This window comes from Neofelis nebulosa, chromosome 5 (genome assembly GCF_028018385.1).
Source record: "Neofelis nebulosa isolate mNeoNeb1 chromosome 5, mNeoNeb1.pri, whole genome shotgun sequence".
Taxonomy (NCBI): domain Eukaryota; kingdom Metazoa; phylum Chordata; class Mammalia; order Carnivora; family Felidae; genus Neofelis; species Neofelis nebulosa.
Genome location: NC_080786.1, coordinates 87,259,377 through 87,320,324, shown reverse-complemented (window position 1 = coordinate 87,320,324; position 60,948 = coordinate 87,259,377). Strand labels below are relative to the sequence as shown.

General features: G+C 39.3%; 2 protein-coding genes across 3 annotated transcripts; both read right to left on the bottom strand.

Moving 5' to 3' along the window:
• Positions 1–3,706: 3,706 nt before the first annotated feature.
• On the bottom strand, positions 3,707–45,156 carry RNF168 (ring finger protein 168). Its single transcript, XM_058730977.1, has 7 exons — positions 44,894–45,156; positions 44,244–44,580; positions 29,697–29,773; positions 27,146–27,325; positions 24,490–24,611; positions 12,967–13,048; positions 3,707–9,671 (listed from the first exon to the last, which is right to left on the bottom strand). Exons 2-7 carry the CDS (start codon positions 44,542–44,544, stop codon positions 8,742–8,744), a joined length of 1,692 nt encoding a protein of 563 aa, XP_058586960.1. The 5' UTR covers positions 44,545–44,580; positions 44,894–45,156; the 3' UTR covers positions 3,707–8,741.
• A 4,695-nt stretch (positions 45,157–49,851) lies between these two features.
• On the bottom strand, positions 49,852–60,585 carry SMCO1 (single-pass membrane protein with coiled-coil domains 1). Of its 2 annotated transcripts, none has more exons than XM_058730979.1 (3): positions 60,367–60,585; positions 50,801–50,950; positions 49,852–50,360 (listed from the first exon to the last, which is right to left on the bottom strand). In XM_058730979.1, exons 1-3 carry the CDS (start codon positions 60,384–60,386, stop codon positions 49,916–49,918), a joined length of 615 nt encoding a protein of 204 aa, XP_058586962.1. In that variant the 5' UTR covers positions 60,387–60,585; the 3' UTR covers positions 49,852–49,915. The 2 variants fall into 2 exon arrangements, with proteins under 2 accessions (XP_058586962.1, XP_058586961.1); XM_058730978.1 differs by lacking the exon at positions 60,367–60,585 and adding an exon at positions 54,309–54,467.
• Between the last annotated feature and the right edge of the window lie 363 nt (positions 60,586–60,948).

Sequence of the window (60,948 nt, the reverse complement as noted above, 5' to 3'; positions counted from 1 at the left end):
ATCTCAGGTTTGTAAGTTCTAGTTCTAAACACTTAAACAGGGGCGCCTGGGTGGCTCAGTCGTTTGAGTGTCCAACTCTTGATTTTGGCTCAGGTCATGATATCAGGGTTTGTGGGTTTGAGCCCCTCATTGGGTTCTGTGCTGACAGTGCACAGCCTGCTTGGGATCCTCTCTCTCCCTCTCTCTCTGTCTCTCCCCTGCTCTCTCTCTCAAAATAAATAAATAATCTTAGTAAATAAATACATAAACTTCAAAAATGGTGATGGGAAACCTGGATAAACAATGGGGAAAAAAAAGTTGGACCATACTTACTCCCCTACACCAGGTTAAATATCAAATGAGTCAAACATTGAAATGTAAAACATACACGCATATTTAGGAGGGGGGGAGGAACGTTAACACCTTTATACCTGTGGAGAAAATCCTTTTAACAAAAACTTCAAAATTTGTGGGGTTTTTTAATGATTGAAAAATTAATAAAGATAAAAAATTTAAGCATGGCCAAAAAAAAAAAAAAAGCCAATTTGTCTAGGATAAATTGGTGTCAAAATATAAGATCAACATTAAATAACTAAGACCCCAAATCTGAGTTTATTACTTATGAAAGGGGCAGCTATGCAGGTAGGTGATCAGTGATCAGCATTTCACAAAGCAAACTGCCAATCTCATATGGGGAAGTGTGATAGTATTGACTGTGTTGGAAAGTGTTTACTGGCATTAGACCACCAATGATCAGCTGACTTTCAAAGCATGAGGCTGTCACTGATTGGTTGGTTCTCAGAGGTGTGTTCAATGAACCAAGTTGTCATTGATTGATTAGACAGGCTTATAACCTGTTCTGGTAAGGTTCTTTGTTACCATGGCTATGGAAAACAATCAATCTTTTTTCTCAGAGTGCGGGGACTTTTTTATTCCCATTGGGAATTTTTTTTGTAACTTATTACAAAGAAAGGGTCAGTCTTCCCAATACATAAAAAGCCCCTAGAAATGGAGAAGTCCAACAACTCAATAGAAAAATAAGAAAGCAAACAAAAATAAATACTGTTCTTAGAACATTAATAAAAAAAAAATAAAAACACCTCAACCTTATTCAAAAAAGTATTTTCTATAGTAATTGCTCTTAAGACCCTGGAGAAAAACACAAACTACATTCCATAAAATTAAGGTGAAATGTCAAAATAACTCTTTGACATTTTAAAGACAATTTAATGCAAAAGCCACCAAACTTAGAATAAATGTTTCAGAAAAATACAAGATAGATACATCAAAGATTTTTTTTTAAGCCAAAGAAAAGAGGTATAGTTTGGTTCAGGTCTCATTTTTTTTGGTTTCTTTCACTATTATGCAACATTAAAATTGCTACTTTTCTCCCTCCCCCCAAAGACTTGGGTAATTAGGCCTCTTATCTATTTTTTGTTTTGTGACCTGCTCTTATCAGCACACCTCCAAAATTCTCTGCTTTAAAAAATAAACCAATTAATGTCATTTTAGTTTATACAAATAAAGGCTTTAAATAAAAGTTTGCTAAGCATTTGCCAGTAGAAGGAATCAAGTAGATTTTTTTTTGTTTACAAGATGCTTTTTTTTTCTAAATGGTAAATCATTCTTGAAATCCTGAGAGTTTTGAACACTGTTTTCAATTCAATAAATTTAAAATACAGTTGTATAAACTACAGCACTTCTAGTTCTTTGGAAGTGGAAAAATTCTGTCACACGTTAGAACCAAAATTGATCTAGTATTGTCTTAGTGTCTCTTGCTAAAATTATATAATTCCTCTGTCATCTTACTTTTTTTGCAATCTAGGCTTACCCCAGAGAGTTACTTCATCATGATCTACTTCAGTTACTCAAATGCCCTCCTTATAAATTTTATCCAGGTGTTCTAACTCTATTATCTCTGAGATGTACCCAGAAATACACTCCTAGGAGCTCTGGGAATTTAGTGATGATGCCTGAGGCCTCAATTTTCTATATAAGAAATGTCAGAGAGGGGTTCTTGGCATCCGGATAGGTGAGGAACTGGAAAGCTTGTAGGGAGTCAGGACAATGGTGGCTTTAGGGGAGGTTAGTCTGTGTGGAGTGGCACACACAAAATTTTGAATTATCAACTCTGATCAACACGGGGGACATTCAGATATCATCAGGGTGATAGAAACTGAATAATTGGGAGGGCTTTCCTCAGGTACTTGGGAAGGTTGTCCATAGTTGTCTTCCACAGATCCTTAACGAAGTTTTACTTATGCACATTTGCATGTAAGCATCATTTTCCCACATAGTTTACTCCATCTTGTCAGGATAAGAACTTTCCACAATTTTGCCTTAGAAAATTCAAAATATCAAGGCTGGCTCAGTCGGTTAAGCATCCGAATTTGGCTCAGGTCAGGATCTCATGGTTCCTGGGTTTGAGCCAGGCATCAGGCTCTGGGCTGACAGCTCAGACCCTGGAGCTTGCTTCAGATTCTGTGTCTCCCTTTCTCTCTGCCCCTTACCCCACTCATGCTCTCTCTCTCTCTCTCAAAAATAAACATTAAAAGAATAATAATAAATAGGGGCACCCGGGTGGCTCAGTTCGTGAAGCCTCCAACTTCTGCTCAGGTCATGATTTCACGGCTCATGAGTTCAAGCCCCATATCAGGCTCTGTGCTGACAGCTCAGAGCCTGGAACCTGCTTCAGATTCTGTGTCTCCTTCTCTCTCTGCCCCTCCCCTGCTTGCACTCTGTCTCTCTCAAAAATAATAAACATTTTTTAAAAATAAAAAAATAATAAGTAAACATAAAAAAAGTTTAAAAATTTCAAGACGTCCTAGACCCAGAATCTATTGAAGGAAATCATCTCTGGTGTGGTTCCCCTCCCCCACCTTCTCTTTCAGTTCCTAAGCCTGCCATTCCAAACTCAGTTGTGATATAAAAGACACTTTCCCAGACTCTCCCACACTCCTCCATCAGCAAGCTCCCTGCTCAGTTCTATTAACAAGTGACAAAAGGGAAAAAGGGGGCGTCTTGCTTTTTGCTGTTCCTCTCAATGTTACCCCAGCAGTGGCAGTTGACTCCAGCTACCAAATTCCTTTAACTTTTCTAGAACTAGATTCACTGGACCCTTTCACAGCACTAGAACCTGAGAGGGGTCTTTCTCAGAGCTCTAAACACCAACTCCGTACCATCGGCCCTCCTCCAACTCTTAAGCGCCTCATTCTAGTAACTGAAACCCTTTCTTTTTGTTTTCCAGCTTTGAGGGCGGCAGCCACTTCCTGCAGTTATCATCTCTGAATTATCTCAGTGTTCTCTTTTGTGCGAGCACCTGTCTAACCAATTCCCTATACTGTATACCCTCTGTTAAAGTATTGATTGTGGTTTTTCTTATCTTAACTGGACCCCGATCAATACATATATCTAGTACAAACTGAACAGGGAGTGGGGTGGGTTCTCATCCTCAAGAAAAGTCCATGGTAAGTCAGTCTAAGATGGAGCGGAAGGATACAAAAAATGGACACTCAGTGTATGACCTCCAACTGAAAGCCTTCTGAACTGAACTAGTTCCAGGGGACAAGAGCCTAACAGTGGAGATTCTGGAGCTACAAAGGACATGTTGAAGAGAAATGTAAAGTCAGTAAAATGTAGAGTCCCCTCAGTTGAACTCAAGGTTCAAGTTGCCTCAAGTCCTGCCAACATCGAGGTAACATTTGGAAAAAACAAATCAAACTCAAAATTCAAAGTCGTAATTGTTTATTAAGATGTCTATGCAAGGAATAAGAAATGAGTAAACATACAGTAGTGGCTTGACTCCCATCTTTTTAATCTCAAAATGGTTAGTGTTTCTCACACCTTTATGCACACCAACTATGAATTAGTATCGGCATCTACGGAAGCCACTTAGGATTTCTGGGAATTCGTTTCCTCTGGGGCCAAGGTCTCTTGTGACCTGGGAGCTGTCACACATGCCTGGCAGAGGAGAGGTGAGTGGAGTCTTCCTCAGTAGACAGAAGATGATTGCAATTTATTGGATGCCACGTTTGGAGATTGATGGGAGCACAAAGTCACTGCATGAAGTGAGACCCTTCCAGGAAATGGGCAGAGAATAGCCAGGGGGAAGGGACCATCACTTATTCTGGTTCTTTTTTGAGTCAAGGCCTGTGCTAGTTGCTTACCATTTGATAGCAACTAGGTTAGTTACATTATGATTCCCATATAGAAATTAAGAAAGTGAGATAATGAAAGGCAAGTAGTTCACCTAAGTCATACAGGTAGTGACCAAATTAAGAAGGGAATTCTTTTCTTCTTTCCTGCACTATATACGTCCTTGTTTTTGCAGTCCAAAACATGCCCAAATTACTAGCCCCATAGTTAAATTCCTTATGGATTAAATATTTGTGAACTAAGCTAAATTAAAACCATTCTTAGCCCACAGGACCTAAAAAACAAAGAGTATGCAGATTTGGCCCCTGGGATGTACTTTACCAGACTCTTGTGCCAGGGCTTCCAATTGAACTCCTGGTGTGTTTAATAGGCTTCTTTCCCCCTGGTAGGTAATGAATGCTTTTCTTTGGTCTCATCAGCAGTGTGAGCCTGATGACAATTCTCTCTGCTTTTCAGCCATTTTCAGCCTTTTAGCCTCTGCCCCAAGCAGTTTCAAAATTCTGCAATTACACCTTGATGGGAAAACTGGCATTGTGTTTTAGGACTTTCAAGTCTCCACTATCTTCATTCCAGCTTCATCAGAAAGCCAAGAGCTCTGTTAGTTTCTGTTCACCAGCACCAGCCCTGATTCTTGTCCTGCATTCAAAACAGGCACCTGCGACCAGCAAAACCACTTTTTGGTTGCAAACATCAGTTCACTTTTCTGACGTCTCCCTTCTCTAGAATCTTAGCCCCAATTTAGTCCTCATTGTTTCAGTAGCTGTCTGATGCTTTTCAAAAAGTAGGTAATTTTACACTTTTAACTTTTTTTCATGTTTATTTATTTTGAGAGAGCTCATGCACAAGTGAACAGGGGAGGGGCAGAGAGAGAGGGAGCTCTAGAGAGAATCCCAAGCAGGCACCATGCTGTCAGTGCAAAGCCTGACTCGGGGCTTGATCTCACACTGAGATCGTGGCCTGAGCCAAAGTCAAGAGTCAGACGCTTAACTGATGCTTAAACAACTGAGCCACCCAGTTACCCCTTTACATTTTTACCTGGCTTTTCTCATTGCTCTCAGCAGGATTATAGGTTTGCTGTAATGTTACCTGGAAAGCATAAGTCTTGCTTTTTTACTTTATTTTTTAATGTTTTTATTTATTTTTGAGACAGAGAGAGACCGAGCATGAGCAGGGGAGAGGCAGAGAGAGAGGGAGACACAGAATCTGAAGCAGGCTCCAGGCTCTGAGCTGTCAGCACAGAGCCCGACACGGCGCTTGAACTCACAGACTGCAAGATCATGACCTGAGCTGAAGTTGGACGCTTAATGGACTGAGCCATGCAGGTGCCCCAAGTCTTGCTTTTCAAATGATTTTAAAATAGTACCTTAAAGCTAAATACATTCAAATTCACTCACAATGCTGTATTTTTTTCACACTGAAAAAATCTTCCGGAATTACGATTTTTAAAATTTAAAGGCAAAAAGACCATTTAGAGTGGTGCAGGCTGAGATGAATAAACTTCCTTTATCTTGCAATGTTTTTTAAGTTTACTTATTTTTTTAGTAATCTCTATATCCAACGTAAGGCTCAAACTGACAACCCTGAGATCAAGAGTCACATGCTCTTCCAAATGTGCCTGCCAGATGCCCCCATCTTGCAATATTTTAATAACATTAAAATTCTGACTAGATGATACATTCAATATGATTGATCAAAAAAAGTTATTCTTCCCCCCCTTTCCCCCAGCCACCCAGTTTCTCTTCCTGCTGGCAACATTTACTGAGTCTCTTTCTAGACATTGTATGCAAATACATGTATATATCTTTTCACATCAGTAAAGTGATTCTGTTGTTGCTGTTGATTGCTATATAGTATTTCATCGTACCATCATTTATTTAGTATCTATTGATGTGACATTAAGTCTGTTTCTAAGCTTATTATTATAAACAATGCCATACAAAAATGTTTTGTACAGGTCGTTCTACATACATGTGAAGATAGTTTTAGGAAATTCCTAGAGGTTGAATTGCTAAGTTCAGAATTGGGATTTTAAATTTTCTATTGATACCAAGCAACAGGATAAGAGTGCCTACTTTCCCACACTCCTGACAAGATTAAAAAAACACACATACAGGGGCGCCTGGGTGGCTCAGTTGGTTAAGCGTCCGACTTCAGCTCAGATCATGATCTCACAGTCCATGAGTTTGAGCCCCACGTCAGGCTCTGTGCTGACAGCTCAGAGCCTGGAGCCTGTTTCAGATTCTGTGTCTCCCACTCTCTCTGTCCCTCCCCTGTTCATGCTCTGTCTCTCTCTGTCTCAAAAATAAATAAAAACATTTTTAAAAATTAATAAAAAAATAATTAAAAAAACCCAAAATACACATACAGACGCAAATACAAAACAAGAAACACCTTTATCTTAATTAATTTGAAGGGTAGAAAAATAAAAATGTATGCACATTAGTGTAAGTGATATTATGAATTTCACATATTTAAGAGTCATTTGTATTTCCTTTCCTGGGAAGGATGTTTCTTGGGATTATTTCTAATTTTCCCTTTGAGTTATTAGTCACTTTCATAATGTATTGGCAGATGCTTCATATAAAGGAAATGACCTCTTTGTGATGCATTGTATCTATTTCTTCCCCAGTTTGCCATGTTTTCCAGTTTTCATTATGCTAATAGTTTTAGTTATGCAGAACTTTGAATTTTTATGTAGTTAATTTTTATTTTTTTAATTGTGGTAAAATACATGTAATAGTCCATTTTTAATTATTTTATTTTCAGATTCTCCACTTCTGCGGTCCTAGGTGCTCTCTGAGAAGTTAATAACTCTCACATCCCTTCCACAAAAAGGAGAGAAGTAGCGATACACTCTAATGACTGACATAACATTTAGTAGTTTCTAACAAAAAGACATATAAGGTCAGATTATCCAAAAAACTAACAGAGAAATTAAAACTTATCTTAAGGTCAGGAAGACTTCTTCACTGACAATTAAGTGGTTAAATGTATAAATCCTAAAGATGTCACACTATTTCCCTTTTTGGTCATGGACTATTCCAGGAAAATTTAATTATATAATTTTTGAGGAGTTCCAAGAGTATTCAACCTAAAATGTAAAGTGAAATTGCTCTTAGAAAAATACTGGTTTGATGAAAATAGATTTTAGCATATTTTAGAGAAATCTGGTTAGCTTCTGACTAGACTTCATTTCAGCACGATCATTACTCAGAGGGCAATCATTCTTTTGTTGAGAAGGGGCAAACTAAATTTTAAATTAGCATCAGAATTCTACCCATAATTACCCAATCAATACTGATGTAGATGCCACCAAATATGCAAAGATTAACAGAATTTCAGTTACAAAATTTGGAGGGAAAAATAATAAGGGTATAAAAATACTGACAAATTTAAGCTAGAATTAGCTCCAGGACATTTTATTATACTTTTATTTTAAAAGGATGAATAACTAGAGATCAGCAGAAATGCTGTTAAAACTGTTATTTGCTTAAAGCTGTTCATATTAATGAACAAGAGATTACATCTCTAAGTTAAATTTCACAAAATGAAATCACTGCCTTCTGATTTAACTTTCAGGGTAAGATGGCAAAACTCAAGCATCAGACTTTTTCTGTCCATAAACACAAATAAAAGTCAGCATCAATATAAATGATAATATAAGGAAATAAACACATGGTTATGTCTCAAGTCCCATAATATGAGATGATATTGATTCCTATTTATTCCCCTAGAATACCAGAATAATAGAAATGTGAATTCCCCAAATTTCAGGCAATTTAGTAACTGATTTTTATTTTGACACCAGATACTGTGGTGTGAAAAGCCTAAACCCAAATGTTTTCCACGTCATTAAGCAGAGAAAGGAGGAGGGGGAATCCTCTGCCAAACCTCACCTGCTACTCCATCCTAGACCTTGTTTCTAATTATTCACTCAGTTCTAGCGTTTCCAAATTGTCGATCCACCCCACTGAGCCTCACCCCAACTCTTAACTCCTTTTGCAACAAGAGTCTAGTTTCCTTTGTCAACTAATTCCTAATTTTCCAAGAAACTCTGATTTTTCTGATTTCATAATGATCATAAACCATTTTAAATGGAAGAAAATGCTATAATGCTTAAAATAATTAAAGTGGAGATGAAAACTAGATTACTTTAGTGTTATGGAAGATGCATGTCATGTGCTCTGCAAATATATGGGAAAGTTGTAAGAAAACTCCTAACTACCTGGTATAGTATAATCTTACTTTGATTACTAGTTAGGACAAAAAGGGAAGGAGGCAAAGGCCATAAAACATGCATTTTTGGGAAAGAGAATGGCACTTGAAAATTTCTTGGGAGTTCACCAAGGCATTCTTATATCCATAAGGATTGTCCAACAGTATATCACAGTTATTAAAAAAGGAAAGGATTGGGACTCCTGCTTACCACTGAGTTTGGCAGAAACATATTTATATATTTCTCTCTTGTAATCACCAGTCCTTTAATTAAGGACAATGAGTGTGACCACAGAGCAAAATTAACGAAAAAATTTATAAAGATTCTATGATAGAAGAGAGCTTCACAATCCAGCTTTACTAGATTATGAAACACTCCCTTTACCCACACATTACTTCGTATACCTCTGAAACATCTGAAAAATACTTTTCTGTGACTTACTAGGCTGTAGGGAATGAGCACTTTTAGATACATTACAATTATCTCTAGAAGAATTTGGCATCTTTCTCCCATTAACTGAATGTTTCAACTGGATCTTAAAAGATGGCTGCCAGTTTTCATTTTTTGAGCCTCTCCGAGATTCTGAATGCTCTATATCAGTCTGTCTTTTGCAGTTCCTGTCTTTGGAATTTTTCCTCTGTCCATTTAGCAACTTGTCTGGTGGTGAAGATGTAGGACGTAACTGATATTCATCTGGGGATCCTTTTTGCCGGTTTGGCTTCATTTGTTCTTTATCTACTTGTTTCTGAAGCTGTAATGCTAACAACCTGTCCTGTTCTTCCTGTTTATGTCTCTCAAAAAGTAAGCGTTCCAAATCTATCAGTTTTTGGGTAAAATTGATTTCTGTTTCCTCTTGGTCTGAGGAAGCTCTGGGGAACATTTTCCTTCTTTTTGCAGAAATGCAGGGATCCCTGACTGCTTCGAATGAAGATTCCTGGTTTTTTCTTTTGGAAGTATCTTTACTGGTCAGGAGGCAAGAGTCTTCATTTTCTGTCTCAACTGTGTTACTTTCAATTATCTGTGTCATACCTGATATAGTGCATGCGCTCTCTGTTTCTCCAGAGCATGGAACTCTGGCTTCAGGTCCCTCATGATTTAGGACACATAACTCTTTATCATGATTGCTTGGTCTCATTTTGACTTCTGCTTCAAGGCACCACTCTCTACCACTGGCATATAACTGAGGCATAGGTGACTCTACTGAAGACTTTGCACCTTGTTCTTGAACGTCCATGCCTATTTGCGGAGAAAGTGTTGGCATATCTTCTTCAATTTCTGTATCTTGCCTTGTTGGGCTATTTACAATAGTACCGTCAGTTTCCTGTAGAAAACAGAAAAAGACTGAGTGAACCAGGGGAAAACATCTAGTCATAATATAGAAGTCTAATTATACTGATACTCTAGCTTAATTGTAACTGTAAGATAGTTAGCATTAAGGGTGCCTGGGTGGCTCAGTCAGTTGATTGTTCAATTCTTGATTTCAGCTCAAGTCATGATCCCAGGGTTGTGGAATCGAGCCCCGTGTCAGGATCTCTGAGTGTGGAGCCTGCTTAAGATTCCCTTTCTTGGCGCATCTGCGTGGCTCAGTCGGTTAAGCACCTGACTGTTTCCACTCAGGTCATGATCTCGTGGTTCGTGGGTTCAAGCCCACATCAGGCTCCGTGTTGATGGTGCAGAGTCTGCTTGGGATTCTCTCTCCCTCTCTCTGCCCCTCCCCTGCTCACTCACTCTCTCAAAATAAACAAACTTTAAAAAAAGAAAAAGATTCTCTCCTTCTCTCTGCCCTTCTCCTCTGCTTGTACTCTCTCTTTTTAAAAAAAAAAAAAAAAAATTTTAACGTTTATTTTTGAGACAGAGAGAGACAGAGCATGAACGGGGGAGGGGCAGAGAGAGAGGGAGACACAGAATCGGAAGCAGGCTCCAGGCTCTGAGCCATCAGCCCAGAGCCCGACGCGGGGCTCGAACTCACGGACTGTGAGATCGTGACCTGAGCTGAAGTCGGATGCTTAACCGACTGAGCCACCCAGGCGCCCCATGCTTGTACTCTCTCTTAAAAAGAAAAAAAAACAAAAAACAAAAAAAACAGCGTTACTACTAATGATATACATTAATTGTTAATAGTGTTTTTATTCTGGGGGTGCCTGGGTGGCTCAGTCAGTTAAACGTCCAACTCTTGACTTTGGCTCAGGTCTTGATCTCACAGTTTCTGAGACTGAGCCCTGCATGAGGCTCTGCACTGACAGCACAGGGCCCACCTGGCATTCTCTCTCTCCCTATCTGCCTCTCCCCTGCTTGTGCGCATGAGTTCCCTCTCTCAAAATAAATAAAAACTTCAAAAAAATTTTTGAAATAGTATTTTTATTCTGTGTGCCAGTTTAGATTAAGGCATTCCCTCATTTTCACTCCCATGAATACCTACAGATTAAAATGTACAAACTGGATTCTATATATGGCCAGTAAACTGGCACTAGGACCTGACCTCTCTTTTACCTTACAAACTTCCTCTAGCCCAGAGGTTTTTAGCCCCTTTTTGTGCTATGGACCTTCTACCTTTCAGCATTTTGGTAAAGTTTACAGATGCCTACTGAATATTTTTCAATATAAAAATAAACACCTAGGATTACAAAGGGAACAACCTGTATTGCAACACAATTATTAAAAATGTTTTACTTTCTGATGTAATAATGTATACCCATCAATACACTAAATATTAAGACCTAGTGGCAAGTCTAATAACTTGTAATATTGAAGTAGGGATGAATAACAATATTTCAAGAAACCTGCTATAAATGTAAAGTGATAAAAACCTGTGCTTTCCACTGATGATCAAAGGTACAGCTTTTGCTAATAGTATTATGGTTTCCAGTCTACATTCATAATTAAAGGAATGACAGGTTAGGTGAAAGTAAAGATAAACCTTTTCTTCCATTGAGGTTCGTATGTACTCCCCGGATTCTAACTGTAGACCTTATCAGGTTAAGAAACTTTGTTTTTGCCAGTATATTTCTTCTCACCTACAGGTCTGAGGTAAGTAAAGACCTAGGATTAGTTTTGACCTTAAATTTTTTACCTACTCTGCTTTGCATTCCTTATAGCATTTCTTATGAACCAATGTGGTTGGACTGGACAAATTCCAGGTTGCTTACCTGGTTTTGCTGTGGGCATGAACAGGAAAAATATCCCACCCTACAGTGCTTATTCCATCCTCAGTTCCATTATGAGCCAGACCATGTGGACCTGAATCCTCCCTCTATCATCTCTACTTAATGGACTTGGTACAAGTCTCATATCTCTGTGTGCCTTGGTTTTCTTAACTGTAAAATGGAACAAGAATGAATACCTACCTTACAGATGGTGCTTGTGATGGAGACTGAAGAAAATAATACATACATTATCTGGCACATGGTAAATGCCAATTAAATGACAGGTGAGTTTCGGGGCGCCTGGGTGGCGCAGTCGGTTAAGCGTCCGACTTCAGCCAGGTCACGATCTCGCGGCCCGTGAGTTCGAGCCCCGCGTCAGGCTCTGGGCTGATGGCTCGGAGCCTGGAGCCTGTTTCTGATTCTGTGTCTCCCTCTCTCTCTGACCCTCCCCCGTTCATGCTCTGTCTCTCTCTGTCCCAAAAAAATAAATAAAAAGCGTTGAAAAAAAAATTCTTAAAATAAAAAAAAAAAAAAAAAATAAATGACAGGTGAGTTTAAAAAATTTTAGGAACCTCTTAATAAGTGTTAACAAAACTTCTCTGTAGGAAATCAACCTTGGTGTCAGCTCACTTTTTTTTTTCCTGGTTCTATTTTCCTAGAAACCTGATGAAAGTGAAATGTCACCTGTGTTGTTACTAGGCTACAGAGCTTATGGTAAAAATGAACTTACTTGTGAACTGCAACTATACTGGAAGAACTGTGAATGATCTATAAGCACTTAGCGGGAAGCCAAATCTTAGGGCTTCTGTAAGTGACTTACAACTCTTTTGGTGTATTCCTTACCAGGACCCCTGGAAGCTACACCCATGGGCTGTTACAACAAATAATGGACTTTTATGGGGCACGGGGCTTCTAAGCCGGGGTGGTTTCCAAACTCATTTGCATTGTCTCATTTGTAGGCTGTCCCTTAGGAGCTCTGCAGTGAAGACTTTTGCCGCACAGATATGGCTGATGCTGCCCTACCAGCATGCTTTGTTTCCCATCCTGTAATCTTCACTGAAAGTGAAGTTAGTACCAGGCACAGGCTGTTTAATTTTGTGAGTTTGATTGTCTAAGTCAGGGATCCATAAACCATGGCCCATGGACCAAATTCAGCTGCTGCTTATTTTTATGAATAGTTTCTGTTGATCAAAGAGAAGTCCAGTTGTTTATGTACTGTCTATGGATGTTTTCACACGAAACAGCACAGTTGAATAGTTGTGAAAAAGACCATACAGGCCACAAAGATATTTACTATCTTGCCCTTTAGAGAAGTTTGCAGACTCCTAGTGTAGGTAAGCCTAAGATGACTAAGAAAGGGGGTTCCATATACAACAGTGATTTAAAAAAAAAAAAATGAGGAAACTACAAGTATTAGCAATCTATAGCGTTAGTAAACTTGCCAAACTAAGAACGTCTTTAGTACTGACATACCTTGGACATGGAGTTTTTCTTGCTTTCTTGTACAACTTCACACTGCGATGCTGATCCAAATTGAGATTTAGGTGACAAATACCTTAACAAAAAAAAAAAAAAAAAAAGCTTTACCAAAGTTTGAATGCTTTGACAGACAAGTGGTATGTAACCAATATATCACATTAGCTATTTATGTGAAGGTGAAGGTTGTCTGTTTGCTGCTTGGCTGATTTATCAGAAAGAGTATAGTCCATCTCCCTGTCTCAGGTATTTTGGCCTAATTCCAGAGCAAAACTTAAAAGGCCGAATATTGATATTTTAGTGAAAAACAGAAAAGGAAGTAAAATCTAAACATTTCTTAATTCTCAACAGAAATTCAAAAGGTACATAGCATCAAAACAACTCAAGACTATATAGTCTTCCCAAAAGTAATGGAAATTAAATTTTAAATCAGGAGAAAGGATATGTTAGTTTCTTTTTAATGCCAGAAATTATGGCTGTTTACTACATTAAAAAGCAGTTTTTTAAATGTTTACTTCTCTTAGAGAGAGGCAGAATATGAGCAGGGGAGGGGCAGAGAGAGAGGGAAGACATAGAAACTGAAGCAGACTCCGAAGCTGAGATGTCAGCACAGAGCTTGACACGGGGCTCGAACTTGTGGACCATGAGATCATGACCTGAGCTGAAGCTGGACGTTTAACCGACTGAGCCACCCAGGTGCCCCTGTTTACTACATTTTGAATTGTTACTATTGAGAAAGTATCCATGATTAGATTCTTTACTATTCTGGCATAGAGATTTTGTTAGATACACATTTTATATAAACTACCTGACTACAAAAATACACATCTATCAATTTATCAGTATAAGAGCATTTCTCTAAATTTCTAAGCATCTTTAATAGGCTGTTTGTCACTAAAAACATGAAGTTTCTAATATGATGAAAAATGCTGTAAAAGAAATGGGAATAAAAGGACAGGTTATGAGATGGTTAAGCATATTTTTAAAACTGGAAAAAATCCAAATACATACACAACTATGCTTAAAATCTCCTAAAATGCTGGCTGTCTTCAAGCAACGGTAACATCGGGTGATTTTCAAAGAGTAGCTAGCTATTGTTTTTAGAGTTAAAGAAAACAATGGAAAAACATCTGATTGCAAATAATATGTAAGTTCCATTGTGTCTAAAACACCATAAATAGTGTGTGAAACAATAAGATAAAATCTAGTCCAAGATCTCATATAAAGAACAAATAACATCCCTTATAAACTAGAATATATAAACCACGTATTTAGTTGAATCATTTCTAAACACCCTGCAAACTTATAAGTACAAGAACTACCTTTTCAATTGATAAGAGAAAACAGGAGCCCAGTTTAGTCTCATTTAAATTTTTTTTTCATAGCTGAAGAAACTCTTCTGCCAATGCTGGATATTAGTTACCAAGATAGAATTATTATAGCATAACAGTTTTTTTTTAAATCCACATGTAGAGAACAAAATGTGACCAGATACTTACTCAACATCATCAGTAAAGATTTATGAGCTTGTCTTGAGTATTCTTTTTTTTTTAATGTTTTTATTTTTGAGAGAGAGACAGAGCATGAGCAGGGGAGGGGCAGAGCAAGAGGGAGACACAGAATCCGAAGCAGGCTCTAGGCTCCGAGCTGTCAGCACAGAGCCCGACGCGGGGCTCGAACTCACAGACGGTGAGATCATGACCTGAGCTGAAGTCAGATGCTCAACCAACTGAGCCACCCAGGCGCCCCAGTGAGTATTCTTTATAATAACCAGGTAATGTATGAATATGTGCTCATTGTAAAAAAGTAAACAGAGGGGCACCTGGGCGGCTCAGTCAGTTGAACACCCGACTTCAGCTCAGGTCATGATCTCACAGTTCATGAGTTCAAGCCCCACATCGGGCTCGCTGCTCTTAGTGCAGAGCCTGCTTCAGATCCTCTGTATCCGCCCTGCTGCTCCTCCACTCTCTCTCTCTCAAAAATAAAAAATAAACATTAAAAAAAAAAAGTAAATAGAAATGTTAGACAATATACCCTTTTCCATTCCTCTTTGTTTCCTCCCATGTAACCAATTTTTTTAAAAAGCATGATTTCGATACAGTGCTTTTTTAAAACAATCACATCCTTCTGATTTCCTTTTTTCACTTATGTCTTACAGATCTAAGAGAGTGTATGTGCGTGTGCCTATTTCATAAAAAACAAATAGTTTACAAGAGAACAGTTACAAATATATGAAAGAATCCTAAGAATAACAACACATTGTGGTTCAGGGAGAGAAATACTGAGGGAAAGGGCACCAGTGAACATTTTGGAAATATTCTGTAGCTAAACCTGGAAAGTAGTTTATCCATATGTAAAAATTCACCAAAAGTACACTTAAGATTAGTGCACTTTAATATATGTATGTTACAATTTTTAAAGTCTTAAACCACATTTTTTAAATTTTATTATTTTTTTTAATATATGAAATTTGTCAAATTGGTTTCCAGGGGCGCCTGGGTGGCGCAGTCGGTTGAGCGTCCGACTTCGGCCAGGTCACGATCTCGCGGTCCGTGAGTTCGAGCCCCGCGTCAGGCTCTGGGCTGATGGCTCGGAGCCTGGAGCCTGTTTCCGATTCTGTGTCTCCCTCTCTCTCTGCCCCTCCCTCGTTCATGCTCTGTCTCTCTCTGTCCCAAAAATAAATAAAAAACGTTGAAAAAAAAATTTAAATTGGTTTCCATACAACACCCAGTGCTCATCCCAAAAGATGCCCTCTTCAATACCCATCACCTACCCACCTCTCCCTCCCACCCCCCATCAACCCTCAGTTTGTTCTCAGTTTTTAAGAGTCTCTTATGCTTTGGCTGTCTCCCACTCTAATCTTTTTTTTTTTTTTTCCCTCCCCTCCCCCATGGGTTTCTGTTAAGTTTCTCAGGATCCACATAAGAGTGAAAACATATGGTATGTGTCTTTCTCTGTATGGCTTATTTCACTTAACATCACACTTTCCAGTTCTATCCACGTTGCTACAAAGGGCCATACTTCATTCTTTCTCATTGCCACGTAGTACTTAAACCACAATTTCTTTATCCATTCATCAGTTGATGGACATTTAGGCTCTTTCCACAATTTGGCTATTGTTGAGAGTGCTGCTATAAACATTGGGGTCCAAGTGCCCCTATGCATCAGTACTCCTGTATCCCTTGGGTAAATTCCTAGCAGTGCTACTGCTGGGTCATAGGGTAGGTCTATTTTTAATTTTTTGAGGAACCTCCACACTGTTTTCCAGAGTGGCTGCACCAGTTTGCATTCCCACCAACAGTGCAAGAAGGTTCCCGTTTCTCCACATCCTCTCCAGCATCTATAGTCTCCTGATGTGTTCATTTTAGCCACTCTGACTGGCGTGAGGTGATATCTGAGTGTGGTTTTGATTTTTATTTCCCTGAGGAGGAGCGACGTTGAGCATCTTTTCATGTGCCTGTTGGCCATCTGGATTTCTTCTTTAGAGAAGTGTCTATTCATGTTTTCTGCCCATTTCTTCACTGGATCATTTGTTTTTCGGGTGTGGAGTTTGGTGAGCTCTTTATAGACTTTGGATACCAGCCCTCTGTCTGGTATGTCATTTGCAAATATCTTTTCCCATTCCGTTGGTTGCCTTTTAGTTTTGTTGATTGTTTCCTTTGCAGTGCAGAAGCTTTTTATCTTCATGAGGTCCCAATAGTTCATTTTTGCTTTTAATTCCCTTGCCTTTGGGGATGTGTCAAGTAAGAAATTGCTACGGCTGAGGTCGGAGAGGTCTTTTCCTGCTTTCTCCTCTAGGGTTTTGATGGTTTTCTGTCTCACATTCAGGTCCTTTATCCATTTTGAGTTTAATTTTGTGAATGGTGTAAGAAAAGTGGTCTAGTTTCATTCTTCTGCATGTTGCTGTCCAGTTCTCCCAGCACCATTTGTTAAAGAGACTGTCTTTTTTCCATTGGATATTCTTTCCTGCTTTGTCAAAGATGAGTTGGCCATACGTTTGTGGGTCTAGTTCTGGGGTTTCTATATTCCATTGGTCTATGTGTCTGTTTTTGTGCCAATACCATGCTGTCTTGATGATTACAGCTTTGTAGTAGAGGCTAAAGTCTGGGATTGTGATGCCTCCTGCTTTGGTCTTCTTCTTCAAAATTACTTTGGCCATTTGGGGCCTTTTGTGGTTGGTTCCATATGAATTTTAGGATTGCTTGTTCTAGCTTCAAGAAGAATGCTGGTGCAATTTTGATTGGGATTGCACTGAATGTGTAGATAGCTTTGGGTAGTATTGACATTTTAACAATATTTATTCTTCCAACCCATGAGCACGGAATGTTTTTCCATTTCTTTATATCTTCTTCAATTTCCTTCATAAGCTTTCTATAGTTTTCAGCATACAGATCTTTTACATCTTTGGTTAGATTTATTCCTAGGTATTTTACGCTTCTTGGTGCAATTGTGAATGGGATCAGTTTCTTTGTCTTTCTGTTGCTTCATTATTAGTGTATAAGAATGCAACTGATTTCTGTACATTGATTTTGTATCCTGCAACTTTGCTGAATTCATGTATCAGTTCTAGCAGACTTTTGGTGGAGTCTATCGGATTTTCCATGTATAATATCATGTCATCTGCAAAAAGTGAAAGCTTGACTTCATCTTTGCCAATTTTGATGCCTTTGATTTCCTTCTGTTGTAGGATTGTTGATGCTAGCACTTCCAACACTATGTTAAACAACAGCGGTGAGAGTGGACATCCCTGTCATGTTCCTTATCTCAGGGTCTTAAACCACATTTAAATAAACAAAGAAATAAATAAAATCCTTTATGTAGCCTCCTCTTTGTCCTCCACCTCAGAGTGTTTCTTATCTCTTGCTTTTAAAAATAGTTTTACCACACATTTGTATCCTTAACATGTATTGCTTAGCGCTGCATGATTTTGAATGGAATCGTACTACATGCATTCTACAGTTTTTTTCTTCACCCATTTTCCTGACTCATGCCTGTTGTCCTCAGCTAGATTCATTTTGACTGTTGGACAGTATTCAGTTCTACTTTTGGACATCTGGGTGCTTTTGCTTTTTGCTGTTACAAATAGTACTGCTGGGAACGTTTTTGTACATGTCTTCTAGGGTTTCTTTTTTTTTTTAACATTTTTTTTTAAAGTTCATTTATTTTGAGAGAGAGAGAGGGAGGGAGGGAGAGAACGAGTGGGGGGAGGGGCAGAGACAGAGGGGAGGGGATCTGAAGCAGGCTCTGTGCTGACAGCACAGAGCCCGATGCAGGGCCCAAAGTCACTAATTATGAGATCGGGACCTGAGCAGAAAGTTGGACACTTAACTAACTGAGCCACCCATGTGCCCCTCTTCTGGGGTTCTTCAGTGTTTGTATCCCAGAGTCCTAGAGTATCAACCTTTTACATTCCCACTAAACACATAAGTGTTTCTTATCATCTACAACATTTTATATTGCCGGAAACTTTAATTTTTCCAATAGGATGAGTATGAAATGCTACCTCACTGTGACTTTGTGTTTCCTTCTTTTCAAATATGTATTAACTTTCAGGGTTTCATTTTCTGTAAAGTCAAAATTTTTTGCCTCTTTTTCTACTGATCTTTTCTTCCTCATAGGTGAGTATTTTTTTAACAGCACACTTTTTTTTTCAGTTAAATACCTTAAAATATCTTCTTAAAAGACAGAAGATTATCATTTTATTCTCTAAAGGTATTTTGATAAAGGCATTCTTAATCTTATAATCTAATCATGTTTTGCTCTCTACAATATCCTTCCCCAAAGATAATCTCCTTCATTATCTTCTTAAAGTTTTATTGGTTGTCTTTTTAACGGACCTTTAATCCACCTTAATTTTTTTAAAATTTTTTTAACATTTATTTATTTTTGAGAGACAGAGCATGAGCAGGGTAGGGGCAGAGAGAGAGGAGACAGAATCTGAAGCAGGCTGTAGGCTCTGAGCAAGCTGTCAGCACAGAGCCTGATGCGGGGCTCAAACCCACAAACTGTGAGATCATGACCTGAGCCGAAGTCAGATGCTCAACTGACTGAGCCACCCAGGCGCCCTAATCCACCTTAATTTTTATATATGGTATGAGTAGAGGTCCAAGCTCATTTTTTCCTCATATAATCAACTGTCCCTGTGGCACTTATGGACAAGTTCATCCTTTTCCCACTGATTAAAATGACTACTACTGTATTACCCAAAGTACCCCAAAACTTAGTGGCTTAAAACAACAAACATTATCTCTCAGTTTCTGAGGGTCAGGAATCCAAGAGCAGCTCAGCTGGGTGGTTCGAGCTCAGGATCTCTCATCAGGGTCTAGGGAAGATGTTAGTCATCTGAAGTCTTGACTGGGCTTAGAGGATCACCTTCCACGAAGGCTCACTTATGTAAAAGGCTATTCTGGAAGTCCCATTTCGTTATTGGCTGCTGGCAGAAGGCCTTAGTTCCTTACCATGTGGGCCTCTCCACAGGGCTGCTCACAACAGAGCAGCTAAACTTCCCAGAGCAGGTAACCCAAAAAAGAGAAAAGTCACAGTGCCTCACAGGACTTAATCTCCCAAGTACACAACATCCCTTTGGGTAATTTATTTGTATACTTAAGTCCAGCCCACATTCAAGGGGAAGGGAATTGGGCTCTGTCTTTTTAAGGGATGAATATCAAAGAATTTGTGGACATATTTTAAAAATACCAAAGCCATCATGAAGGCACTATAAACTGTTATTTCTAAGCGATTACACTGCCTTAATCATTTTATCTATCTTTGTGCAAAAATATCACATATATTTACTTATAAATTAAAAGCACCCAACTCTCCACCACACATTTTATTTCTCTTTGGTGGTATCTGAAAGTTCTTTCTCTTCCATATAAATTTTTTTTTAATGTTTTTATTTATTTTTGAGACAGAGAGAGACACAGCATGAGCCAGGGAGGGGCAGAGAGAGAGGGAGACACAGAATCCGAAGCAGGCTCCAGGCTCTGAGCTGTCAGCACAGAGCCTGATGTGGGGCTCAAACTCACAGACTGTGAGATCATGACCTGAGCCGAAGTCGGATGCTTAACCGACTGAGCCACCCAGGCGCCCACTTCCATACAAATTTTTAGAGTCAGATGGTTAACCAACTGAGCCACCCAGGTGCCCCAAACTCTTATTAATTTAAAAAATGTATCTCTGAACTCTTGGATTTTTCAATGTATTTTCTACATTCCACCTCTAATAACAATGGCTTCTTCTTCTTTTTTTAAATCCACAATGGTAATTTACTTATTTTTTAAATGTTTGTTTATTTTTTGAGAGAGAGAGAGCAAGCATGAGTGGGGGTAGGACAGAGGATCCGAAGCAGGCTCTGTGCAAGCAACAGAGAGCCGGCCGTGGGGCTTGAACTCACAAACCGTGAGATCATGACCTGAGCCGAAGTCGGACGCTCAACCGACTGAGCTACCCAAACTCTCCTAATTAACAATGGCTTCTTTTTCAAGCTCTTATCTTTTGTTTCATTTTATCATCTCACTGTGCAGACTGAAATCTCTAACACACACTGAACAGAAGTGGTAAACAGCAGGCCACCCTTGTGTTTTCCCAGTCTTAACAGGATATGATTTCAATTTTCTACCATGAAGTATGATATCTGATATAAATTTTCTAGTAGATCTCCTGTAACAGGTTAAGTTTCTTCCTATTCCTACTTCATTAAGAATTATCATTCCCTTTCTCTCTAAAAAATAAACATTAAAAAAATGATCATTCCCATGCTTTTCATATTTAAAGTTAATAGCTTAACATTAATTCATTTTCTTTTTCTTGGTATTAAATATGTTTAATATCTTTAATAATTCTATTACTTCTAAATCTTCCACAAAAGGGCATTGTAGTTCTTCAGTTTATTGCAAATGTACCTTAAAAAAAAAAAAAAGCCAACCTTAATGTTGAAGCTGTAATACAAATTTTTAATTACTGGCACTATACTACAAAGCATAGTAAAGAACATCTTATTTAAATAAAACAAGGATAATATTTCACTGGGGAATATATCCAACACATTTTTTCTCTATATATCTACCTCCAATAGTGGTATTTTATAGGCTAATTTAAAAACAAATGCAAATTTTAAAAAGATAAATGAGAGCCATGTTTTTCTCAGGAATACTATTATACACATACCACATAGGTTGTTTTTACAGCAAATACTAGTTTGCCAAACTTCAATGGCAAAACTCTTAAGTCATGAATTTGGTAGTGTCCACCTAGTTGTTTCTTACTGCCCTGGAGATTCTGTTGGTGGGTAATGTTAAGAAATCATCTTGTTGCTACCATTTCCCTTCTTACAGGTGACTCCACTGTGATAGAATATTCATCTCCTTAAGATGCAAGGCCTAGCAAAAAAGCCTCCCACAAATCCACTGGATGTCACAATGTTCTGTTTGAAAAATTCTGTTGCTTCCAGGTGCTGCCGTATTTGCTCATTTCTTAATCTTTTCACTTTGTTTACATCTTTTTCAACTCTCTTCCAGTCAATCTGCACATAGCCACTGTGACCGGCAATCTGAAGAAGAAGGCTACCACGTATTACAGCTGCTGCAAGCTTTCCAACTTTCTGGAACAAAAGTCTTGCACACCTTGGGAATGAGGGTTCTGGGTCGCCATGGTACTGCCAGCGGCCAGCTACGAAGGTGGTCCCTGCCCATCTCCATTAATTCATGTTCTAATGTTAGGCCAGCAATGTATTCCTGGAGTTATCATTTTGAGTATATTTTCAGCCTTTCTTATTTTCTGATATGGCATTTAAAGTTTTCTAAATATTACTTTAGCCACCTCCCAAAAGTTTTGATGTATATAATACTTTCAGTCCTATTATTTCCACCAAGATTTATTCTTTTTTTCTAAGTAGGCTTCATACCTTGTGCAGAGCCTAGCACAGGGCTTGAACTCACAACCCTGAGATCAAGACTTGGATGCTTAACCAACCAAGCCACCCAGGCACCTCCCATCAAAATTTATTCTTTAACTAAAACGAGTTACTTAGCAGTTTTTCTTAATTTTCACACTTGTGTAGCCTTTTTGCTAATCATTTGACATCTGAGATGAAATCCGTATAACATAAAATTAACCATTTATTTCCTTTAAAAAAATGTTTTTTAGTGTTCATTTATTTTTGGTGAGAGAGAGGGAGAGAGGGAGGGACCAGGGGAGGGGCAGAGAGAGGAGACACAGAATCTGAAGCAGGCTCCAGGCTCCAAACTGTTAGCACAGAACCCGATGTGGGGCTCTAACCCACAAACTGCGAGATCATGACCTGAGTCAAAGTCAGACACTTAACTGACTGAGCCACCCAGGTGTCCCTAAAATCAATCATTTTGAAGTATACAATTCAGTGGCATTTTAGTATGTTCACAAAGTTGTACAACCATCACCTCTATTTAGTTCCAAAACATTTTCATCATCCCCAAAGGAAATCATATATATGTTAAGCAGTAACTCCCCATTCCCAGCTTTCCCCAGGCCCTGGCAACTTTTTTTTTTTATTTTTTATTATTTTAATGTTTTTTATTTATTTTTGGGACAGAGAGAGACAGAGCATGAACGGGGGAGGGGCAGAGAGAGAGGGAGACACAGAATCGGAAGCAGGCCCCAGGCTCCGAGCCGTCAGCCCAGAGCCCGACGCGGGGCTCGAACTCACGGACCGCGAGATCGTGACCTGGCTGAAGTCGGTCGCTTAACCGACTGCGCCACCCAGGCGCCCCAGGCCCTGGCAACTTTTAACCTGCGGTCTCTACAGATTTACCTACTCTAGCTATTTCATATAAATAAAGTCATATAACAGGCAGCCCTTTTTGTCTGGCTTCTTTCATGTAGCATGTTTCTGAGGTTTATTCATGTCACAGCATGTATCAGTAGGTCACTCCTTTTTAGGGCTGAATAATATTCCACTGCATGGATTATACCACATTTTGTTTATCCATTCATCCCTCAGTGGACATTTGTGTTGTTTCCATCCTTTGGCTGTTTGAAGTACTGACTCAAACATTTGTGTATAAGTATTTGTTTGAATTCCTGTTTTCAATTCTTTTGAGTACATGGGTAGGAGTGGAACCGCTGGGTCATATGGTAATTCTGTTTAATTTTCTGAGCAACTGCCAAATCGCACCATTTTATATTCCCACCAATAATGTGCAAGATTCCAATTTCTCAAATCCTTGCCAACACTTACTATTTTCATTTTTTTGGTTTACAGACATCCTAGTGAATGTGAGATGGTATCTCACTGTGGTTTGATTTGCATGACTTACAATCTTGGGCATCTTTTCATATGCTTATTGGCCATATGCAGATCACTGGAGTAATGTCCATTCATGTCCTTTGCTCATTTTGAAACGGGAATGTTTGTCTTTTGTTAAGTTATATTAAGAATTCTTTACATATTCTAGGGGTGCCTGGGTGGCTCAGTGGGTTAAGCGTCTGACTTCAGCTCGGTTTATGATCTCACAGTTCGTGAGTTCGAGCCCTATGTCGGGCTCTGTGCTGACAGTTCAGACCTGGAGCCTGCTTCAGATTCTATGTCTCCCTCTCTCTCTGCCCCTCCCCTGCTCACTCTCTGTCTGTCTGTCTCTCTGTCTCAAAAATAAATAAATACTAAAAACAAACAAAGACTTGCATGCTCTACTAACTGAGCCAGCCAGGTGCCCCTATTTTTAAAGTCTAGATTGCGGTTCTTTAACTCTTCCAATTGTTAATTACTATGGGAAAGCTTATATCCTCATAAAATCATCAACTCTACCTGCTGCTGGAGGGGCACTGTGAGGAGACTAAATCACTCTACTACTGACTACCTGACTCATGCTTTTTGTATAATAGGGAAGAAATATAATGCATAGACTGGGGAAGAGGGCAGGGGAATGACCTAGATGCCAAGTTACAACCTCCTTCAGTAAGGATGACCTTATATAAGACCAGCTTTTTCTTATCTGAATCTAGACCAGGAGAAAAGGGAATCCAACTGGTTAATTTTTTTTTTTTTTAATTTTTTTTTTTTCAATGTTTTTTATTTATTTTTGGGACAGAGAGAGACAGAGCATGAACGGGGGAGGGGCAGAGAGAGAGGGAGACACAGAATCGGAAACAGGCTCCAGGCTCCGAGCCATCAGCCCGGAGCCCGACGCGGGGCTCGAACTCACGGACCGCGAGATCGTGACCTGGCTGAAGTCGGACGCTTAACCGACTGCGCCACCCAGGCGCCCCCCAACTGGTTAATTTTGAGAAAATGGGAACATGAAAATCCTGAAGAATCAAGATAAAAAAGACTTCGTACCTCTCTTCGTGCTAGCCAGGTGTCTAAGCTATGTGAGTAGCAGCCTTATTTTCACTTTACATCAATCTCAGACCATCTCAGACCATCTGGAGAGTTTTCACAGATTTCATGGACTGAATTTTATTTATCAGTGGACTATATGAACAAAAACACCAGCATACAGTAAGTGATCAATAAATAGTTGATAAATAGTCATGTTCACTTACTTCTGAATATCTCCAGTGTTTGTTTGTTTGTTCTTACTTTTCTTTTGAGACTTGGTTGTGACTGTATCAGATTTTCTGGAATTCAAGGGAGAAGCCAAGACACTTCCGTCACAGAAATTGTTCTTCAACAAGAGAAAAAGCATAACAGACATTATTTTTAAAATTATAATAAAATAAGCTATTATTTTGACTACTTCAGACTCCACAACAAAATTTTTCAGGAATTATGCACACATTTAAATTCTACATATCCTTCGAATAATAGTGACCATGCAAAAATTAGTATAAATAAGATTCAATCCATCCAAATTGGTCTACATTAATTGCATTTTTACTCTACATTAAAAGCACAAAGGGCATGATATTACTAATATCCATTTTTCTAATGAATGGCTTCATATAATTATAGCTACCTTAATCTATAGGGGAAAATTGTGGCTATGCCTGGAATATAAGCTAATTTTATGTAAAGATAATTTCATTGGGGATTTAAGAACATACCAATATCATAAATATTTACTTGCTGTTACCAGTCTCATAATATTCTTACTACACTACTGGAAAAATTAATATAATTGGTGGTGGTAGACATTTGGTTTTGGACCACAAACTTTTCCAAGTAAACCCAAGAATTTTTAAATTTTTTTTAATGTTATTTTTGAGACAGAGAGACAGGGCGTGAGCAGGGAAAGGATACAGAGGGAGACACAGAATCTGAAGCAGGTTCCAGGCTCTGAGCTATCAGCACAGAGCCTGATGTAGGGCTTGAACCCCCAAACCATGAGATCATGACCTGAGCCAAAGTCAGATTCTTTTTTTTTTTTTTTTTTACATTTTATTTATTTTTTTGATAGACAGAGAGAGAGAGAGAGAGTGCACAAGTAGGGGAGGGGCAGAGAGAGACAGAGACACAGAATCTGAAGCAGGCTCTGAGCTGTCAGCACAGAGCCCGACGCGGGGCTCAAACTCACAAACTGTGACATCATGACCTGAGCCGAAGTCGGACACTTAACAGAATAAGCCACCCAGGTGCCCCCAAAGTCAGATTCTTAACCGACAGAGCCACTCAGGCACCCCAAGAATTCTTCTAAAATATCAACAGTTCTACTCTTACAATCCCTGTTAAAAACAAGAGGGATCAGAACAAGATTCTTAAAAGACAGGTAAAGATAACTCCAGATTCTCCTCTTCGATGTATTTTCTTACTGATCTCATTTGTTATTCTCCTGGTCAATGTCTTTTATTTAATTTCCTAATTATGTACGTTTTTAAAACTATTCTACTATAATTTTAAAAGAAAAAATATATTAAAAAGAGTATATAATCTAAAACTTGGATACACTAATAATAGGGCACCTGGGTGCCTCAGTCCAGTAAGTATCTGACTTCGGCTGAGTTTGAGCCCCACATCAGGCTTTCTGCTGTCCCAGCAGAGCCTGCTTCAGATCCTCTGTCCCCCACCCTCTGCCCCTCCACCACTCACGCTCTCTCTCTCAAAAATTAATAAACATTTTAAAAAATAAAATAAAATAAAACTTGGGTACACTATTATGAACAGTGGGCCTCTCAAAAAAAAAAATCGCAGTTCTGGATATACTTCTTATTGGTAATTATATTTTAGGATATTTGTTGTTTGAAAGCAGAGGAATTGTTTTTAGAGGCTCTCAAACCCAAAGGCACACCCGACTTCCGTAGATGCCTCTGGGAATGGTACTCCCTAAATCCTATCCCCAGAAATTCTGATTCAGTAGATTTAGAAACAGTATGGGAATTTGTATTTTAAAAGAACCCCAAATGAATTCTGCCACGTTCTTTCAAATCACTAGATCTCACTGTACCCTCAGGTCTTACAAGTATGGCTTTATCATCTTTTCTTCTATTCATTTTTCCTAAGGCAATAATTTAACTACAGCAAGGTAATAAAATTCATGTCTACTGTAGTATTTAAAGCTTTAATGTGCTTCACTCCCAAAAAGTGATTTACATCCATAGAGTGGAATATTATGCCACTCTCAAAAAAAAAAATTACATAAGACTGTGTAGTTACACTGGGGTGCCTGGGTGCCCAGTGTCAGTTGGTTAAGTGTCTGACTTCAGTTCAGGTCATGATCTCACAGTTCATGAGTTTGAGCCCCACATCGGGCTCTGTGCTGACAGCTCAGAGCCTGGAGCCTGCTTCAGATTCTGTTTCCCTCTCTCTTTGCCCCTCCCTCACTTGCACTCTGTGTGTCTCTTTCTCAAAAATAAACATTAAAAAAATTAAAAATAAAAAGACTGTGTAGTTACATAAAATCTCTAAGACATATCAAGTGAAAAAAGACAAAAAGAACAGTGTGCTTGATACATCCTTTTTAGGTGAATAAGAAAAAATAATAAACTGTTAATAGTGCTAACCTCTGGGGAAAGAGACTGATGGAACAGGAATGGGAATATAGATGTGGAAGGGGAGAGAGGAAGCTTTCCTATATATTCTGAATTTACTAACATACCAGGAAGAATACTTCAATCAGAGCAAATATATAACAACATGCAAAAAAACAAAAACAAAAACGTGTTTTGCTTTTAAGTAGAGCAAATGTCAGAAAAACTTCCTCAGATCTTTGAAAACCATGCAAAGCAAGAGGAACGTACTTCCAAGTACTCTCCTAAAACTTACAATATTAATGCTTAGCTTTCTTGCTAGTTCTTCATCATTTTTCAGTTGTTCTTCCATCTCTCTTCGCCTCTTTTCTGCCTGTTGTTTTTCCTCCTCTTCTTCCTCTGCCAATAATCTCTGTATGTACGCTTCGCTGGCTTTGTTTTCTTCTTCCTCACTGGCTCGTCGCTCTGCTTCCACCTTAAAAAAATAATAAAGAACACTTCTCTGAACTTTTGATTATACTTGCAATATTTCTCTTTTCTTAAAAGCAATTCTTTTTCTTTTCTTTTCGAGAGAGAGAGAGTACGAGCTGGGGAGAGGGGCAGAGAGAGGGAGAGAATCTTGAGCAAGCTCCAGTCTCAGAGCATGGCAAAAGACAAGAACAGACATTTCACCCCCCAAAAATTATAAAAATGTCCCTTAATTATATGAAAAGATAATCTTTCTCATAATAAGAGAAATAACAATTAAATCTACACTGAGATAGGACTTCCAGCTTCCAGTAATGATAGAGCAAAACACTGGTAGAAGATATCTTCCAACAAAAACCGACTTTAAAACCTGGACATTATACTGGGGCACCTGGGTGGCTCAGCTGGTTAAGCGTCAACTTCAGCTCAGGTCATGATCTCACAGTTGGTGGGCTCAAGCCCTGGGTTGGGCTCTGTGCTGAAAGCTCAGAGCCTGGAGCCTGCTTTGGATTCTGTGTCTCCCCTCTCTCTCTGGCCCTTCCCCTCTTGTGCTTTGTCTCCCTTCCTCTCTCAAAAATAAATAAACATTAAAAACAAAAAACAAAAAACCTGGGCATGATAAGCAATTACCGAAGGAACTGGAGAGTGAACATAATCAGACAAACTGCTCCTCCTGCCTTTAAGCCTAGAGCTAACATAATCTGACACTGGTGGAAACTGACCCCACACTTAGAGTCACTTGATATTCTAAAAGGTTCAGAGAGAATTTACTGGGGAAAAGATGCTCACTATAATACATGGGGGTAGAATATACAATATCTGTAGGAGTAAAAAATGTATCTCAACTCTACCTCATGTCATACTCAAAAACTAATTGAATTGATTATATATCAAAACATAAGAACTAAAATTCCAGAAATTTTTGTGACTTTGGGTTAAGCAAAGTTATCGAGCTATATACCTAAAATAAGTAAATTTTCCTATACTGAAATTTACCATAGATAAATTCTACCTCAACAAAGCTTTTTTTTTAAAGAAACACTATGCCAATACCATTCTCATACATCAGATTAGCAAAAATTCAAAAGCCTGAAGTACTGTATTTTTTTTTCAAAATTTTTAACGTTTATTTATTTTTGAGAGAGAGAGAGCCCACACGAGAGCAGGGGAGGGGCAGAAAGAGAGGGAGACACAGAATCTGAAGCAGGCTACAGGCTCTGAGCTCTCAGCACAGAGCCCAATGCAGGTCTCAAACTCATGAACTGTGAGATCATGACCTGAGCCAAAGAAAGCCTGATAGTACTCTGTTGACAAGTGTGTTTCTAAACAGGTGCTCTCCTTGGGAATACAAAATGTACCCCAATCAAAGAGAATTTGACAGTTCTAACAAATCTATATATCATTTACCTTTTAACCTGGCAATCTCATATCTAGAAATCTGCCCTGAAGATATACTTCTAATAATATTAAAATATACATGCACAGTATTGCAGTACTGTATGTAATTAGAAAATATATAGTATGCAATATGTAATAAATGAGCAGTTATATATATGTTTACTCTTATAAAAGATACCAAAGGAAGGATAAACTACCCAGTGATAAAATTAGTTATCTACAAGGTGGGTGGACACAGGGTGGATAAGATACAGGAGGGAGTTATTCTGAGAGTAACTTTTATGTAATTTTCATGTTTGGGTGCATGTTAATATTCTACACATTCAGGGGCACGTGGGTGGCTCAGTCAGTTAAGCATCTGACTTCGGTTCAGGTCAGGATCTTGCAGTTCATGGGTTCAAGCCCCGTGTCAGGCTCTGTGCTGACAGCTCAGAGCCTGGAGCCTGCTTCAGATTCTGTGTGTCTCTCTTTCTCTGCCCCCTCCTGCTCATGCGCACGTGCTCTCTCTCTCACAAAAATAAATATTAAAAAAACATTTTTTTTAAGGAAGGGAAAATGAAAAAAAAATCACTATCACATAAAAGTACCAATTATATATAAATAAATTAAAGCTACTTTCTACATTTTGAACATGTAAAAAATAAAGCTTTTAAAGTACACTAAAATTAATTTTATTACAATATATATTATTTACATAGGCACATAAAACTGTATGTAAAACCTAAACTTGAAAACACAGCAGAGAATTTTTCCAAAAAAGAATAACCATTTAGGGCACCTGGGTGGCTCAGTTGGTTAAATGCCCGACCCTTGGTTTGGGCTCAGGTCATGATCTCATGGTTTGTAAGATCGAGCCACATGTTGGGCTCCACGCTGACAGCCTAGAGCCTGCGTGGGATATTCTCTCTCTCTGCTCCTCCCTCTCTCTCAAAGTAAATAAATAAACTTAAAAACAAAAAAAGTAACTATTTAGCACCTACCTTGCTTATCTCCTCTTCATATTCTCTTCTCAATTCCCCAGGTTTACTTAATAAGCGAACTGGCTGATAGTCATCAACTGTTAGAGATCAAGGAAGAAAACAATATTATAGGCAACAAAGAATTTTATGGCTAGCTTTGGTCTTTCACTGAACCTATATTAACCTGAACATGTGATATTAAATGTACAATTATTAACAGTTTTATAGCAGTATCTTCTCTACAGAATTCCATTTTAAAAGAAAAGTCCATAGATTTTCTGGTTCAAAATGGCACATAAGTACATATACTTAACTCCTGTTCTAGAATCTGTTAAAATAACAGTGAAAGCAGTTTTAAAAGTAATCCTACAACATCAAAGAGATTAGCGGAAGGGTCCATGAGTAAAAAAGAAACTTTAATAAATTTCTACAAAATGAGAGGCCGATATAAAAGAGGTGACTTATATAGCAGAATGAAGAAAAATGCAACCCTTGGAAGTGCGAGACCTGCCCCATATACCTGAAAGGCAGCTCAGGCAGGCTCAAAACCACAACGCATAATAGAGACCAGAATGAATGAGTGTAGGACAGGAAATTCAAAGTTTATAATCTGTTAAATCAGAATACTTGGTTGGTAGGCATTTCTTCCTAGATATTAAGTGTACATATCACAAACAAAAGTTATTTTTTAAAGAAACTAAATTGTCTGGACAGAGCCAGTGCAGCTAATATGAGAGGTGATGACCCAGAGCAAAGCCCTCTAAAATTTGGCACTCAGGGACAGCAAAGCATAATGGCCAGGTTTAACCTCAAACATTATCTGCCAGTCACCAATGCCAATGTATGCACAAGGAGTTTTATTCTAGGGCCTCATTTTTAAATATGAAAGCAAAACCAAGAATCATCAGACATTTCAAACAAATCTACAGGACTACAGAAACACTAAGATGCAAAGAAGGAAAAAATAATCTTGAGTTGAATCCAGAAAAAGAGAACACAACTGCTTATTTACAGGGGCAGCTGTTACTCAACTCCAGCTGACTACTGCCACCAGGAAACTTAGGTCTGTCTTTGTTATATTTTCTGATTTTTTCAAGACAATCCAGAAATCTATATGTTAGTGTAAAATCTCTAAATTTTAAATGTTGGCACTGAATGGGTAACAGAAAGCATGTCTGTAGCCTTTACATGGCTTGCAGGCGAGTTGTTTGCAAATTCTGCAACAGAGGAACTAAAAACAGTAATGCAACTCCATTACCAGTAGCAAAGAAGTATACTAAATTCTTATTTTAGCTGCTGACGAGGATTCATCTGAGACAATACAGTGGGAAATACAGGAGAGAGAAGTGTAAGGCTCCTGAAAAATTGGTAGGGGTTATAAACAAAGCGCAAGAAGCCAGGAGGGACAGCACTTTAATTACAGCATTTCTAATAAAGGAGGACACGGTATGTGTAGAGAGGTAGTGTAATATCAGATGTGACAGCTTAGGTGGTGGGCACACTGTTTCTGTAAAGGGCAAGATAATAAATATTTTATGCTTTGTGGGCAATGCAGCCTTTGTTGCAGTAATTCAACTCTTGCCACTGTAAGCGCAAAAGGAATCATTGACATAGATGAGTACAGTGCCTCTGTTCTAAAAACACTTCATTTACAAAAAGAGATGTGGGCCAAATTTGGCCTGTGGATGACAAAGTCCTCAGAAATTGTGTGTGTGTGTGTGTGTGTGTGTGTGTGTGTGCGCGCGCGCACATAAGCGCACATGTGCAGTGGTGTGGTGAACATTAAACAGTTGTAGGCAACTGGAAAACTGTTTCCTTTTATCATTAAAGGAGTTCACTTAATAAAGAATAAAAATAGCCAGAATATTATGAAAATTAAAAGACAACCCATAGAATGGAGAAAAATATTTGCAAATCATAGATCTGATAAGGCATTAATATCGAGAATATACAAAGAACTCCAACAACTGAACAACACAAAACAAGCTCAGTTAAAAACATGGGCAAAGGACTTCAATAGATTTTTTTTTTCCAAAAAATATGCAAATGGCCAACAAGCACATTAAAAGATGCTCAATATCACTAGTCATTAGGGAAATGCAAATCAAAACCACAAAGAGATACCACTTCATACCCAGTAGGGTGGCTATTATAAAACAAAATAGTAAGTGTTGACAAGCAGATGGGGAAACTGAAATCCTGGTGCACTGCTGGTGGAAATGTAAAATGGTACAGCCCCTATGGAAAACAATATGGTGGTTGCTCAAAAGAATTAAACAGAATTACCATAGGACCCAGGAATTCCTTTCTGGGTACACAGTCAAAAGAGTTGAAAGCAGGAACTCAGATACCTGTACACCAATGTTCACGGCAGCATTATTCACAACAGCCAAAAGTGGAAGTCATCCAAGCATTTATCAACAGATAAATGGATAAATAAAATGTGGTAAATACATACAGTGGAATATGATTGTCATAAAATGGAAGCCAATTCTGATACATGCTATAACAAGGATGAACCATGAAGATACTATGCTAAGTGAAATAAGTCAGACACAATAGGACAAACACCCACTATAATGTTACTTACACAAGATACCTGGAGTACTCAAATCTGACATAAGTAGAATGGTGGATGCCAGGGGTTAGAGGAAGGGGGAATTGGGGAATTATTGTTTAATGGGTACAGTTTCAATTGGAGAAGATGAAAAAGTTCTAGAGATGGATGGTGGTGATGGTTGCACACCAATGTGACTGTACTCAATGCTGCTGAACTGTATGCTTAAAAATAATTAAAACGGTAAATTTTCTGTTATCTGTATTTTAACACAAAAAAAAAACAACAACCCAATAACAAGAAGAAGCAAAACTTCTGTTAAAAAGAAAACCACGGAATGATGACTTGTTTCCTTCCACTTAGAGAGTCGCATGCTCTTTGTGGTCATTTTGTAGAATAAAGACCATCTTGGATAATCACCCATTGTTAATCTTGTGTGGCAACACCGGATTTTTACTTAAAGATTTAAAATGGCTTTTCAGGGAGCACCTGGATGGCTCAGTCGGTAGAGTGTGCAACTCGACTTTGGCTCAGGTCATAATCCCAGGGTGGTGGGATCAAGACCCATGTGGGGCTCTGCGCTGAGTGTGGAGCCTGCTTGAGATTCTCTTTCTCTCTCCCTCTTGCCCCTCTTCCCTGCTTGTGTGCTCTCTCTCTCCTCTAAAATAAAATAATAAATAAATAATAAATAAATAAATAATAGTAAAATGGCTTTAGAATAAACACGAAAAAAGAAAAGAAAAAAGAAAAACACAGAGGAGCCATAATGGGGCCACTAAAGGCCCCACATCAGTAAATCAAGATTTAATATCTAACCTAACTTCAACTTCAACCCCCTCAAACATAACCTTTAACTACCCAAACTGTAATTTCCTGTAAGCAGTATCCTGAGAGAGCCCTTCCTTCTTAGGAGGACAACTTTGCCTAAACACTGCAGTCCTTGCTAATAAATTATGGTGTTCTTTAAAATTTTTTTAATGTTTATTTTTTATTGAGAGAGAGAGTGCACATGCGTGAGAACGCGCAGGGGAGGGGCAGAGAGAGAGAGGGAGAACAGAATCTGAAGCAGGCTCCAGGCTCTGAGCTGTCAGCATAGAGCCCAGCACCCCTGGTTTTTTTGTTTGTTTGTTTAATGCCTCTTCTCTGCCTTTCCTTTCCTGTAGCTCAGTGGAGCTCTCCACTGTTGGTTAGATGAGATGCTTCCTGATTCATGAATCATTTAATAAAGTCAATTAGATCTTCAAATTTACTTGGTTTAATTTTTTTAAATGCTTCTGTATGATGACAAACATCACAAAATTAAAAACAAACCACAAACTGGGAGAAGTTATTTGCAAATACATAAATCAATAGAGATTTAATGTCCAGAATATAACAAGAACTTTTACAGATTAAGAAAAACACACTACATTAATGGGCAAAGAAACATACAATTTACAAAAGATGCTTAACTACAGTAAGCAGAGAGAACTGTAATTTAAAAAACAAAACAAAACAGAGGCTAGAATATCCAAACATGAAAAATAATTATAAAGTTGGAGAATTATCACTACGTGACTTCAAGACTTTCTATATAGCCACAGTAATCAACAGTGTGAGATTCTTTTTCTTATTAAGTCTTTTCTAAAACTTTTTTAATGTTTATTTATTTTTGAGAGAGAGAAAGCAAGAGGGAGAGAGATAGAGAGGGAGAGGGGCAGAGAGAGAGGGAGACACAGGATCCGAAGCAGGCTCTGCGCTGACAGCAGAGTCCAATCCAGGGCTTGAACTCACAAATCGTGAGATCATGACCTGGTGCTGAAGTTGGACCCTTAACCGACTGAGCACCCAGGTGCCCCTCAACAGTGTAATTTTAACATTAAAATCAACAAATCAACCAAACAGGCTTGTAAGAAAAGTCTTTTCAACAAAGGTACAGGAGGAAGTGAAATCCACACAGGAAAAAATATAAAGCTTTTATTTATTTATTTATTTATTTATTTATTTATTTATTTATTTATTTATTTATTTTTGAGAGACAAACAGAGCAGGAGCGGTGGAGGGGCAGAGAGAGGGAGATACAGAATCCAAAGCAGGCTCTAGGCTCTGAGCTGTCAGCACAGAGTCCTATGTGGGGTTTGAAGCCACGAACTGTGAGATCACGACCTGAGCCAAAGCTGGACACTTAACCAACTGAGCCACCCAGGTGTCCCTAAAACTATAAAGCTTTTAGAAAAAACATAGAAATATTTTTATATTACTACAGAAGATAAAGTTTTTCAGAACACAGAAAGTAATAATCATAAAAGGAAAAGTTTATTAACTAGACATCATGAAAATTAAAAATTTTAGCTCAACAGGGCACCTAGCTGGTTGATTCAGTGGAGTATGCAACTCTTGATCTCAAAGCTGTGAGTGGAGCCCCACATTAGGTGTAGAGTTTACCTTAAAAACTAAATAAATAAAATCTTTAAAAAATTTTTTTCAGCTCATCAAGAAGACACCATTAAGAAAATGAATAAGCAAGACACAGCCTGTAAGAAAATATTCACAAAACAACTTGCAAAGTACCGGTATCCAAAATATATAAAGAACTCTTACAACTTAATAATACAAAGATAAACCTGAGGCAAAAAATTCAGACAGACACTTAATAATGGAAGATATATAGGGGCGCCTGGGTGGCGCAGTCGGTTAAGCGTCCGACTTCAGCCAGGTCATGATCTCGCGGTCCGTGAGTTTGAGCCCCGCGTCAGGCTCTGGGCTGATGGCTTGGAGCCTGGAGCCTGTTTCCGATTCTGTGTCTCCCTCTCTCTGCACCTCCCCTGTTCATGCTCTGTCTCTCTCTGTCCCAAAAATAAATAAAAAACGTTGAAAAAAAAAAAAAAAAATGGAAGATATATAAATCATCAATAAACAATGAAGATTCAACATCATTAGTCACCAGGAAAATGCTAATTAAAACTACAATGAGATACGACTACAAATCTATCAGTACGGTTAGATAGGTAACACCAAATATTGATGAGCATGTTGTAAATGAACTAAACGTATCACCTCCTAAATTCTATGTTGAAACTTTAATCCAACTGGATAGTATTTGGAGGTAGAAACTTTGGGAAGTAATTAGGTCAGAAGGGTAGACCCCTCCTGACTGGGATTAGTGCCCTTACAGGAGGCTAATAAGCTTAGCTAGCTTTCCACCAGGTAAAGCCATAACCAGGAAGAGGGCTCCCACAAAGAACTAACTCAGACAGTAACTTGATCTTAGACTTCCTAGCTTCCAGAACTGTAAAAAAATAGATTTCTGTTTAAGCCACCTCGTCTATATACTTCGTTATAGCAGCCCAAACTAAGACAGATGTGCAGAAACCAGAATTTGCAAACATTGTTGCTGGTATTAGACAATAATACAACCATTCTGGAAAATGATAGTTTTTTATATAACTAAGCATATACCTACTCTAAGCAATTCTACTCGTATTTACCCAAGAAAAAATGAAAACATATGACCACACAAAAAAAAAAAAACCCAACTATTATAAGAATCTTCACAGCAACTTTTTTTTTTAAATTTTAAAAAATATTTATTCATTTTTGGAAGACAGAGAGAGACACAGCACAAGCAGGGGTGGGCGGAGAGAGAGGCAGACACAGAATCCAAAGCAGGTTCTAGGCTCCAAGCTATCAGCACAGAGCCTGACATGGGGCTCCAACTCATGAACCGCAAGATCATGACCTGAGCCGATGTCGGACGTTCAACTGACTGAGCCAAGCAGGCGCCCCTTGTTTTTTCTTTTTAATTTTTTTTTAATAACAGCAACTTTATTCATAAGAGCCAAAACCTGGAAATAGCTGGGACACCATAAACTGGAGAGCCACCAACAAAGTATAATACAGTCAAATGGTAGAATGATATTTAAAAATAAAAAGAAATTGGGGTGCCTGGGTGGCTCAGTTGGTTAAACGTCTGACTTTAGCTCAGGTTGTGATCTCATAGCTCGTGAGTTCGAGCCCCACATCAGGCTCTGTGCTGGCAGCTCAGAGCCTGGAGCCTGCTTTGGATTCTGTGTCTCCCTCTCTCTTTGCCCCAGTCCCACTCACACACTGTCTCTGTCTCTCTCAAAAATAAGCAAACATTAAAAAAATTTTTTTTTTAAATAAAAAGAAATAAATTACTAGTACCCACAACAAAGATGAATCTCAAACATTGTTATACTAAGTAAAAGAATCTTACACTAAAGAATATACATGGCATGATTACTACTGTGGGTTGAATTGTATCCCCCAAAAAGGTACATTGAAATTCTAATCCCTGTACTCAGAATGGGACCTTATTGGGAAATACTTGTAAACATAATTGAGTTCATACTGGAGTAGGGTGGGCCCTTAATAAAGGAGAGGGACACAGAGAAGAGACAGCAATGTGAAGACAGACACAGCAGGAGAATGCCATATGGCTATGGAGGCAGAGATTGGAGTTGTGCAGCAGTAAGCCAAGGAATACCATGGACTGTCAACAACACCCAGAAACTAAAAGAAAGGCATGTAACAGATTCCCCTCTAGAGCCTTCAAGAGAACACGTTCCTGTTGACATCTTGATTTTGGGCCTTTTAGCCTCCAGAACTGTGGGAAAATAAATTTCTGTTAAGCCACCCAGTTTGTGGTACTTTGTTATGTCAACTCTTGTACATTAACAGAATTCCATTTATATGAAGTTCTGGAAAAGGCAAAACTCATCTATGGTGGGGAAAAATAAAAACACTGGTTGACTTGAGGGTAGGGGAAAGATTAACTGGAAAGGACATGACAGTACTTTCAAGGGTAATGGTAATATTCTGTATTTTTATAAGAGTTCATGTTACAAAAGGTTATACCTATGTGAACACTCAATGAAGGCACGATTAAGATTTGCACATTACGAGGGCACCTGGGTGGCTCAGTCGGTTAAGGATCCCACTCTTGGTTTCAGCTCAGGTCATGATCTCACGGTTCATGAGTTTGAGCCCTACATCAGGCTCTGTGCTGACAGTGCAGAGCCTGCTTGGGATTCTCTCTTTCCCTCTCTCTCTGCCTCTCCCCTGCTCTCTCTCTCTCAAAATAAATAAATGAACTTTAAAAAAAAAAAAAAAAGACTTGCATATTATATGTAAATTAATATTAAAAGAAAAGTTATAAGCTAACATTGATCTTCAAAATATGTATGCTTACATATTTAAGAGAAAGTGAACTAAATGAAAAAAATAAAAAAGACTGACATGAATAGATGAAAGAGCTGTGACACAGTAAAATATTCTCATATCTGGTTACGGGTACATGAAAGTTCACTATAAAATGCTTTCAACTTTTCTATATGTTTAAAATCTTTCATAATAAAATGCTGAAAATAGTAAGTATACTACCAAAATTTCTTTGAGAAAAAATAAAAGGAAGAAAGACCAAATGTTGGCAAGAATGTGGTGCAACTACAACTCTCATACACTACTGGCAGGAGTATAAATTGGTAAAAGCCACTTTGGAAAACTGGCAATATCTCCTAAGGCTTACCCTACATGTAACACCCACCAAGGGGTAGTCTTAGGCTTTACTAAACATTCAGACTCCAAAAATGACCACAGGACCACATTTGGCATCAATCTAACAACATGAGAGCAAGGAAGCCAGATATCCTTTCTCCACAGCAGCAAACATTTCTTATGGCAACAATACGGGCACAGGCTCCCCACAAGGAACATGCTCAGTTACAATAATGGTCACTATGCTAGAGGAGCACAAAGCACAATATCCCAATCAGTATTTATAATTCCCTCCAACAGGGAAGCAATTTGTCAATTGGGGATAATTTTTCTCAGTAAGCAACGTTGCCTAGTAAACATTAACATTCTTATCCTCAGGTTTAGGGGAAACAAAACTAGAAATTTAATCAAAGGATGGATTCTCATCTAGCACGGAAAGGATTTATTTTCACTCATACTCTGTGGCTCCCGAATTCCATTCTTTTGCACTCTCCCAAAAATAAATATTAAAAAAATATGTAAGTATAAAAATATTCATGGTAGCACTATTCATAACAGCCTAAAATGCCTAATGTCAATGGACATAAAATTTTTCATTGCTTTTACTATTTAGTATCTACACAACATAGTACCATACAGCAAAGAAAATAAAGAAACCCCAATCACATGGACCAATATCACCAATATAATGGTGAGCTAAAGATACAAGATTCCTTTTTGTAAAAAAAATTTTTTTAACATTTATTTATTTTTGAGAGACAGAGAGAGCATGAGCGGGGGACACAGAATTCAAAGCAGGCTCCCGGCTCTGAGCTGTTGGCACAGAGCCCGATGCAGGGCTGTAACTCATGAACACGAGATCATGACCTGAGCCAAAGTCGGATGCTTAACTGACTGAGCCACCCAGGCACCCCACAAGATACCATTTTTTAAAAGGTTCAGAAATAGGTAAAAGCAATCTACGGTGTTACACATCACAATAGTATTTACAGCAATGGTGAGCGAACAGAGACTGCAAGGGGGCCACAAGGAGGACTTAGGAGTTTTGGGAAAGTTCTAGGTCTTGACCGGAATGCTGGTTACATATACATTTTCACTTTGAAAATTCACTGAACTGCAAATTTATGATTTATATACTTTTGTATATACGTTACATTTCAAAAAAATTTACATGAAAAACAAAGAAGGATCAGCTTCCAGAACAGTAAAGTGAGGAGATCTGCAGACCTGTTTTTCAATCGGAGAAAGGTATAAATCACTGGTCATATAAAATGCCTTGAAATTGCCCTACGAGCATACAGCAAAGAAATACTTCCAAAATTTTTACTATATCTCAGTAAGAAAAGTGAGAATCTGTGGCACTTGAGCCATATAAGAGGGAGGCTGTGCCAAGGCAGGGCTCCCAGTCTCCCCAGCTCCTGGTGAAGAGCCACAGCAACCCTCCAGAAGGAACAAACTGCCAGCATTTATCCTTTCCAGCTCACTGTTGCAGAGACTGAATTCCAGGTGAGTGGACCTGAGGGACTGTGGGCTACCTTCCTCTATCCACTTCCCACTCACAGAAGGGAAACATGACCCCAGGCACGGCAGGCAGAGAATACTAGGGCCCCATCACCCTCATCACAACTCACTCATAGGGCAAAGGTTCTAGGGCAGGCAAGCCAAGACTGGAGGCTACTATGTCTGCCTACTAGCCTATTCACAAAGAGAGAAGTAAGCCATCGTCTCTGCTTCCTGCTCTAGAGCAGTGACTCAGATTTTTGCCCAGGGAAAGAGGCAGGCCGTAAGAACCAAGAGCTCCAAAGATCTCCCTCAAAGAAAATGACTTTATATAGAAGAGAATGTGGAGAATTTCAAGCATAAGGGCATTCTTGAAAATCAAGTCAGTTTTAGTGGTAAAGCACTTAAGGCTGATGGAGTGCTGCCAACAAAATGGCAGAATAGGCAGTTCCAAGCTCTCATCCCTCCACAAAAACATTAAAAAACAAGCAGAAACTATCAGCGCCAATATTGTCAGAACTCTGGAAAACAATCAAAGGTTAACAGCAGCCAAGAAAATGATGAACCAAGAAAAAGGCAACTTCAAAATAGTAGGAAAGTTTTGTGGCAGTTTTACTCTCTCCCCACCTCCTCCTCAGTACAGTGGCAGTCTTGAAGAAGGAAACCCACATTCCCAGAATGGGACACTGGTCCCTGGTTCTGGAGGGGGTGCAGCAGACCCAAGGCAAGACACATGTTTGGAAGACATGTGGAGTCTTCTCAAGACTCCAAACTTTCACCTTGGGCTGATCCCTAGGCTCAGTGTAGTAAGCCTGGCTAAGTGCTGAAGGACCATCTTGGCACTGAGCCCATGTTCCAAGACAAAAAGGCACTTTTTTGTTTCATTTCTTTTTGTTGTTGTTGTTTAGCTCCTGAAATTCAAGGAAATCTGTCAAAACACTAACTGAGCACAAGTTAAGGCACAGAGACTTAGGTGACCACACACAAGGAGGTATAGTCCTTGCAAAAATAGTTTGGGAAAATTAGCAAACCAATGAACTGTTACAGCTTTCAACAATAAAAAAAAAAAAAAAGGTAAACTCTGGGGAAAGGGAAGAATCTGACTTTCAGGGTCACCATACTGTAATATTCAAATGTCCAATTTTCTAAAACAAATAAACAAACAAAAAACGCAAGGCATACAAGGAAACAAGAAAGAGTATGGACGATTCATAGGAACAAAATAAATTAACAGAAACCATTCTTGGGGAAGTCCAGACATCAGACTTACTAGTTAAAAACTTTAAAACAGCCATCTTATCAACAAATGGCACTAGGAATGCTGGGTATCCACATGTAAAAAAAAATGAAATTAAACCCTTACCCTGTATCATATAAAAAAAATTAACTCAAAGCAAATTGAAGACCTAAAACTATAAAGTTCCTAGAAGAAAACAGGGAAAAAGCTCCATGATATTGAAACTTAGCAATGATTTGTTGGATATGACACCAAACCACAAACAACAAAAGCAAAAATAGACAAATAGGACTATATCAAACTACATAATCAAAGTGAAATGGCAACCTATGGAATGGGAGAAAATATTTGCAAATCATACCTGATAAGGAGTTAACATCCAGAATAAATAAAGAACACCATCAACTCAACAACAAAAAATAAATAAACCAATTAAAAATAAACAAAGGACTAGAATAAACATCTCTCCACAGAAGATATACAAATGGCCAATAAACACATGAAAAGATGTTCAACATCATCAGTCATTAGGGAAATGAAAATCAAAACCACAATGAGATAGCATCTCATACTCATTAGGATGGCTTTATCTTAAAAACAAACAAACAAACAAACAAACAGAAAGTTAAGAGTAATGAAGTGTTGACAAGAAGGTGGAAAAACGAGGGGAGGGATTAAAAAAAAAAAAAGAATGTGGAAAAACGAAAGAGTCCTTGCATACTGCTGGTGGGAATGTAAAACAGTGCAGTTGCTATGGAAAAGAGTATGGCAGTTCCTCAAAAAAATCCATATAGTTAGCATATGACCCAGCAATTCCTTTCTGGGTACATACTCAAAGGAGTTGAAAGCAAGAACTTAAAAAATATTTGTATCCAATGTTCACAGCAGCATTACTCCCAACAGCCAAAAGGTAGAAGTAACCCAAGTGTCCACTGATGAATAAACAAAATGTGGTAAATACATTCAATGGAATATTATTTAGCCATAGAAAGGACTGAAATTCTAACACATGCTACAACATGGATGAACCTTGAAGACATTTAAGTGAAATAAACCAGATACAAAAGGACAAATACTTACTATGATATCTAAAATGGTCAAATTCAGAGACAGAAAGTAGAATTATGGTTAAAAGGACTGGAAGGAGAAGGAACTGGGGAGTTATTGTTTAATGGGTATGGAGTTTCAGTTTGGGAAGATGAAACTGGTCTGGAGATGGATGGTGGTGATGGTTGTAAACCAGTGTGACCGTACTTAACGGCACTGAAGTGTACACTTAAGAACAACAGGAATCGGGAGCACTTGGGTGGCTCAGCTGGTTGGGTGTCTGACTTTGGCTCAGGTCATGATCTCACAGTTGGTGAGTTTGAGCCCCACATCAGGCTTACTGCTGTCAGCCTGTCAGCGCAGAGCCCACTTCAGATCCTGTTCCCCTCTCTCGGCCCCTCCTCTGTTTGTGTTCCCTCAAAAATAAATCTTAAAAAAAAAAAAAAAAAGTGGGAATTGTAAATTTTGTTATGCATACTTTACCACAATTAGAAAGACACAGATACTAAGATACCACTTCACACCTACTAGGATGGCTATTTAAAAAAACCAAAAAACCAGAAAATAAGTGTTGGTGAGGATGTGGAGAAATTGGAACCATTATACATTGCAGGTGGGAATGCAAAATGGCACAGCACCAGGGAAAAGTTTAGCAGTTCGTCAAAAAGCTAAACCTAGAATTACTACATGATCCAGCACTTCCACTCCTAGGTACGTACACAAAAGAACTAGAAAGATATTCAAATACTTATACATGAATATTCATATCAGCACTACTTCAAATAGACAAAAAGTGAAAACAACTCAAATGTCCATCAGTGGATGAAGGGATAAACAAAATATAATCCATAAAATGAAAAATTATCCAGATCTAAAAAGGAATGAAATACTGATATATGTCACAACTGTGAATAACCTTGGAAACATTTAACTGAAAGAAGCCAGACACAACAGATCATATATTGTATAATGCATTTATATGAAATATCTAGAACAAGCAAATTCATAGAGACAGAGTAAATACAAACTGGGGGTGGAGGGGTGGGGAAGGAGAAGAATGTAGGGTTTTTGCTTAATGGTTAAAGAATCTGGGTGATGACAATGTTTATAGCAGCACTATCAACAACAGCCAAAGTATGGAAAGAGCCCAAACGTCCACTGATGGATGAATGGATAAAGAAGATGTGGTATATATACACAGTGGAGTATTACTCAGCAATCAAAAAGAATGAAATCTTGTCATTTGCAACTATGTGGATGGAACTAGAGGGTATTATACTAAGTGAAACTAGACAGTCAGAGAAAGACAAATATCATATGACTTCACTCATATGAGGAATTTAAGATACAAAACAGATGAACATAAGGGAAGGGAAACAAAAATAATATAAAAACAGGGAGTGGGACAAAACAGAAGAGACTCATAAATATGGAGAACAAACTGAGGGTTACTGGAGGGGTTGTGGGAGGGGGGATGGGCTAAACGGGTAAGGGGCATTAAGGAATCTAGTCCTGAAATCATTGTTGCACTAGATGCTAACTCGAATGTAAATTAAACAATAAATAAATTAAAAGAAAAAAGAATCTGGGTGATGAAAAACTGGAAACATAGTGGTGATGGTTATACACTGTGAAGACAATTTATGCCATTGACCTGTAACTTAAAATGGTTAAAATGGCAAATTTTATGCTATATATATTTTACCACAACTTTGAAAAAACTGATAATAAAATACCAAAACCACTTCACTGTACACTTTCTTTTTAAGTGTTTATTGTCTGGGTTTTTTTGTTTTTTGTTTCATAATCTCTACACCCAACAAGGGGCTCGAACTCATGACCTCAAGAGTTGAGAGTCACAGCCGCAATCTCTATACCCAACAAGGGGCTTGAACTCACGACCTCGAGAGTTGCACCCTCTTCCCACTGAGCCAGTCAGATGCCCCAGAACTGTACAATGTAAATGTATCAATTCTATGTGAATATCTCAATAAAGCTGTTTTAATAAAGTGTAACTACTGTTGAAAACATCATTAAAATGGCAAATTTGTTATACATATTTACCACAATAAAGGTTAACTCCCCCCAAACAAGTCAAGTACACCAGAGCACAGGCACCTTATTCAAAGCCTAGACAAGAAACTGCATGGCTTATTGATCACCTAAGTGTGCTGGAGTCAAATGTTCAGCTTGGGGCACACAGCTGCTGAGTCTACAGGGTGGAGAGCTTTAAATAAAAATGACTGATCTAGATGGAACTGGTCACTGAAAGCTATTTGATTAGGTTGCATGCTTAAGAGAGGAATTAAATACATGGAGCTGTACAGTCAAGCAGGCTAAAGAAAATACATGAAAGTAAAAGAATCAGTACTACAGCAATCCAGTACCTTCTATACTTCTCATGTTGCTGTACTGACTACTGCTGATCTGTGGATATTTATGTAACTTTCACATGACTGAAGGCTCTATGTGGGCCATTCTTGTGGGTTTGTTTGTTTCTTTGTTTTCATTTTTAACACCAATTGAACGCAGCCTGAGCATTATTACAATGAACACAATCTTGCTATCGACTTCAATCAACATTTTGGGGCCCATGAAACCCAAACCGGGGAGAAAAAAATTAGACCAATATTAGTCGGTTTCTTTTTAATCCTTTTCTCAAATGGATTAGCGGTAATTCACTTAAAGAATTTTGATGTTTCACACAACAAACACGCTGGGTTTTACTCACCGATCTCCTCTGATTCCTGCCCAGAGACTCTAAGCTTGCATTCCTTTGGATAGTGTTTTTGGATTATCTCCCACAGTTCCATGTTGACAAGAGAATTTCTTCGGGTGTGATACCGGGTCCACGAAGAGACCCGGCGGCGACAGAAAGGACAGCATAAACTTGCCTTTTCGACAGTCGATTGGAAGCAGGGATTACAGAGCGTGTGGTTACAAGGCAGTGTTATGGGCTCAATTAGGATTTCCACACAGATGCGGCACTGACATTCCGACAAGGAAGGGATGGCGTTTTGAGTCACAGCCATTTTAATATGCTAACAAGGCATATTCAGCATCAGTACCTGAAAGAGAAAGAGTCTCATTTCCGTCCCAACTACGGAGAAAGAGAATTAACAGTTTTGTGTTTAAATATTTTGCCCAGCTGCGTATCATCACACAGCGTCCCGAAATAAAAAGGCACCCTGTGATCCAGGTAAACAGTACTACCCTGGAAGGCGGCGTATTTGTCCATGTTTCAGACAAACGTCGGGTAAGGAAAGGAACGTTTTCGTCGGGAGACCTAGACATTAACCCAACCTTTGTGAGGGCTGACTGTGGGCTCCAGCTCTCCCGCGCGGCGGGAGGTACGCGCCCACTTGCCCTCCTCCCTCTTACCAGCTGAGGATGCTCCCTTAGCTCAGCACAGCCAAACCCGAGACCGCCCAGGCGCGAAGGTACGGGGCCTCAACTCCGAGGAACGCCGTTTCCGCCCAGACGCCGGGCTGCGCGGGAGTAGGACTTCCGTTTTACCGTTGCTGTGGGGGTAACTCGCGAGACCCCACGTTCCAGCTTTCGCGCACCGGGAGCGGTTTCCCAGCGCTCTGAACCCACACTCCCCTTTCCTCGGTCAGCCCAAAAGCCTAATCTTTGCAGTCGTGCTGTAGCAACCCGACGAGGGCTGGTGACGTCACAACTGCTCACCCAAACGGGCCCTCCCACCCAGAGAACAGCCCTAGAGCGGACACATCTGACGTTCGGCTGGGTGGGACTTCCGGGTCCTGTGCGCGCCTCCCGCCCAGTTCCGCTCCCTTCGGCCCCGCAGAGGGTCCGCCCCTTGCGTTGCAGTCCCTTTCGCTCCAGCAGGAGTGACGACCTACCATCCCCTTCAGCTATGTGCGCCCGGAGGCTGCGGAAACCGGGAGGGTCGCGAGGTTGGTCTCTGGCAGAAAAAGGGAAACCTCAAGACAAATGAAAGACCCAACAGTAATTTTAAAAATTCTTCCCTCTTCTTTTTAAAATTTTCTCAGACTACTTGTCTGTTTCTACCTTGTACCAAGCCTCTTAGGTCGCTTTCTAGAGTTTTGAGGAAGGCATCTCGGAGGTTGATCTCCTAGAAAGATTGTGGTCAGAGAATCCGCAGATTTGCTCCAATTTAACACGCACTGACACTTCCTTCTCTAACCCACCCCTTCTTCAGTCTGAGGCCCAGAGATAGGTTGTTTTAAGATTGCCTTCCCTTCTAAGTATTGTCCAAAACCGACTTCTGTGCTCTGGGGCCGAATTATGTTTGTATATGATTACTTTGCCTAGGAAAGGAGGCAGCAGGCTAATGCCTCCAGGACTGCAAGCCTGCCCAGGGCAAGAGGCTGAGAGGGTTCGACAAGAAAATACAGAATCTAAGCAGTAGGTAAAGGAATCTGATCCGTGCTGCCCGCCACGTTCCACAGGTGTTCAAGGTCGTCTCATAACTAGTGCTGCCATCGGCCATCCAAGGCTCCTTACTAAGTGTCAACACATCGATATACACTTCTTGGAACAAAAGATTCTACAGAAAAACAAGTGAAGTGGGGGGGGGGGGGTCTTCAAGAATGAGGAAGAGAAAAATGTGTTCCGTTTAAAGTCAAGTCTTGCATTAGGGTGTCGATCTTCACTTCCATCCACTTTGACATTTCTATAGCGTTTCATAAGGGCTTGGAAAACACTGCAGGGCGGCCTCGATCCTGGGGCTTAGCTGTCATGTGCATCATTTATGATATATTCCCGTATTATTAAATTTCAATCTAGAACAATCAAAATTACAAAGGAGGTAAAAAATAATATTTTATGCATTTTAAAATAAGTTTTTCCACTTTGGTATTAAGTTCTTGTGCTTATTGTATTGAATCCTACTGTATTGAATTCTATGCAAAAAGTAAATTTTGGCTGGGAAAATGAAGGGGATTAAATAGACTGACACCTGTTATCTAAGAACCAAGTCTAGAGACAGAAAATATGATGGTTGCCAAGGGCTGGGAGAGTTCTTGTTTAATGGGTACAGAGTTTGTTTTCAGATGGATGGTGGTGATGGTTGCACAAAATTATGAATGTGTATGATACACTGAACTGTACACTTAAGAACGGTTCAGATGGTAAATTCTATGTGTTTTACCACAATAAGAAAAAATTTGAAAACCAACCAAAACAAGGCCTGAGTTTTTTGAGGAAATATTACATAGATGTGGAGAAAGAGTAAAAAAAAAATCACTGTGCATGAATATAGTCTTTAAGGTCTTTTGGGTTTGCTGAGGTCATTCAGGTGGCGACATGGTTTCTGGATGGAGCCAAAGCAAGGAGGTTGTAGGTCCTTGGTAGAGAGCCTTGGGAGGTTTTGTTTTGTTTTAATGAGAATTCAGAAACTTTTGTTTGTCATCCAGTTGTCCATGGTATCAACACCTTAGCCTGCAATTCCAGGCTCTCTGATAGGTCCTGTGGAATCTCCCATTATTCTCTTAAACATTAAACCATGATCTATATTCCCTGTCATCCAAATCTTGTGCTTTCAGGCCATTGTTTGAAATCATAATTCATCCTAATGAGTTACTTTGTTGCTTTGCCTACTTGAAGGATCACTTCAATGTACTTCCTCCAGGAAATACCCATAGTATTTCTCAATCACATAGTGATAACCCTCCCAAACTCACCCAATCATATATTGCCTAGTAATAGTGGTTTTTATTGTAGTCTTATTATTTAACTCTTGCACTTTGATTTTTTTGGTTATTTTTATTTTTTTAATTTTTTTTTAAACATTTATTTATTTTTGAGACAGAGACAGAGCATGAACGGGGGAGGGGCAGAGAGAGAGGGAGAAACAGAATGGGAAGCAGGCTCCAGGCTCTGAGCCATAAGCCCAGAGCCCGACGCTCTCGACCCATGGCGAGATGGTGACCTGAGCTGACGTTGGACGCTTAACTGACTGAGCCACCCAGGCACCCCTTTTTGGTTATTTTTAGAGCGAGAGCAAGCAGGGGAGCGGGCAGAGAGAGAGAGAGAGAGGGAGAGAAAATCTCAAGCATCCTCCATGATCGATCCCACAACTCCAGGATCATGACCTGAGCCAAAATCAAAAGTCAGGTGCCCAACCAACTGGACTGAGCCACCCAGGCACCCCTGCATTTTGATTTCTATGTTCAGGTACTTATGTCAGGTATAATGGATATATTTTATGTGCTTCTTCAGATTTCCTTGTTCTTGTCTACTTTCTGGGCCCACAGTCACAGTCCCTTGCTCTGTCTGGAGCTGAGCAGTTACATTTCTAGAGTCTCTGGCTCTTCCTATCACTTCTGGACTCCAGTGAAACACTGCACTGAACAATGCAGGCACCGGCTTCCAAACGCCTGCTGGGAGGGCTTAGATGATGCATCCTGGAAGTATGGGGGGGGGGGGGGGGCGCGGGGGGGGGAGGGGTCATTCCCCATGGAACAAACTTTGACCAACTGAAAACAATAGACTAAGTGAGCATGACAGAGAAATTCCCTTTCCATCTTTCTTCCAAGGCATGGTTTCTCCAAACAATGTGTCTGGAGAAGGACAAGACTGAGGGCATTTTTTAAAAGACTTTAAGTAATCTCTACACCCAACGTGGGGCTCAAACTTACAACCTTGAGATCAAGAGTCTCATGCTCTACCAACTAAGCCAGCCAGGCACCCCAACACTGAGTGCATTTATCTACCAAGGAACCTTCTGTGTCTCATGGCCCATTTTCAAGGAGGGGTCAGCAAGATAACATCATTTTGTATTATTTCGAATCCTCTGCCTAATTTGTATCTCCCAGGGTGCCTGGGTGGCTCAGTCCGTTAGGCGTCTGACTTCAGCTTAAGTCATAATCTCACAGTTCATGGGTTCGAGCCCCGTGTCAGGCTCTGTGCTGACAGCTCAGAGCCTGGAGCCTGCTTCAGATTCTGTGTCTTCTCTCTCTGCCCCTGCTCGCATGCTGTCCCTGTCTCTCAAAAATAAAATAAATATGGGGCACCTAGGTGGCTCGGTTGGTTAAGCATTCGACTTCGGCTCAGGTCATGATCTCACGGTTTGTGAGTTCAAGCACTATGTCGGTCTGTGTGCTGACAGCTCAGAGCCTGGAGTCTGCTTCAGACTCTGTCTTATTCTCTCTCTGCCCTTCCCCAACTTGTGCTCTATCTCTGTCTCTCAAAAATAAATAAGTGTAGGGGTGCCTGGGTGGCTCCGTCGATTGAGTGTCCGACTCTGGCTCAGGTCATGATCTCGTGGTCCATGAGTTCGAGCCCCGCCTGTTCAGAGCCTGGAGCCTGTTTCAGATTCTGTATCTCCCTCTCTCTGACCCTCCCCTGTTCATGCTCTGTCTCTCCCTGTCTCAAAAATAAATAAAACGTTAAAAAAATTTTTTAAATAAATAAATAAGTGTAAAAAAAATTAAACACTAGAAAAAAAAAGTTTGAATTTGTACCTTCCAAATAAAGCATAAGCACTCAACCTTTACCTGGAAGACAGACTCCACATTTTTAAATGTTTCTGTTAATTCACAGCACCTAGCACATGGCATTTGATGTTCAATAAATATTTTAATATATAGTCAATGTATTAGAGTTCCCTTTCTAGTGTAAAATAACTGTGGTTCTGTACCAGAGAGAAAATGTACAACATATAATATATATTAGGTGTTTGTATTGGTTTGTCTTTTAATATACTGTGCATTCATATGGTTCAAAATTCAAAATGTACAAAACAGTACATTCTTTAACAGTGAAAAGAATTCCTCCTACCTTTGACCCCTAGCCTCTTTGTTTTTTCCCTGAGACAGCCAAAGTTACCACTTTCTATCTCTCCAGAAGAAGCTTATGAAGTTTATGGGTATATTAGCTTGTATATGTGTGTGTGTGTATATTCATTTTTGCCCTTTTTTTCCTCCACTTAACAATATATAGGAAATATTTTCAACGTGTTTTTTTTTTTTTTTTTTTTTTTTTGGGACAGACAGAGACAGAGCATGAACGGGGGAGGGGCAGAGAGAGAGGGAGACACAGAATCGGAAACAGGCTCCAGGCTCCGAGCCATCAGCCCAGAGCTTGACGCGGGGCTCGAACTCACGGACCGCGAGATCGTGATCTGGCTGAAGTCGGACGCTTAACCGACTGCGCCACCCAGGCGCCCCGTAGGAAATATTTTAAAACAACACATCTTGGTGATAGCTCTGTATCATTGTACAGTTACACAAAGAGCTTCTTCATTCTCTTACACAGAAAGTATCCATTGTATCAATTTATCATATTTTGTTTAAGGCTCCCCTCACTTCTGCTATAAAAATAGGTGTATAATAAATTGTACATACGTTTCCTACCCCCCCCCCCCCATTTTTGTGAGATAAACTACTAGAAGTAGAATCCCTTGGTCATAGAGTAAAGTTAGTTTCTGGCTAATGGTATCAACTCTTTTAGGGGGGACTTTTGGTTTTCAGGGGCCTTCACTGCTTTTCCCTTCTCAATGACCTGCACAGCCCTGAGCAAACCATCCTGCAAAGCCTGGTTCTTTACCATGTTAGTGATCAGGAAAGTGACATCCTTGATATACATCTGCCTCACTTTAGCAACATAGTATTCTGCCTTGTTACCATATGCAATAAAGAAGGTACAAAGTGCTGTGATATCTCCTTCTTCCAGCCCACTTTCCTCCAGGACAGACTCCCAAACACCTCTAATACGCTGGTTCTTGACTTTTCGTCTTAGGATAGAGGCTAAAGTGGGAAGACCTCTCACCAGGTCTGGCAGCTTCTCAAGCACACGAGTGTGCAAGCAGATGAGTACTTCCATGACGTAGCTATATAAAATGCTCAGTTCCATTGAAGTGAATCTACAAAAAATGTGGAGAGCTTTGTGAGCAGTGGAACTCTACGTACAAACATGAAATGAATTCTATTAGAATACAAACCCACTAGAAGAACCAGCTGCTGTAGTTTAGAAAATACTTACTTTAGAAATAGGGCCTGCACTATACTGGATAGCTTAGTTCTCAGGCCACTCATACTACACATTTCTCAATGGCAGGGGAGTTATGTCAGCCATCTCTGTATTAGTAAGACATTGGCAAGCAAGAGACTCTGTGATGAGATGTATATGGCAGTGCTGGCATATCAACAGGTGCTCAAATTAATCTCTTTTGAATCAATTAACCTAAGAGAATACGATTTCTTCACAAGCCATGTTAGAACCATATTAAGTTCAAGTTTAGAATGTCCCCTGCAAGCTCTCACAAAGCCACGAAATTCCACTGATTTCTCATTGGATACTCACTTGAGTGCCAGCACTGCTGTCCACAGTTCATCGTGGGCTGCCTGGTTTGCCAAAGCCTTGCTATGATGTTCAAATTTCTGTGTCAGGCTATCCTGGGTGAAGTCCAGTTCTTTAAACTGTGCTTCTAAAACTTGGAGTTTGTGGTCTACTCTACAGGATAAAAGAGTCAAGGGGCACTTTAGGTCGAGAGACAGTACTAAGGTTTTGCCTTAAGATAGGGCTCTATTACATTGTTTATAACCACTATTAATTTGGGTACCTATCTACATTTAAGCTTACGAACAGATGTTTCCATTTGCTAATTCTCTCTAGCCATCATCCCAGTTCTTCCTTATATTGCCAAACTTCTGAATTGTCTAATTACTTGGATTATCTAACATACCATGTTTTTGTATTGAACTTTATACTTTAAATAAAGTATTTTAGGGGTGCCTGGCTGCCTGAGTCAGTGGAGCATGCGACTCTCAGTTTCGGGGCTGTGAGTTCAAGCTGCACATTGGGTATGGAGCCTACTTAAAAAAAAAAAAGTTTTTATTTTTAATTTTTTTAAGTTTATTTATTTTGAGAGAGAGCACGTGTTTGCGAGAGAGTGGGGATGGGGCAGAGAGAAAGAAGAGGAAGAAAATCCTAAGCAGGCTCCATGTTACCAGCTCAGAGCCCGACACAGGGCTTGAACTCCGAACCACGAGATCATGACCTGAGCCAAAATCAAGAGTCAGACATTTAACCAACTGAGCCACCCAGGTGCCTGCCCCCAAAAGTATTTTAAATACAAGCATTACTTTGATTCTCACAACAACCATAAGAAGCGAAGCAGTCATTTTTATTATTTTACAGATAAATCGAGTCTCACAAAGATTGAGATCTAATGTCATAGCTACTTAGTGCTGGGACCACTATTTAAAAAGGTGCCTTTCTCTATTCTGACTACCCAAATTGTATCCTACCTCACTTATATCCCCTAGCCTTTCTGCCTGGAGATTGCCCTGCCTACTTCATTTTCACAGGGACTGCCTCTATTACCTGTCACTCCTCACCTCCTGCTTTATTTTTAGAGTTAGGATTTCATGAACAAAATGGTAAACTGTTGGAGAAGGGGAATCAGAGACTATTTCTTGGACATCTTTATGCCTGTCCCCCAATACCTAGCAAAGGCCTTACACAGAAGTAAGAAAATATGTCTCATATTATCGACATCAATAATGTGAATGAGACGCTGAGCCGTGTAACCCAACAAGGGCATTTGAGTAGCTCTGAACAACCTTAATCATCAGAGGGCACTGTGGCACCAGAATTATGTCAAACTGAATCACACAGAACTGGAACCACACAACTCACTTGCCTGAAGGCACCCACATTTTCATGAAAGAAGTGATACACAAATTCAGGTACCACTTCTATGTCCTCAGTGACCTGAATACTTTGTGGTTGCCCAGGTTCCGTCCTTGACCATGTTCTCTTCTTAGCGCTCAGTTTATCTCAAGGCTAATTCAGCTTCAGGTACCATCTCCTAAGCTCTAGAGTTGTATCTTTTTTTTTTTTTTTCAACGTTTATTTATTTTTGAGACAGAGAGAGACAGAGCATGAACAGGGGAGGGGCAGAGAGAGAGGGAGACACAGAATCTGAAACAGGCTGCAGGCTCTGAGCGGTCAGCTCAGAGCCCGACGCGGGGCTCGAACTCACGGGCCGTGAGATCATGACCTGAGCCGAAGTCGGACGCTTAACCGACCAAGCCACCCAGGCGCCCCTCTAGAGCTGTATCTTTATGTTTTGTGCATCTCCAAACCCAACCGTTCTAAACTGAACCTACTCACTATCCCTCTCCCTCATCTTCGGAAATTACTATGGTTAGAATTTTCTCACTGTTTTGGATATTTTACTTACATATAGATAAGGCCCACCACGAAATGTGTTTCATAGGAGTGTAAGCCTGCGTGACCTAATATGCCAGCAATCTCTGTCTACATATGAAAACAATGTCATCTGGCGTACTGTCTGTAGTAACTTTGACACCTTTGAGACTATATTGCTTATAGGTCCTCTCTAGCTTGAACTCTAGCTTGTCAGTCAGTATAAAAGTTCACAGTTGTTAATAGCTTTTTGGAAGCCTCTCACAAAAAGGCATTCCCACACCATTTGAAATAAATGCTGAACAACATGTCTGCAAATCCAAGTCTGTTTTTTACTATAATTCCCCAGCTCAGTTAGTGACATCACCATCTATTCAAGTGCTTAAACTAGAAATTTCAGAATAATTCTTACCTTTTTTTTCTTCCTCTCCACTAATGCCTCTAAACTATACCCTCCTCTCCATCACCACTAAACCAGTTAATAACTGTCTTTCACTTTGACTTAGGATTACAGTAGCCTAACTGGATCCCTGCTTTCAATTTCTGCCACCTTGAATCCATCCTTCCAGAAATGTGATTCTAAAATACAATTCTGATCATGTGACTCAACTGATTATGTATGCTTTGTGCTGCCCTGACTTGTCCAAAGACACAGTTATAGCCAAATTGGCTATTCTCAGAAGGAAACATAAAGCCCTTAACCCTTTGCTCCCATCTTCTGCCAATCCTCTCATACCCTAGTCGGTAATCACACGAGACATCTAGAAGCTGACGGAACACAGTATGTGATTCCAGGCTTCTGCGGCCTCCATGTTCCATTATGTGTTCCATGTACTGTTTCCTCAGCCTAGAATTCCTTCCCATATTTTTTTTTCTCATAGCCTTTTACTCACACTTTAAGATCCAGTTTAAATGTCCCTCTATGAGGGGCGCCTGGGTGGCTCAGTCGGTGAAGCGGCTAACTTCAGCTCAGGTCATGATCTTGCGGTCTGTGAGTTCTAGTCCTGCATTGGGCTCTGTGCTGACAGCTCGAAGCCTGGAGCCTGTTTCGGATTCTGTGTCTCCCTCTCTCTGACCCTCCCCTGTTCATGCTCTGTCTCTCCCTGTCTCAAAAATAAACATTAAAAAAAAATTAAAAAAAATAATAAATGTCCCTCTGTGAAGGGTTCCTTTTTCTGGTGTCAAAGGCAAATAAATTGATCCTCTCTTCTGTCCTCATAGCCCTTTATGAACATCACCATTACAAGGTCAATCACATTAAATTCTAAGTATTTTTGAATAATTCTCTCTATAGGCTTTGAGATCCTTGAGGATAGAAACCACATTTTACTTATTTTGTATACCTAGAATATAGCACATACATTAATTGAATGGAATTCACCTGGGAGTGTATTTTTCTTTATTGTTTACACATATATATGGAAGTTAAATATATATTTAATATATATGTTAAATGTATGTGTTTAAATATATATGTTAAATATATATAGTAAATATATATATTTTAACCTGGAAGACTTAAACCACTTTAAACAGAGACAGAATTTTAATTAGCATGTCTATACTTCTTTGCCTATTTTTATTCCTTATTCTTCTCTTACCCATCTTCCCAGAAAAGCAGACCTATGTTTGTTCCCGCCCTGTAGCCCTTAGCAACCTTTTCATTGCCTCCTTCAAGGATATCAGGGTTGTGGTTTCATTGTTCATCTTCTTAAGGCAAAATGAAAGGAAACAAAACAAGGAAAATAAAAACCTAATGGAGGGTTTTCTGCTGTCTTCCACTCAGCAACAAGCAGCAGCTTGTGTGACTATTTGATCTGAATTCTGCCTCAAAGGTCACTCGGTACAAGAAGCTTTTAATAGCTTGTACATCCAAATATAGTTTCAGAGAACTGATCTTGTGAACACAGGTGTCCTAGAACCCACTATAATGTTTGTCTTTGTAAAGTGAGCTGTAGTACATCAACATAGCACAACCATCAGATGTAATTGTGGCTCTATGTATATTCTGATAAATGTATATATCGGTATACAAATATGTACATATACTAGGATTAAATTTGATGGAAATATTACTCTCAAATTTTAACAGCTTAATTATTTAGTTACAATCTAAATGAGGTTTAAAGAGAGCCCCAGACCTTTTATGATATATCAATGCTAAAAATCTAATCATCCTTAGAAACTAATAAATATTCATTGAGAGCTTCTAGTATTAGATTAAGTGTTGAAAATGGAAACAGACATCAAACAGGATTCCTGAATTCAACATGTTTACATTCTAATTGGGAATAAAGGACATATACTTAAAAAGAAAATGTATATAAAATGTGGTGCACTTAATAGGTACAGACCATAAAAATCATAGATGAGAGACTAAGTCACCGAAGTCTTGGATAATTGAGAAATGCTCACACTGAAGGTAGGATTTGGGCTTAGCCTTAAAGGAAATGTAGGTGTCTGATTATCAGAGAAGAGAGAAAGGGTATTTTAAAACGAGAAATTACATGAGCAAAATCAGAGAGGCAAGGTACATGATGTGGTCAGGAAATAATGAGTGGATATGCCTTAAGCAAAAGTCATGTGAGGAAAAGAAAAACAACAATTAAAAAAAAAACCATAACATTTAAACTAATAAGATCCAGGTCACGGATTTACTTATTCGATGAATAATTTGTTCACTTATCTCAACAGAATTCAAATATTGTTCAAGTATTGGGCAGCCATGTGCTTTCGGGGAGGCTGGACCCCTCCCCAGTCACAAGGGGGGTGCATCTTGATTAGATTAAGTCAATCATAGTAATTTCACTATTGTTGCCGTTATCATTAGTTTAGGAATAGGCAGGTGGCAGAATTCTGGCCTATGAAATATGAGAGAAAGTCTACTATGGGACTTCTGAGAAAAGCTTATTTTTACTTGTTATAAAACATATAACAAAATTTACCATTTTGGGTGGGGATGGACAAATTGGGTGAAGGTAGTATACCCCCTTTTTGTACAAAAAGGTACAAACTTCTAGCTGTAAAATAAATAAGTCCTGGGGATGTAATAAGCAGCATACAGACTATAGTTAACCATATTGTATTGTATATGTGAATGTTGCTAAGAAAGTAGATCTTAAAAGTTCTCATATCAAGAAGAAAGTTTGGGGTGCCTGGTTGGCTCAGTTGGAAGAGCATGTGACTCGATCTTGGGGTCGTGGGTTTGAGCCCCACGTTGGGTGTAGAGATTACTTAAATAAACAAAACTTTTTTTTTTTTTAAACGTTTTTTATTTATTTTTGGGACAGAGAGAGACAGAGCATGAACGGGGGAGGGGCAGAGAGAGAGGGAGACACAGAATCGGAAACAGGCTCCAGGCTCCGAGCCATCAGCCCAGAGCCTGACGCGGGGCTCGAACTCACGGACCGCGAGATCGTGACCTGGCTGAAGTCGGACGCTCAACCGACTGCGCCACCCAGGCGCCCCTAAACAAAACTTTTTAAAAACAAAAAGAAAGAAAGAAAGAAAGAAAGAAAGAAAGAAAGAAAGAAAGAAAGAAAGAAAGAAAGAAAGAAAGAAAGAAAGAAAGAGAAAGGAAAAGTTTGTAACTATGTGTGGTGATGGATGTTAACTAGACTTATTGTGGTGATTATTTCACAATATATATTTATATTGAATCATTAGGCTGTACACTTGAAACTAATGTTATATGTCAATTAAATCTTAATTTTTAAAATGTAACCATTTTTTAACCTTTTTTAAGTGTACATCTCTGTGGCTTAAGCACATTTATACTGTTGCCCAGTCATCACCACCATCCACCTCCAGAACATTTTCATCTTCCCCAACTGAAACCATGTACCCATTGAAACCCTGTACTGCACATTCTCCCCTCTCCTCCGCCCTGAAACCACCATCCTGCTTTTTGTCTCTATGAATTTGACTCCTCCAAGTCCTTACTTCCTATAAGTGGAATTGTACAATATTTGTCCTTTCGTGACTGGAAGGAAAGTTTTTCTAATGATAAAACACACACACAGTAGAAATAGTTTCTCTTCATCCCTCATATTACTGAGTCTTCCTGTAATGCCTGATACTGCAGCGCTCACCCTTTTATGACATGAGGGGAACCGGCCACAGAGAGCAAGCCAGGACAACAGAGCAGACAGATGAAAAGAACCTGTCACGATGAAAAATAGCATGAAAGATCCTCAAAAAACTAGAACTGGAACTATCCTGTGGTCCAGCAATCCCACTTCAGGGGATATGTTCAAAGAAAATAAAAAGAGGGTGTTGAGGGATCTGCACTCCCATGCTCACTGCATCATTGAATCACAATAGCCAAATGATGGAAACAACCTAATTGTCCAGAAAGAAGGAAATCTTGCTTTTTATGACAACATGGATGGACCTTGAGGGCGTTATGCTAAATGAAATCATCCCAACAAAGAAAAACAAATACTGCAGGGTATCACTTACATGTGGAATCTAAATAAAAAGCCAAACTCAGAAACAAGAGAGTAGAAAAGTGGTTTGCCAGAGTGATGAGTGGGACAAATAGGGAGAGGTTGGTAAAGGGGTAAGAAAACAAACAAAAAACTTGTCACTGAATTAACCTCCCCTAGGATAATTCCATTGCTAATGTGCTTACTGTAAGGAGTAACTTTGCTTTATCAGTTAAGCCTTTTATAGTTGGGCTTCTGTTCTTAAGGAGTGAACAGTTCAGTGAAGGATACTTTATCAGGTTCCTTTTTGCTGAGGCTTCCTCTGAAGCCCTTCATTTTTCTGGAACTAATACTAGTTTTCTTATAGTAGATCAGTGGCCAGAACCTTGACAAGGAAATAAAACAGAGAAGGAAGGAGAGAATAGTGGAGACTCTGATTTAACCTGGTATCTCTCTGTCTTCTCACTCAGAATAAGCCATTATGGAACCCTGTCCCCCAGAAGAATGTTTAGAACAGGGCAAAGAGTAGAGTTCTGCTCTGGGATCAGAGCCTACCAATTCCACTCACCGGTACTGTTTCCTCTAATATGCTGCCTGCCTATCCAGACCCAGTATTTGTTTTTTTCTCCCCACTTTCATCGACTGCCTCTTGTCTGTGTAGACCTGAACAGTACCCGCTGATCACTCTGTCCTTGACTGCCTCTCTATATTGCCTTTTGTCTGTCCAAACTTTTATGATTTCCTCATCTCTTCTGCCAGGCTCATCTCTCAGACCCGCCTGGTCCCCTGTCATATTGCTTAACTAAGAGCAATTTTAGGTTCCCAGCCAAAAGAACGGAAAGTATAGCAGAAAGTATACCCCTACCTTTATACAGGCACGACTTCCCCCTGCTATAGACACCCTGCACCACAGTGGTTACATTAATTACTTCTGATGAACCTACATTGACTCATCATGATTGCCTATAGTGTATAGGTTACATTAGGGGTTCACTCTTGGTGTCGTCCATTCTATGGGTTTTGACAAATATATAATACCGAGTATCCATCATTGCAGTACCATACAGAATAGTTTCACTGTCCTAAAAACCCTCTGTGCTCTGCCTACTTGCCTGTCCTTCCCTCCCACCCCCAAAACTCTGGTAGCCATTGATCGTTTTACTGCCTCCATAGTTTTGCCTTTTCCAGAATGTCATATAGCTGGAATCATACAGTATGTAGCCTTTTCACATTGGCTTCTCTCACATGTACTATGCATTTAAGTTTCCTCCATGTCTTTTCATGGCTTGATAGCTCAGTTCTTTTTAGTGCTGAATAATATTTAATGTCTGGATGTGCCATAGTTTCTTTATTCACTCACCTACTGGAGGATGAGTCTTTTCGAGTCATGGCAATCATTAATGAAACTGCTATGAACCTGTGTGCAGGTTTTTGTGTGGGCATAAGTTTTCAGTTTATGTGAGTAAATTCCCAGGAGCATGATTGCTGGGTTGCACAGTAAGAGTATGTTTAGTTTTGTAAGAAACTGCCAAATTGGGGGCACCTGGGTGGCTCAGTCGGTTAAGTGTCTAACTCTTGATTTTAGCTCAGGGCATGATCTCACAATTGATGGGTTCAAGCCCCATGTTGTGCTCTGCACTGACAGTGCGGAGCCTGCTTGAATTATCTGTCTTCCTCTCTGTCCCTCCCCGGCTGGCATTCTTTCTCTCTCAAAATAAATAAACTTAAAAAAAAAAAAAGAAAGAAAGAAACTGTCAAACTGGGCGCACCTGGGGGGCTCAGTCAGTTAAGCATCTGACTCTTGATTTCAACTCAGGTCATGATCTCTCAACAGTTCATGGGTTGGAGGCTCTGTGCTGACAGTTCAGAGCCTGCTTGGGATTCCCTCTCACCTCTCCCTGCCCCTCCCTGACTCATGCTCTATCACTAAACAAACAAACAAACAAACAAACAAACATAAAAATAAAAATAAAAAAGAAATTGCCAAACTGTCTTCCAAGGTGGCTGTACTACTTTGCATTTCCACCAGCAGTGACTGATAGTTTTTGTCGCTCTACATCCTTGTCAGCATTTGGTGTTGTCACTGTTTGTATTTTGGCCATTTGAATAGGTGTGTAGTTGTGTCTTATAATTTTAATTTGCATTTCCTTGATGACAAATGATGTTGAACATCATGGCTTACTTGCCATTTGTATATCTTTGGTGAAGTGGCTGTCCAGGTGCTTTGCCCTTTTTAAAATCAGCTTGTTTTTTACTGTTGAGTTTTAAGGGTTCTTGGCATATTTATCACTTGTATCTTTATCAAATATTTTCCCTCACAAGCTTTTTTATAACAAAGCTGCAGCCAGGATTCCTTCCTGCTTTTTGTCACAGGGTATAGATCTTTGGAAGAATGCTGTATTCAAAAGCTAAGCAGTAGTGCTGAGAGATAAACAGTACTTTGCTCTGCTAAAACAAAGCATCTAAAGCTGCAGCAGGTTTCTGCTGTTTGTTGTAGAGCTGAATCAAGTACTAACAATTGAATACTTTGAGTCCTATGCTTTGAGTGCTAAACTCAAAGTGCTGAACTCCAAGCACAGATACTAATAATGTTACTTGCAAAGGCTTCCAACTCAGGGGAAAAGATCTAGGAGTTTTTGCCATTAGTAAATTTACTAATGGTCACCTTGCCCCAAGAGTTTTGTAACAGTAGCACATGTGGATGGAAAGAGAATTTGTTAAAATGATACTTTGTCAGCAAGCTGCCAACCTGGTTTTTTCCACTTTGCACTTTGCTCTTAGTGCAATCTTCCGGAAGATGCATTCAGCCCAGATACTTACCTACACCAATACATCAGAGAAAGGAGTCCCTCAATTTGTGAATTTATACAGACTACAGAAGGATTCATCTACAATGTCTGAGCTTTCTTTCTAGAAAGAGAATTCCATACATTTTATCAGTTCCATCACCAGACTCAAACCGCACCCAGCCCAGTCACCATATAAAAACAAGGTCCAGACAGCAGTGCTGATTCTAGGTACTCACTCTATTTGCTTGCAACCTGCTTGTGTTTGCTTCCTTCTCCCCCGTTTCTAGATTCCAGTTTCTAAAACCTGGTTTAGTCTCCTGCAGACTAAACTATTCTTGGCTCTGATCAGATTGATACAAATTCTTGTTCCACCACTTCTTAGCTCTGTGAGCCTCTGAAGAGTACTTTAATATCTCTCAGTCCCTATTTCTAGATTTATAAAATGTGGATCATAGCAGTAGCAAAAAACCTTTGGAGGGGTTGAGCCTCAGTTACTCACAGGGGGAATTTACAATTCATGTACTGCTCTGTGTTGAGTTCCTTCCCTTCTCTGTCTCATTCTTCTCCTTCTGTACGATGTGCTTCCTGGAATCGCCTCAGTTCTCATTTATGTGAGTTTGTGCAATTCTCTTCTTAGGTCTTGCTCTAAACCAGATTAAGACTACATCCCTACTGACTGTGTGATGTTTTTTGTTCAAGCATTAATCTCAAAGAACCTTGGCAGACCCTATTAATTAGATCAACTATTAACTTTAAAATGTGTGTTAGTTTCAATTTTATTTTACAGATGTAGGCATATTTGTAGATAGTAGGGTTCTTATGGAAGCTTCCATTAAGGAACTGATTAAAAAAACATACAAATTATTTACCTCAATATTTTAAAATTAATAAGATATTTTATTTTATTTTATTTTTATTTTATTTTATATTTTTGAGAGAGAAGATCCTGTACATGAGAAGGGCAGAGGGAGAGAGAGAATCTTAAGCAGGGGCTTAATCCCACAACTCTGGTATCATGACCTGAGCTGAAATCAAGAGTCCGACACTCAACCATCTGAGCCACCCAGGCACCCTAATAAGA

Excerpts from the sequence above, each read along its gene's own strand:
- RNF168 (XM_058730977.1), bottom strand. The coding sequence starts at position 44,544 with ATGGCTGTGACTCAAAACGCCATCCCTTCCTTGTCGGAATGTCAGTGC. Across the intron at positions 29,774-44,243 it reads GCAGGAATCAGAGGAGATCG|TTGATGACTATCAGCCAGTT; the intron begins GTGAGTAAAACC and ends GATCTCTAACAG. Across the intron at positions 13,049-24,489 it reads AACACTGGAGATATTCAGAA|GTATTTGTCACCTAAATCTC; the intron begins GTAAGTGAACAT and ends TTTTTTGTTAAG.
- SMCO1 (XM_058730978.1), bottom strand. The coding sequence starts at position 54,358 with ATGAACAATGAAACCACAACCCTGATATCCTTGAAGGAGGCAATGAAA. Across the intron at positions 50,951-54,308 it reads TTGAAGGAGGCAATGAAAAG|AGTAGACCACAAACTCCAAG; the intron begins GTTGCTAAGGGC and ends TTTATCCTGTAG. Across the intron at positions 50,361-50,800 it reads ACAGCAGTGCTGGCACTCAA|ATTCACTTCAATGGAACTGA; the intron begins GTGAGTATCCAA and ends CATTTTTTGTAG.